At 45.5% G+C, this 72,089-nt stretch overlaps 1 protein-coding gene across 1 annotated transcript; it reads left to right on the top strand.

Moving 5' to 3' along the window:
* The first annotated feature begins 36,105 nt into the window (after positions 1–36,105).
* STMND1 (stathmin domain containing 1) lies at positions 36,106–64,374 on the top strand. The gene is made up of 5 exons (XM_075316440.1): positions 36,106–36,208; positions 39,205–39,376; positions 46,137–46,273; positions 58,909–59,043; positions 62,719–64,374. Exons 1-5 carry the CDS (start codon positions 36,119–36,121, stop codon positions 63,007–63,009), a joined length of 825 nt encoding a protein of 274 aa, XP_075172555.1. The 5' UTR covers positions 36,106–36,118; the 3' UTR covers positions 63,010–64,374.
* Positions 64,375–72,089: the final 7,715 nt, after the last annotated feature.

Raw genomic sequence — 72,089 nt, 5'->3', positions numbered from 1 at the left:
CTTTACATTTTTATCTTTCCTAGAAACTTGAACAAGATGGACAAGCACACATGTAGATGTATTAAACAAGTCTCTATACATAGCCATACATATGTATATGTTTAAATTGGAATATATTAATGGCCACTGAACTGTATAGTGGTTCCATGAATTAAAGTGACCCTACAATTCATTATATAATCATTTTTCAAATTGGAATCTTTAGAGAAACATTTACCTAATCACAGATAATATATGACCAATTGGAGCATTAAAACTAAAAGCCGCTTTACATCGCTAACAAGATGTCGTTGGGGGGCACGGATTTCATGACGCACACCAGGCCTCGTTAGCGACGTCGTTGTGTGTGAAAAGCAGGAACGACCGTTAACGATCAAAATTACTTACCTTATCGTTGATCGTTGACACGTCGTTCCATTCCCAAATATCGTTGCTGTTGCAGGACGCAGGTTGTTCGTCGTTCCTGCAGCAGCACACATCGCTATGTGTGACACCGCAGGAACAAGGAACAACGTCATACCTGCAGCCGCCCACAATGAGGAAGGAAGGAGGTGGGCGGGATGTTACATCCCGCTCATCTCCTCCCCTCCGCTTCTATTGGGTGGCCGCTTAGTGACATCGCTGTGACGCTGCACAAACCGCCCCCTTAGAAAGGAGGTGGTTCGCCGGCCACAGTGACGTCGCATGGAAGGTAAGTCCGTGTGACGGATGTAAGCGATGTTGTGCGCCACGGGCAGCGATTTGCCCGTGACGCACAACCGACGGGGGCGGGTACGCTCGCTAGCGATATCGCTAGAGAGATCGCAGCGTGTAAAGCACCCTTAATTGTGCGGATAGATTTATTTTGGTGCATTGATTCTGCAGCTGTGATGTGGTCTCCTTCACTCATTTTATCCATTGCCGAAAAAATGGAGCATGTGCAGTGTAGTTCTTAACACATAAAAAGGAAGAGATCGCATAAAGTGATGAAGTAGCAAGGGGAGGAAAGAAGAGACACATGAAAGTATTATGGTAGTCATAGTAAACACCCTCCATCTTGCCATCACTTGTGTTTCCGTCCATAGTCTGTAAACTTTTTCCAGCATAAAGTGGGGAAAAAAGTCGCTAGATACATTTCTTTTGAACATTTCTAGTACATTTTTTGGGAGAGTTTAGTAGTAAAAGATTCATTGCAACATCCCCATTAAAGAGAACCATTTTAATTTACAGATTATTTTTATAAAATATTATTAAAATACTTCTATTTACAAATGGAAACAATGAAATGTAAGAATAGCTCCTCAAGGATGTGGACAGTGGCGTTTCACTAATAGCTGTAGATCACACATCTCTGGATGCAGATGCAGTTGAATACAATGGTGGAAAAGGGAGCAGACTGAGTGTCAGCACAGCAGGCATGATGACATCACTAGAACGCGTCTCCTGAGGACAGCCTCAGTCCACACACACACAAAGCAGAGCAGTGCAGTAGGGGAATGGGCTAAGTATGTGTTTTCTTTTTGTTTAGTTGTGTCTTCTTTTATAACTATTTTGTCAGTGAAAACATTTGGAGGGAAACTTTACAGATATCAAACTGTGGGGTGGTATCAAACTGTGTCAATGAAACTGAAGAGGCCATTCATACTGTATAGGGGCCATCATGCTGTTGTGGTCAAACTACTATGTGGGGTTGTGGGGAATCATACTGGGGTGGTGACTGTGGAGGTATAATACTGTGTTCGAGGAGAGTGCTACGGGAGCATCATAATGTGAGTGGGATGTGTGGATATCCTATCATAAGTGGTGACTAGGGGCACCGTACTATGTTTGGGGTTACTTATAATATATGTGGAGATATACTGTGGGGGTAACTGTGGTAAGATCACTGTGATTACCTTTTAATCTTTGTGAGGAAGCTGTGAGGACATTATACTGAATGGGGAGGCACTCCACGAGCATCATACTGTGTTGAGGGGATCTAGGGGTATTATACTGTGTTAGGTGGGAATGTGTGGACATTTTACAGTGTTGGGGACACTATCTCAACATTATACTGTGTTGGGGCCAATTGTTGTGGCATGATACTTTGCTGGGGGCCCTAAGGGGTCATCATACTATGCATGTACTGTAGGGGCAAATTGTGTGTGAGAACTCACTCTGGGGTATCATAGTGTGTGGAAGGGGGGTATTCTGGGGGGGTTCATACTCTCTGAGACCCACAAAATGGGTATTGTAGTGGGTGACAATATTAAGAGCCTCCAGTATAGGCCCAATAACCATGCATGTTTCTCAATACATATTTCTCTCTGTCTTTAAAAGTTGAGAGGAATGGCCTCCTGTGACTGCTCCTATGTGTCATTACTCCACCGAATATTTTTTTGTTTTTTTGTGAGCGAGAAGGAGTGGAGGACTACTTCAGACTTTTTATATGGGGCCCCATGACCCTCCTGGATTCAAGAAAATGATTTTCCTGAAGCTCTCTGGCAGCAAACACTACAATAGGTAACAGGCAACCTTTTGGTCAAGCCCATATTCCGGAAATAGCCTGCTCACAGTGCACTGCTCATTGTGAGTTTAGGGTATGTCTATACCAAAATGACTAGAAGATTTATAACAGTAATATATCTCATGGGACAAACACCAAAGTAATTGTATATGACTAATTGCACAAGGTTTCAAGTAGAAGAATTTAAAAGGTGTACCCCTGCCAACTTTTTGTGTCTCTAATTTTGAAGTGCTGATTTTTTAAGTGTCCAAGTGCCGATGTATGTTGCCCAGTTTACTAGGATAGTAAGGAATTAACACCACACAGTGTATGGTAAGTCTCATCCAAATCGCATTGCGCATAAAGAGGCAATGACTAAAAATATATCTGATAAGTGCAGAGTAAACATAACTTAGGTTTCACTACCCACTTGGGATAAAATGAGGTAGTACAAATGCTGTGCAGAGATGATATCAATACTGAAGTCTTAAAATGGATATGACACTTTCACAAGCTCTAATGACTAAGCCATTTCCATTGGAGCCATTGATTGTCATTTATCTAGGTTTTCAATTACTGTATATAAATATAGTCACCACTTAGAGAACTGCACGACATATCATTTGTATTTCTGAAGAGCACTGGTCACATTATTGCCATGTGTAAAAACAGCTCATAATGGAGGTCATGAATGGAGCTGAGCTAGAAGAAAGGCTAAAAACAAGTACAATAACACACAATAAAGAGTACATGCCAATTGTGAATAATCAGTGTTGCGAATAGACTACTAACTAACTGAATTTATGACCATTTCTGACCTAATCAGCTGCAGAATGCAGCAGAAATCTAATCAAATCAGTGATTTTTCTTCCCTTTATTAATTGTCCAATTTGGTGAGGTTGTATCTATTGTGGTTTCTGCCATTTCATTTCTCATTAAAAAAAAAATGAAACATGTTGTCCACTTAAAGGTAATCTGTCAGCTGGATTTCAATGCATTTACATAGCCAATGTGTTCCTCCCTTTCTGAAAAATCAGCATTTAAATGTATATGCAAATGAGCCTGAAGATCTATTTGTAGATTTCAAGCCTCTTTCATTCCAGCTCTATTCCTTGCCCAGCACCGCCCCCTTCTGCTTGACTGATGACTCTTTTGCCTGAAGTCAGAAAGCATTGAGGTAGTTAGAAAAGCAGGAAAAGGCGGTGCTATGTTGGTTAAAGAGACGGAGTGACAAAGCCTACAGATCTTCAGGCTCATTGCACATTAATTCAAACACTGATTTCTCATTAATGAATTAATGGAGAAACAAACTAGAAGGGAAAGTTGGGCTAGCCTTTGAAAGAGCTACATGCTCATATAACTATTGGGGGTGAAAACCTGCAGACTGATTCATATTAAGAAAAAAAAAGTAGCTTTAAAAGTCTTGGAAATATACATGTATATAACTTATTATTATACTTGTACTAGCTGTAGTACCCGGCATTGCCTGTGATAGTAACTGTGTCGGTGTCTCTCACATCAAATCAAATCAAATAGGCTTTATTGGCAGGACCAAAATACAATTAGGGTTGCCAAAGCAAGAAAAAGAAGTGTAACCGGTGAGTGGGTTAGGGTTGTGGGGATGGGGTGTTGGAGCACAATTTGGGGAATGATGGTCTTTAGTTCCCCTCAGCTTATGACGTGGTGACATATTGGGCGGCAATCTCCACCATTGATTCTTCTTCCCCCAGTAGGATGCAGCGTTTTCCCTCCTCATCCATGGATGGAAAGTCTGGGGTATGAGTGGTAGGTTTCTGGAATTTGTTACAGTGCAGCAGGAACTGCACCTCATCCTCCAGAGCCCCCTGCTGGCAGTGCTGGCACAGTATGTTCTCCCATGGCTTGTATGTCTGTCGGTGCTGCCCTGTTTCCACCTCTAGGCTGTGGGCACTCAGTCTGTATAGACGTTACCTCTCCATATATGAGTCTCTCTCCTACTCTCCCTCTCTGTTTGTCTCCCTATCTGTCTCTCTCTGTCTGTCTCTCTATCCATCTCTCTCTGTGTCTCTCTCTAACCATCTCTCTGTCTCTCTCTGTGTCTGCCTCTCTCTCTCTATCCATCTCTTGCAGTCTCTCTCCCTGTCTGCCTCTCTCTGTCTGTCTCTCTTCCTGTCTCTCTCCCTGTCTCTCTCCCTTTCTGCCTCTCTCTCTGTGTCTCGCTGTCTGACTCTCTCCCTATCTGCCTCTCTCTATCTCCCTCTGTTTCTCTCCCTCTATCTCTGTCTGTCTCTATCCATCTCTCTCTGTCTTTCTGTCTGTCTCTCTCTGTTTGTCTCTCTCTGTCTCTCTATTCATCTCTCTCTATCTCTGTCTCTCTCTCTGCCTCTCTGTTCATCTCTCTCTATACATCTCTGTCTCTCTTTGTCTCTCTCCCTGTCTGCCTCTTTATCTGTCTGTCTGTCTCTCTCTCTCTGTCTCTCTCTGTCTCTCTCTGTCTTTGTCTCTCTGTCTGACTCTCTCCCTATCTGCCTCTCTATCTCTCTCTCTCTATCTCTCCATATGTCTCTCTGTGTCTCTATCTATCTCTTTGCCTGTATGCCTCTCTCTCTGTCTCTCTCTATCTTTGTCTCTATTTCTCTCTGTGTCTGTCTCTATCTCTCTCTCTGTCTCTCCCCCTGTCTACCTCTCTCTCTTTCGCTAGCTGTCTGTTTCTCTCTCTGTCTGTTCTGTCTCTCTCTCCGACTGTCTGTCTCTGTCTGTCTCTTTTTCTATCCATCTCTCCACCAAAATCATATTAACTGACACATAAGCTGTTTTATACTAAAGGGGGCTTTACACGGTAGCGATATCGCTAGCAATTTCTAGCGATAGCGAGCGTGTAAGTACCCGCCCCCGTCGCGCATGCGATTGTTTGTGATCGCTGCCGTAGCGAACATTATCGCTACGCAGCGTCACACATACTTACCTGGTCGGCGGCGGCGCTGTGACTGCCGAACAATCCCTCCTTCAAGAATGAGGGACGTTCAGCATCACAGCGAAGTCACCGCAACGTCACTAAGCGGCCGGCCAATGAAAGCGGAGGGGCGGAGCTGAGCGTGATGTAAACATCCCGCCCACCTCTTCCTTCTGCATTGCGGCCGGCGGCAGGTAAGGAGACGGTCCTCACTCATGCGGTGTCACACATAGCGATGTGTGCTGCCGCATGAGCGATGAACCACAACGCTAAACAACCCTTACCGATTTTTTAGTTTGGGACGACCTCTCCATGGTGAACGATTTTCACCATTTTTGAGGTCGCCTAAGGTCGCTGGTAAGTATTACACGCTGCGATATTGTTAATGACGCCGGATGTGCGTCACTAACAATGTGACCCCGACGATAAAACATTAACGATATCGTAGCGTGTAAAGCCCCCTTAAGAATGTCCTTCGTTGCCTATAGCAACCCATCAGAGCTCTTATTAATGACCTGTAGCTCCCTGCTTCATTGACTTTAATGTAAGCAAGTTTTTTGGTGAATACCTGTAAGGCCTGCAACACACATCCGTTTAAAACGTGCGTGTTTGGCCCGTTTCCGTAGATACGACCAAACGTGCACATATTTTTTTTATGATTAAAGGCACACGTGCGTGTTATTTGATCTTCCGTGTGTTCGTGTGCATCCCACGTTTTTTGGTCCGTTTGGCACGGAAGCATGTTCGTTTTTGGGACGGAGCACGCACACACGGACATAATGTTAGCCTATGGGAGTCCAAATAAAACGTTCCTTGCACGGATGTGTGGTTATGTTGTCCGTGAGAAATGTCCGTGTGTGATGCAAAATGTCGTTACTACATGTCGGAAGACAGAGTAGTGGGATGAGAATGAACTCGGGTGAAGTTCACCCGACTTCATTGTCATGCCGCGGCTCTGTCTGTGTGCCGTGTACTGATTAGTGGTCACCTGTGAAGGATTCACCGGTGACCGCTAATCCCCCGAGTGACTGAAGTTTCACCCCCTCTCTCATACTCACTGATCTCCGATCACCGGCACGGCGCTGCACGGCGTTCACACTGCTCCGGCGGCTTTTTCTAATTTGAAAAAGCCGGCCGCTCATTAAACAATCTCGTATTCCCTGCTTTCCCCGCCCACCGGCGCCTATGATTGGTTGCAGTGAGACACGCCCCCACGCTGAGTGACAGGTGTCTCACTGCACCCAATCACAGCAGCCGGTGGGCGTGTCACTATGGAGTATAGAAATAAATAAATAAATAATTAAAAAAAACGGCGTGCGGTCCCCCCAATTTTAATACCAGCCAGATAAAGCCATACGGCTGAAGGCTGGTATTCTCAGGATGGAGAGCTCCACGTTATGGGCAGCCCCCTAGCCTAACAATATCAGTCAGCAGCCGCCCAGAATGGCCGCATACATTAGATGCGACAGTTCTGGGACTGTACCCGGCTCTTCCTGATTTGCCCTGGTGCGTTGGCAAATCGGGGTAATAAGGAGTTAATGGTAGCCCATAGCTGCCACTAAATCCTAGATTAATCATGTCAGGCGTCTCCCCGAGATACCTTCCATGATTGATCTGTAAATTACAGTAAATAAACACACACACCTGAAAAATCCTTTATTAGAAATAAAAAACACAAACACATTCCCTGGTTCACCAATTTAATCAGCCCGACAAAGCCCTCCATGTCCGGCGTAATCCAGGATGGTCCAGCGTCGCTTCCAGCTCTGCTGCATGAAGGTGACCGGAGCAGCAGAAGACACCACTGCTCCTGTCACCTCCACGCAGCAAATGAAGAGAGCCGCGAGATCAGCTGAGCTGTAACTGAGGTTACCCGCTGTCACTGGATCCAGCGGTGGCCGCCAGTAACCTCAGTGACAGCTCAGCTGATCACGCGGCTCTCTTCATTTGCTGCGTGGAACTGACAGGAGCGGATGTGTCTTCTGCTGCTCCGGTCACCTTCATGCAGCAGAGCTGGAAGCGACGCTGGACCATCCTGGATTACGCCGGACATGGAGGGCTTTTTCGGGCTGATTAAATTGGTGAACCAGGAAATGTGTTAGTGTTTTTTATTTCTAATAAAGGATTTTTCAGGTGTGTGTGTGTTTATTTACCGTAACTTACAGATTAATCATGGAAGGTATCTCGGGGAGACGCCTGACATGATTAATCTAGGATTTAGTGGCAGCTATGGGCTGCCATTAACTCCTTATTTCCCCCGAATTGCCAACGCACCAGGGCAAATCGGGAAGAGCCGGGTACAGTCCCAGAACTGTCGCATCTAATGTATGCGGCAATTCTGGGCATCTGCTGGCTGATATTGTTAGGCTGGGGGGCTCCCCATAACGTGGGGCTCCCCATCCTGAGAATACCACCCTGCAGCCGTATGGCTTTATCTGGCTGGTTTTAAAATAGGGGGGGACCGCACGCCGTTTTTTTTAATTTATTTATTTATTATACTGCACAGTATAGACACGCCCACCAGCTGCTGTGATTGGGTGCAGTGACACAGATGTCACTCAGCGTGTGGGCGTGTCTCACTGCAACCAATCATATTTGCCGGTGGGCGGGGAAAGCAGGGAATATGAGATTGATTAATGAGCGGCCGGCTTTTTCAAAAGAGGAAAAGCCGCCGGAGTTTAGAGAACAGCCGTGCAGCGCCACGCCGTTGATCGGGGAATGGTGAGTATGCGAGAGGGGTACTCCATTCAGTCACTCTGGTGATTAGCGGTCACCGGTGAGTCCTTCACGGGTGACCGCTAATCAGGACGCGACACAGACAGAGCCGCGGTGTGAGGATGAAGTCGGGTGAAGTTCACCCGAGTTCATTCTCAGCGCGCGACTCTGTCTGCTGTCAGCCGGCATGTATCAACGACATTTAACATCACACACGGACATTTCACACAGACAACACACACACACACGTCAGTTAAGTTTCACACGCACACATGGCCATTCCACACGCACACGTGGTTACCATACGCCGGACACAGAGCCACCACATGTGCGTTATTTACGGACCAAAAAACGGATTACGGACATGAAAAACAGCCCGTATTACACATGCGTGGTTATCAAGGACGTGTGTTTTAGGCCTAAAGCGCAGGATTACATTTTCCCCTCAAAACATAGTCTATGATGTTCCCCGAGTAAAATGAGGTGGCTGTGCAAGATTTTGTGATTGTAAATGCAACAGTGTGGACTACTTTAGCAGACATACACACTCACATACACACACATACATACATAGATACATACATACATACATACATACACTCAGCTTTATATATTAGATTTAGAAAAATATTTTAATCTTTAGATATAAACATTTCTTCCTGGTCATGATGCTCCATTTCTGGCTATGAGCAATGACAGAGAAAGCAATGGGCTTAGCTATAGAAATAAGCCAGTCAGTAAGCTCCCTTCATACACAGAACTGATAAACTGATACAAGAAATTCTCACCCTTCGATCACAGATTAGAAGTGAAGTTGCCAGAATCCTAGAGATGATGATAATAGCTGGAGATGGGAACTTTTTTTTAGTTGTATATATTTATTAGAGATAAGTGAATCATTTGTAATTCAAATTCGCCGACTTTGCCAAATTTTCACCAAAAATTATGTTGGTGTCAAATAAATTTGCCCAAATTTCAATACTGGAAAGCTTTAAATTCCTTTTAAAATATTAGCGAGGTAGACAAGAGAGAGAACTCAGCTGACCATAAGAGCTTACATTTATAGGCGACAGAATAGACCCCATTGACCATAAAAGATTACTCTTTACAGGCATGAGAGAGAGGACCCTGCTGATCATAAGAGGTTATACTCTACACGAGAGAGACACATACCGAATGACGTAAAACTAGTGATGGGTGAACCCGGACTGTAATAGTCTGAATCCGCACGGGATACCTAGTATCTGTAGACTGATCTGGGGACCAGAGTTCTCAGGAAATTCCAGGTAACTATCTGCATATGGCCACCCTGATAATTAAAAAAAAGAATGGAAAAAGAAAGAAAATAGGGATAAGCAGGAGCGTTATACTTACCAAGTCTCCCGCGCAGCCACTCATTACCCTCATGCATATTCACAGCTTCCTCCGCCCACCAACAGTCCCAGTGTCTGTGATTGGTGGCAGTCAGACCGCGCCCCCAACGTGTGTATCAGCATTTCTGACCTGGTGGAATAGCACATGCTGTCTGCTTCTCTATAGCGGTGTCAAAATAAATTTTAAAAAACTGACGTACTGCCCCCCCATATTATGATACCCAGTACACACAAATCATACAGCTACAGGCTGCAGCCCCCAGCTATGTGAGAGATCTTTGCTGTGTATCAAAATAAGAGGGACCAAAGGCAGCTTTTTTTATTATTTAAATAAATCATTTTAAAAAATGGTATGCAGTCCCCCTCAATTTTGATTCTCAAGCATGATAAAGTTGACAGCTGGGGGTTGGTATTCTCAGGCTGGAGAAATCCATGGTTATTGGCCCCCCAAGCCTAAAAATAGCAGCTTGCTTGCCGCCCGGAATTGTCGAATCCATTAGATGCAACAATCCCGGCACTTTACTAGGCTCATCCCGATTGCCCTGGTGTCGAGCCAATTGTGGTAATGTAAGGGGTTATTGACAGCTCACAGCTGCCACTAAGACCTAGAATAGTAATGGGAGGCGTCTATAAGAACCCCCCCATTACTAATCTGTAAGTGTAAAGAAATAAACACAAACGCCAAAAAAATCCTTTATTTGAAATAAAATATAAGAAAACACCCTCTTTCACCCCTTTATTAACCCCAAACATCCAGTTCCAATAGAATCCAGACAAGGTACCATGATGATTACGGCTGTGCTACATACATACTGAACTCCCAGTGCGCGGGTCCAGAGCATGTCTGAACTCTGTAGACTTCAGGCAGAGACTGACTTATCCGCAGCTGTGAGCAGTGACGTCACTCAATTTATTTGCGGTCATAGCTGGAGGTTCTCAGAGTACCTCACCTGTGACCGCAGGAAACTCACCTCAGGTGACCTCATTAAACTCAGCGACCTCACCTGAAGTAAAAGGAGTTCACAGTCCTGCATCTCCTAGCAGAAAACCACATTGTTTTGCCAAGAGATGCAGATTTGGTGATGAAATTTACTGTATACACCATATTCCTGCACCAAACCTGTATCTTCTGCCAAAAAAATGTATCAAAACATGATGCGTTAGTAAAGCCAATTTTTTTTGCTAGGAGATGCAGATTTGTTACAGAAATATGGTGTATAAATTTCAGCACTAAATCTGCATATCTTGGCAAAAAAACACACAAAAACAGTTTTGCTGCAGTTTTCTGCCAGGAAATGCAAATTTGTTGCTGAAATGTATGCACCAGATTTCTGCATCAAATTTGGCAAAAAAAATCCTGGCAAAAAATTGTATCAATGACGTATCAAAACTACCTCGTATTTTGATGCATTTTTTTGCCAGAAGATGCAGATTTGGTGCAGGAATATGGTGTATACATTTTAGCATCAAGTCTATATTTCTTGGCAAAAAAACACGGTTTTCTGCTAGGAGATGCAGGTATGTGAGCTCAGTTCAAGTGAGGTGAGGTTAATGAGTTTAATAAGGTAATCTGAGGTGAGTTTACCTGTGGTCACAGGTGGGGTACCGTGGAAACCTCCAGTTATGACCACAGATAAACTGAGTAATGTCACCACTAACAACTGTGACTAAAGGCCGCTTTACACCCTACGACATCGCTAGCAATTGCTAACGATGTCGAGCGCAATAGCACCCGCCCCCGTCGTTGTAACGATATGTGGTGATCGCTGCCGTAGCGAACATTATCGCTACGGCAGCGTCACGTGCACATACCTGTGCAGCGACGTCGCTGTGACCGGCGAACCACCTCCTTTCTAAGGGGGCAGTTCGTTCAGCGTCACAGCGACGTCATAGCAGCGTCACTGAACCGCCGCCCAATAGAAAAGGAGGGGAGGAGATGAGCGGCTGGAACACGCTGCCCACCTCCTTCCTTCCTCCTTTTTCGGTGGACGCAGGTAAGGAGATGTTTGTCATTCCAGCGGCGTCACACATAGCGATGTGTGCTGCCGCAGGAACGACAAACAACATCTTTACTGCAGCAGCAACAATATTTGGGAAGGGACCCCCATGTCACCGATGAGCGATTTTGAACGTTTTTGCGACAATTCAAAATCGCTCATAGGTGTCACACGCAATGACATCGCTAAAGCGGCAGGATGTGTGTCACAAATTCCGTAGCGTGTAAAGCCACCTTAAGTCAGTCTCTGCCTGTAGCCAACAGTGTGCGGACATGTTCTGTACCTGCGCGCTGTGAATTTAGTATGTATGTAGCAGAGCTGGAATCGTCAAGGGACCTCATGTGGATTATGTCGGAACTGGGTGTATGGGGTTAATAAAAGGGTATTTTATTTCAAATAAAGGATTTTTTCGGTGTGTTGGTTTATTTCTTTTCACTTACAGAGTAGTAATGGGGGGTCTCATAGACACCTCCCATTACTAATATAGGGCTTAGTGGGAGCTGTGAGCTGCCATTAGACCCTTATATTACTCCAATTGCCACCACACCAGGGCAATCAGGATGAGCTGGGAAAAGTCCTGGGATTGTCGCATCTAATAAATGCAACAATTCTGGGCGGCTGCAGGTTGCTATTTTTTGGCTGGGGGGCCAATAACCATGGGTCTCCCCAGTCTGAGAATACCAGCCCTTAACTGTCGGGTATATCATGGCTGGGTATAAAAATTAGGGGGACTGCATGCAGTTTTTTTTTATTTAAAAATAAAAAAAAAGAAGCATTCGGTCCCTCTTATTTTGATACACAGCCAAGATAAGCAAACGGCTGGGGGCTGCAACTTGTAGCCATATACTTTATCTGTGCTGGGTATTATAATATGGGAGGACCATATGCCAATTTTTGTAATGTATTTTTTTATTTTTACACCACTACAGGTATGCACACAGTGTGTGTGATTCCAATCAGTCACACACGCTGTCACATGGGGTGGGGATGCAGTCTGTCTGCAACTAATCAGAGAAGCTGGGACTGCCAGCGGGCGGGAGGAAGCAGTGAATATGTATCAGGGTATTGAGCGGCCCCAGAAGTAGTGTTACAACTGCGCGGGAGACTCAGTAAGTATTACACACCTGCTTTAATCTTCTTAGCCCTTTCTATCACCATTTTAAAGTATATGATTCAGGTCACCATAGACTTATATGGGGATTAGCATCCGGACAGATATCGGGGATTAATTCCAGTCCCAAACTGTTTTCTTGGGTTTTTTTTTTTTTTTTTAAATCCTGCTGGACTCGCTGCTTCTAGATATCTGCGGGCTCACCCATCGCTATGTATAATGACTGACGTACAAACTGTGCTCTACTGCGAACCACTGATCTGTGATGGACCAGGTACTGACCACTTCTGTACAAAGTATGATAATCAGTAAGATGTCATAGCTACAGGGTATTATAAAGAAAGCTGTGCAAAAATACAAAATGATGTTTGCCGCAAGTTTTGAGGGTTTTTTGCAAATTGAATCTGAAAATGTACAAATGAGCGTGAAATGCTGAATTTCGGAAAATAATAATAATAATTAATAATAATTTTATTCATTTATATAGCGCTATTAATTCCACAGCGCTTTACATACATTGGCATCAGACTTGAATTCAATCCACTGAGAATCGATCCTCTTATCTCTAATTTTTTTTAACATATCTAAAGTTTTATTTTTTGTCTAAGTCAGGCCTGCACAACATATGGCCCGTGGGCCACATGCGGCCCGCCAAAGTGTTTGCTGCTTCCCGTGGACCTGTCCAGCAGTCACTGCTCCCTACTTATAATATTCAAATACAGTTGCATCTCTTAAAAGCAAATACATTTGAAAACCTGAAGGGTGGGACTGGTGCAGAGCAGAAGAAATCTTGTCAGCTTTTCTGTGGCCTTCTAGCAGATTCACAAAGATAGTGGGGTTCAGACCAGCAGCCACTTTTTGCTAGCTACCAGCCCTTTAAACTCTGACTTGTACAGCAAGCACACGCACACAGCGTTCACCACTGAACACTGCATGAACATGCATTGAAGGAGTAATTCCTCATGTTGGTCGCACTGTGTAGGCAGAGCTAGCGCATGATGAGCTCCCATGCTGCAGCGCAGCGGCAGCACCACAGTCCCCAGTACTGTATGTGCCCCGTCCGTCCCCAGTGCTGTGTATGACTCCAGCCTTTCCCAGTGCTGCATGTGTCCTCACTGTTCCCAATGATGTATATGACGCAACCCCTCCTAGTACTATATGTGCCCTCACTTTACCCAATGCTGTATATGACCCCACCCCTCCCCAGTGCTGTATGTGCCCCGTCTCCCTAGTGCTCTTCATGCCCTCAGTCTCCCCAGTTCTGTATATGCCCCAGCCCTCCCCAGTGCTGAATGTGCTCTCAGCCTCACCAGTGAGATATATGCTCCCTACTCTCCCCAGTGATGTATATGCCCCCAGCCATCCCCAGTGCTGTATATACTTGTCTCTGCCATGCTGCATATGCCCCCAGTTCTCCCCACGATGTGTATTCCCCCAGCCCTCCACAGAATTATATATTCCTCAGCCCTCCCCAGTGATGTATATGTCCCAGTATCTACTGTGATGTATGTGTCCCAGCCCCCTCCTGTAATGTATATGCCCCCATCCCTCCCCAGTGAAGTATATACCCCAAGTATTTCCTGTGCTATATGTGCCCCTAGGCTCCCATTATATATGCCTCCAGCCTCACCAGTGATGAAAATGCCTTCAGTGTCTTCTGTGATGTACCACCTCCTGTGATATATAATCCCCCAGCCCTACCCAGTGATTTATTATGCTCCCAGCATCTCCTGTGATGTATATGCACCCAGCACCAGCTTCGCCTCCTGTGCTGTATATACAGCAGTCTTAGCATCTCCTAAGTGATGTATATACTTTACAAAACTTATTTATTGACTGCACTCCAGAGTAACGCAAACCTAGAAAAGCAGTTGAAAGAAGGAAGATGATCAATATTACCTAAACTACTGACAACATGTATCCAAATTTCCATGCAATACATTTTGTATTTATTTTCTGAAAATGAGAAATGGTCAAAATAACAAAACAATGCATTGCTTTCAGACATCGAATAATGCAAAGTAAACAAATTTATAATCATTTATAAACAACAATACTAATGACTTAACTCAGGAAGAGTTCAGAAGTCAATATTTTGTGGAATAATTATGCTTTTTAATCACAGCTTTCATGCGTCTTGGCATACTTTCCACCAGTCTTTCACACTGCTTTTGGGTGACCTTATGCCACTCCTGGCGCAAAAATGTAAGCAGTTCTTCTTTGTTTGATGGCTTGGGACTATCCATCTTCTTCTTGATTACATTACAGAGGTTTTCAATGGGGTACAGGTCTCGAGATTGAGCTGGCTATGACAGGGTTTTGATATGATGTTCCTTAATCCACACATTGATTGACCTAGCTGTGTGGTATGGCGCATTGTCCTGCTGGAAAAATCAGTCCTCAGAGTTGGTTGGGTTACATTGCCTCAAGAGAAGGAAGCAACTGTTTTTCCAAGATAACCTTGTATGCTGCTTGATTCATACGTCCTTCGCAAAGTTTAATCTGCCCAATTCCAGCCTTGCTGGAGCATCCCCAGTTCATCACCGATCCTCCACCAAATTTCAAAGTGGGTGCAAGACACTGTGGCTTGTACGCCTCTCCAGGTCTCCGCCTAACCATTAGATGACCATGTGTTGGGCAAAGCTGAAAATTAGACTCATCAGAGAAGATTACCTTACTCCAGTCCTCTATGGTCTTTGCCAAACTTCAGCCTGGCTCTCCTTTGTTTCTCATTGATGAAATACTTTTTTCTAGTTTGACATGATTTGAGTCCTGCCTCTAGGAGCCTGTTACGAACTGTTCTTGCCATGCACTTCACCCCAGCTGCTATTTGCTATTCCTTTTGTAACTCACTTGATGTCATCCTGCAGTTGCTGTGACATTCTGCAGTTGCAGTGACATTCGAATAAGATGACGATCATTCCGGTCAGTGGAGAGTCACTTTTGCCCTCTGCCGGTCTGTAGCTTTGTTATAATAATAATCTTTATTTTTGTAGCGCCAACATATTCCGCAGCGCTTTACAAATCAGGAGCATCATATACAAACAAGTAACAGTTATAGAAAATACAATATTTAGAAGGAAAAAAGACAACCCTAATCGTGAGAGCGTACAATCTACAATGAGATGGGGGGGAAGGTACAAGTGCTTATTTACAATGACAATCCAGCCATCTCATGGGGGATAGATAATGGCTTCCTGGACCAGTTGGCCAGCACCTTGAGATGCATTTGGTTGCCATGGAGTTTGACGCGGGGTTATGTTCTGAGAAGTTGTGGAGGGACTATGTGAATTTAGTTCGGCTAGGGAGTGTGATAGGCCGCCCTAAAAAGATTGTTGTCCCCAATGTCTGCTGCTTGACCTAGTTGTAATGGACTGCCGTCTTACAAATTTTAAGGATGGAGGCAACATGACGCTCACTGTATCACTCTGCTAGTAAAACCAGAATTGAACGCTTCTTTTCCTCACTCAAGACTTCTTTTCAACTCCGTTGGCATGGTTAAAAGTTATTTTTTCATTCCTATTACTTTTGGGATATTACTAGCACTTGTTTTGCCATCCAGCTTGTCCTATTGCAAGAGGATTGTGAAGACCTCAGCAGTGTTTTTTATACTTTCCCTCGTGAAATAAGATTTGGTGCAAGTGATCACAGAATCAGAAGCACATTAAGTAGAATGAGGTGTACTCTGGTTGGAATCACTGGAATGGAATGGCTGTCAGACATGTAGAGAAGCTGATTTTTATAAGGCCCCCTTCATACGTCCGTGAAAATCACGCATGTGTTTTAAGGACGTGTCAAAGGTGCGTTTTCCCCTCCGTGAGACGTGTTTATGGCACTACGTGTGTTCTCCGTGTGTTATCCGTGATAACACACGGAGAACGGAACTTTCTGCTCACCTGTCCCTGGCGTCGCTGTCCGTGGTGCTGAACTTCGGTCTCCAGCCCTGCCGACTCCCCGCTGCTGCCGGCCGCAGTGAAGTGACTATTAAATGAGCATAATGAGCGGCGGTCGGCAGCAAGTGACAGCAGCGGCGGAGACAGGAGGGCTGGAGAAGGTGAGTAAAGGTTTGTTATTTTTTTCTCTGACACGTGTGTTTCTCCGGCGCGTGTGACACCCGTGCTGCCGGAGAAAAACGGACATGCATCAGTGTGGAACACACGTCTGCGCCACACGGAGGCATGGGCCAATGGCTGCACACGTGCGTGCACATAAACCCATTGATTTTAATGGGTTTACGTGTACCCGTGTCTCCGGTACATGCGGGCACGGACCTAGCACGTACCGGAGACACGTGCGAGTGAAGGGGGCCTAAAACTGTGCAGTGGGCTCCTAATTTTTGCCAGAGCTGTATATACATATAAATTAAGCAATTCAATAGACATCAGAGAGAAAAAAAAATAATGTATTGTTTATCTCGCATAAAAAAATTAATAAACGGCAACCAACATGTCATACTCCAGAAATGTAACCAATAAAACTATGCAAAAATAACAAGAAGTAAATATGAAATCATATGTTCACGTGACACATAAAGAATGAAAAATTAACTAAAACTTAAATAATAAAAAAGTTAAAGAAATATTAAAGTATATAAGTTTGAATCACCTCCCCCCTATTCCCAATATGTAAAAGTCCAAACTTTAAGATTCTTTATAAAAACTAATTAACCTGTATACATGCCAAAAAGACAAAAAAGACTAATAAAAAAGGAACAAAAAGTAATCGTGTCATACGTACCCAAATGGAATAGATAAAACCACAATAAAAACAAGTATTCAAAGATAAAAGTTACGTGTCTCAGAAAAGAAGCAACCAAATTTTTGTTTACAAAGTTCTAAGTTTTTTTATCTGCAAAAACACAAAAAACCTATCCGACTCTGGCATTGCTGTCATTGTAGTGACCTGGATAATCACATTGTCAGGTCCTTTTTACGACACAATGAACAGAAACATGAGGTCAAAAATTGTGGGTTTTTATGATAAATTAATGGTGACATTCAAAACTACAACTCATCCCACAAAAAAAAGCAGACCCTCATATGGCTATATAGATGCAACAATAAAAAAGGTATGGCTCTTGGAAGAAGTGGAAGAAAAAAAACCACGAAAAAATTGGATATTTGCTGGGCTGCTATGGAGTTGAGAAAAAGGTTAAGGACTCTTGGACTGTGACAATTAAAATAATGAGAAAAATTGCTTGATCCTTAATTAATATGCAGAATATCTCTGTCATTAGGGGTTACATATTTTGGAGTTTCTGTTGCCAATAAAATATAGGCAACAACCCCTGATACTTTATTGTATCGCCCAATGCTAAGAAAAGTCACAATCATGAGAACATCTGTAGCGCCCCTGAGCCACTTAGGGCACTACAAGGAACTGCATCCTCTTGGGGATGCAGAACCTATCCCCTGGGACCTGGAGTACCAGTGCCAATACCATCAAAGCACAACCAAAATCTTAGTTCTCCACTCCACACTGGGAATACAGGGATAATCCAGTAAAGGGATGGTCGCCTAGAGGTAGGAACCAGCCCAGGGATTAGCCAGCCTGGTGGGAGGGGATAGTCAGAATAGTGGCACACAGAGAGGTGTGCGGACGTGCTCGAGCTGGGTCCGTGTGACGGTGACCCGGGGGGCACAAGAGAGAGGTCGCCAGGGCGGGTACGGACGAGTACCGTTGGGACAGGAGCACGCATGGGGCACAGGTCAGACACCAGTTCTATACGGCCTGATAATCACCTGCACGGTGAGGATACCTTCATGGACTTTACCGAACCCAATACTCTGGGGGCATCAGCAGTAAACTAGGATCGGCGTTCGGACACTTACCTCCCCACAGGGTCTGCACTGCCCGCCGTACGGAGGAGACTGTTACCCCAAAGGGACAGTCGGGCCCCAAACGCTCCAGGCTACGGGGACCCAAACAACAGTGAGTGACGGGGACAGAGCAACCTGGGTCACTACATTGGCACTGATACTCCATGGGACCTGAACCAGTCATCCAGGGGCCGGAGTGAGTAGAGACTAAGCATTACAACCTTGTGTGGTCTCCGTTATTGTCCTACACATCTCCCAGGCATGGCTCTACCTGAAGAGGGCCCAACATCATTGCTGCAAACACCACCAGCCCTGGGAGTACCCACATTCAGCATCTGCGGTTCTACACCTTTAACCGCAACCCGCAGGTGGCGTCACGTACACTAAGGGGTACTTTGCATGCTGCGACATTGCTACTGCGATATCGTCAGGGTCAAATCGAAAGTGACACACATCCGGCGCCGGTAACGAGGTCGCAACGTGTAAAGCCTAGATGCGCCGATAAACGATCGCAAAAGCGTCGAAAATTGGTGATCTGTGTAGCGTTGGTCATTTTCATAATGTCGCACCAATAGGAGATACGATGTTGTTCCTCGTTCCTGCGGCAGCACACATCGCTGTGTGTGAAGCCGCAGGAGCGAGGAACATCTCCTTACCTACCTCCACCGGCTATGCAGAAGGAAGGAGGTGGGCGGGATGTTTACATCCCACTCATCTCTGCCCCTCCGCTTCTATTGGCCGCCTGCCATGTGACGTCGCTGTGACGCCGCATTAGGAAGGAGGCGGGTTGCCGGCCAGAGCGACGTCGCAGGGCAGGTGAGTGCGTGTGAAGCTGCGTAGCGATAATGTTCGCTACAGCAGCTATCACAAGATATCGCATGTGCGACGGGGGCGGATACTATAGCGCTCGGCATCGCTAGCCTAACTTTCACCCCTACTTTAAATGACTCCCCTTTTACAAGAGAAGCCCCAGGGCATGGGATCGGGCAACGACCACAAGAGTGACATTCCCTATTTGCAACTCCCCGGGACGGAGTACCCCCTTCCCTGGGTGTTACAGCTTCTTTTTCTGGCGTCAAGAACAGGATCCGGACAAGGCCCATTAACACGGGTGCCTTAAAGAACTGTATTTAATGGACTGTTTATGCAAAGACTGTCGCCATCTTTAATTCTGAAAAATTGGCTGCACCATCACTGTGCCCGAGAGCGCGCGAACAGAAGTCTCGCCCACAAGTCCTATAAGCGCAGGCGGATGTCGGCAGTACCGGGATCCGGAAGCTCCCAGAGTGCCCAGTCCCCGTGAGAGTGGTGAGAAATGGCCAAGGGGGAGCAAAGGATGCAGGCACCAGACGACGAGAGTGCAGCGGGGCCTTCCCAGGCCGTGCAAGGCGACGACAACGCGGTGGCACCTACTCTGGGAGAACGAGCCGCAGCACCCGTAGCCGTGGTGGCCGCCCCGATAATGCTGATCACCTTACCGTATGTACCCGACACAGCCTGGCTGCCCCAATACGATGGCAAACCTGATGCCTTACCGGGGATTTCAAAAGAAAATTAGCACTGTACTGGATATGTACGCGATGACCGGCAGACAACAGGCGTATGTGGTGTTGGGACAGTTAATGGGTGCAGCAGAGGTGGAGGTGGAGACCTGGTCAGATGACGATCGGTAGTCAGTGAACACTATATTTGAAAAACTCAAAGCTGCCTTTGAAACCCGCACTGAGGTAGAGCTCAGAATAGAATTTTATAACTGTAAGCAGCGGTCCCAGGACAGTATCAGAGATAATGCTCTGAGGTTGCACGCAGCGCAGCGGACCCTAAAGCTTGTGGACCCCATTACTGACCAGGACGGAAACAAAATGATGGTTGAGCAATTCCTGCAGGGTTTACGATCAGTGAAGGACCGCAAGTAGCTGCAGGTGTGGGCCCTTGAGCACCCAAATGTGAACTTTGTCATTCTTAAAGATCGGGCCATCAAAGCCTTGAAACCCCCTGAAACCATTGACTCTAATCCTCAGTCCTGGCAAGCCAACACCTCCCCTCTGCGAGCAGAGCCTCCTTCTTTAACTGTGGCAAAGACTATACCTCAGGTAGCGCCCCCTTGTGCTCCCAGTGATCTGTGTTTTCAAGTACAGCAGTAGAGTAAAGATGTGGCCAGGATCCTAGAGGTGATGCAACTCAAGCCAAATATCAAGCCGGCGGAACAGATCCAGCTAGCTGATTGCCCTGTGGATGTCCCCTGGATGCGAGGAAGGAGGACACCACTGCTTTGAGGGAGGAACAGCGACCGCTACAGTGCATCTGGACAGGCCATCTGCCGCAGGTGCCAGAAAGTCGGCCATCTTGCCAGAAGGTGACCTTTAAACTGGCAATCCCTGGGGCCAAGGGCCAATCCCCAGGAATAGGACAACAAGGCCCCGCTGATTGGCGAGACCGGTATGTAGGGGGGCATCCCATCATCTCCATCACCTTGGATGGGATCCCTACCTCTGCCCTGTTGGACACCGGCTTGCAGGTAACAACCATCCCGTATGTACTCTATAAGAGGTTCTGGTCAGATGCTGAACTCACCCGGCCCCATGCAGGCCTTACCATCTATGCCGTCAACGTTCACCAGTGACTCAGATTGGGTTTAAAGAGGTGACCATAAAGGTGGGATGGGTAGAGCTAGAAAAACAAGGACTGATTGTTGTAGAAAATGATGCTAGTCATAAAAACCCTAAAATGATAATGGGGACAAATGTCATTGAAAACTGCTTGGGGGAGGTGTTGTTTTTACTCCAACAGATTGCTGAAACTGCAGGTGCTGGTCAGCAGAGGTCCTGCAACTAGAAATCCGAGCCCTCCTGCAGAGGCAACAGGTAAACTTGTCTGGTGGGGAAATTGGCAGTGTATGGGTAATTGATGCTGGTCCTCTTGTGGTACCATCGAGAAGTGAAATGATGATATGGTGCCGGGTGGTCATAGGCCTTAGCGGACAGGACTAACAGGAAGTAGTAGAGCCACTACATTCTGAGCATTGGCCCATTGTTTTGACAGCCAGAGGATTAATTGATGCTCACAAGGGGAGAGTGCCCGTGCGAGCGTTGAACTACTGGGATGAGGAGACCAAATTGCCCAGGTATGCCACCATTGACAATTTATTCACTGTCACTGAAGAGTCCATCCAGGCAGCGGAGCCCACAACCCCACGGGAGCAGGCAGAACATGACAATCCCCAAGGTCAATTAGAGGGTTGGTGTCAAGAATTACATGTAGGTACTGATTCCACACCTTCATACCAGAAACGTGGGGTCTATCGGGTAGTACAAGAATATGAGCAGGTCTTCAGCAAACATCCACTAGATTTTGGGAGGATAAAGGGGATACAACATCACATACCCACAGGTAACCATCCGCCCATTAAGGAGAGATACAGACCTATACCACCCACTCACTACCAGAGTGCCAAAGAGATGTTGAGGAACATGAAGGAGGCAGGGGTCATTAGAGATAGTTGTAGCCCCTGGGCCATTCCACTGGTTCTGGTTAAGAAGAAGGATGGCACTATGAGGATGTGCGTGGACTCATAGTGGCAGATCAACAAGATCACTCAAAAGGACGCCTATCCATTGCCCCGCATTGAAGAGTCCTTGGCTGCGTTGAAGGCTGCTAACTACTTCTCTACCCTGGTTTTCACCAGTGGCTACTTGCAGGTCTCAGTTGCTAAAGAGGACCGGGAGAAGATCACCTTTGCCACCCCGATGGGTTTGTGTGAATTCAACAGCATGCCATTTGGACTGTGCAACGCCCCATGAACGTTCCAGAGGCTAATGGAATGCTGCCTCGGCCACCGCAACTTCGAGACCGTACTACTCTACCTGGATGATGTGATCATCTAATCCAAGACCTATGAAGAACATCTGGAACATCTGACAGAGGTATTTGAAGCTTTGGAGAAGTATGGGATGAAGTTGAATCCATCCAAGTGTCGTCTGCTGAAGCCCAAGGTCCAGTACCTGGGACATGTGGTCAGCACCGAGGGAGTGGCCCCCGACTAAGAAAAGATGACAGCTATCAAGAACTGGCCTAGGCCAACTACTGTCAAGGAGGTACGTCAGTTCCTGGGCCTGGTAGGATACTACCGGAGGTTCGTGAAGGGTTACACGAAGATGGCTGCACCCTTTCAAGAGCTCCTAGTGGGCCAAGCCAATAAGGGAACGACTTCTGATTCTCCATTCATATGGGGCGAAGGAGAAGAAAATTCCTTCAGACAGATGAAGTTGGCCCTGACAGGAGATGAGATTCTGGCGTACCCGGACTATCACCTTCCCTTTGTGCTGTATACCGATGCCAGCAACGTGGGATTGGGAGCTGTGCTGTCACAGGTACAGAATGGCAGAGAAAGAGTGATTGCCTATGCCAGCAGGAATCTCCGTTCTACTGAAAGAAATCCCGAAAACTACAGCTCCTTCAAGCTGGAGTTCCTGGCATTGGTCTAGGCGGTGACTGAAAGGTTCAAACATTACCTGGCGGCTGCAAAGTTCATCGTGTATACTGATAATAACCCTCTGACTCATCTGGACATGGCAAAGCTTGGTGCACTGGAGCAACGCTGGCGAACTATGACTTCACTATCAAGTATTGAGCTGGTCGCAAGAATGCCAACGAGGACACGTTATCCAGGATGCTTCACCTGTTTGATGAAGGGACAGATGAAGATGAACTAGAAGAAATTGAGTTGCCAGCTTTTCACCGCCCCATTGATTTAAGAGACCGTCATCCTTAAAGTATGCGGCAAGAAACCACATTAGACCCCTTGCCTCACCACGGGTGGAAAGACGTACAAGATAATGATCCTGAGGTCAAGTTGATGAAAGAGCTGATAGTCCAACTAGACTCACATATAGATCCTGGAGCTCCACAAGAGACTCAGAAGTTGTGGAAGGACAGAGGTCGATTGTATCTTCATCGAGGGAAGCTGTGCCGAAGCCTCACTAACCCTAAGACACATGAGAGGGTATGTCAAATAGTGATACCAAAAGCCCATGTTCTGTTAGTCCTGGAAGCGTACCATGATCGAGCAGGACATTTTGGCTGAAAGAAACTGGAAGCCTTACTGCATGATCAGTTCTATTGGGTTGAGATGAGAGCCACCATAGAGGAATGGTGCAGAAATTGTGGTCCTTGTACATTGAGAAGACAGGATGGTAACCGTCAAAAAGCACCACTACAACCCATCGTCACTAAGCAACCTTTGGAGATTGTTGCCTTGGATCACGTCAAGTTGACACCCAGTAGAACAGGTTACACCTATGCTCTAACAATGGTAGATCACTACTCCAGATTCCTGGTGGTGGTACTTGTCAAGAACTTAACAGCAAGCGCCACAGCCAAAGCATTCCAAACCCATTTCTGCAGACCTCACGGTTACCCAGAACAGGTGTTGACAGAAAGAGGACCCGCCTTTGAAGCCGAAATCTTCCGAGAATTCTGCGGCTTATATGGATGTAAAAAAAGAGAATTTTGTTACTTACCGTAAATTCTTTTTCTTATAGTTCCGTATTGGGAGACCCAGACAATGGGTGTTTAGCTTCTGCCTCCGGAGGACACACAAAGTACTACACTTAAAAGTGTAGCTCCTCCCTCTGAGCTTATACACCCCCTGGTAGCCAGTCCTAGCCAGTTTAGTGCAAAAGCTGAAGGAGAATAGCCACCCACAAGTAGAACCGAGTAAGAACCGGAACAACCGGAGACTCTGTCCACAACAACAGCCGGTGATAACACACGGAACAAGAAAATTGCCAACAGGCAAAAGGGAGGGAGCTGGGTCTCCCAATACGGAACTATAAGAAAAAGAATTTACGGTAAGTAACAAAATTCTCTTTTTCTTTATCGTTCCTTTGGGAGACCCAGACCATGGGACGTTCCAAAGCTGTCCCTGGGTGGGAATAAACAGAAAAAAACTAAGAAGTAGGCGGAGCCTAACTTTACAAGTGGGCGACAGCCGCCTGAAGGATGCGTCTGCCCAAGCTCGCATCTGCCGAAGCATGAGCATGCACTTGGTAGTGCTTCGAAAAGGTATGCAGGCTAGTCCAAGTGGCAGCCTGACAGACTTGTTGAGCCGTAGCCTGGTGCCTAAAAGCCCAAGAGGCACCGACAGCTCTGGTCGAGTGTGCTTTGATCCCCGGCGGGGGAGGCACCTGAGTATTCTGGTAGGCGTCCGAAATGGTCGATCTAATCCAACGGGCCAAGGTCGGCTTAGAAGCAGAGAGACCCTTGCGCCGCCCTGTGGTTAGCACAAAAAGAGAGGTGCACCGCCTAAGCGCAGCGGTGCGAGACACATAAATCCGGAGAGCACGCACCAGATCTAGAGTATGCAGCGCTTTCTCAAAGCGATGAACAGGGGCCGGACAGAAGGAAGGCAAGGAAATATCCTGGTTAAGGTGGAAGGGAGAGACCACCTTAGGAAGAAAGTCCGGGGTCGGACGGAGAACTACCTTGTCTTGGTGAAAAACCAAAAAAGGTGACTCCGAGGAGAGCGCAGCCAAATCAGAGACTCTCCTGAGAGAAGTTATGGCAACTAGAAAGGCCACCTTTTGAGAAAGACGATACAAAGAAACCTCCCTAAGGGGCTCGAAAGGGGGTTTCTGCAATACCGTGAGGACCAAGTTAAGGTCCCAGGGATCCAAGGGCCGCTGATAAGGCGGAATGATGTGAGACGCACCTTGCATGAAGGTGCGGACCTGAGCCAGCAGGGCGAGACGCCGCTGGAACAGCACTGATAGAGCTGAGACTTGTCCCTTGAGAGAGTTGAGGGACAGTCCTAGCTGCAGACCGGACTGTAAAAAAGACAGAAGGGTCGGCAACGAGAATGGCCAAGGAGAATGGCCGGAAGAGCGACACCAGGACAGGAAAATTTTCCAAGTCCTGTGATAGATCTTGACGGATGAAGACTTACGGGCCCGAGTCATAGTGGAGATGACTTCAGGAGGAATACCAGAAGCCGTCAAAATCCAGGACTCAAGAGCCACGCTGTCAATTTGAGTGCCGCAGAATTCGGGCGGAAAAACGGACCTTGCGAGAGCAGGTAAGGACGGTCCGGAAGATGCCACGGCATCTCCACGGACAGTTGGAGCAGGTCCGGATACCAAGCTCGCCTGGGCCAGTCCGGTGCAATGAGGATGACTCGACGGCCCTGCATTCTGATCTTACGCAGGACTCTGGGCAAGAGAGCTAGAGGGGGAAACACGTAGGACAGACGAAACTGGGACCAGTCTTGAACCAGAGCGTCCGCGGCGAAGGCCTGAGGATCGTGGGAGCGAGCCACGTAAATCGGAACCTTGTTGTTGTGACGGGATGCCATTAGGTCCACGTCCGGAGTGCCCCACTTGCGGCAGATTGACTGAAACACTGCCGGGTGCAGGGACCACTCGCCACCGTCCACGGATTGACGGCTGAGATAATCTGCCTCCCAGTTTTCTACGCCAGGGATGTGGACTGCGGATATGGTGGACTTGGAGTCCTCCGCCCATTGAAGAATGCGTTGGACCTCCAACATTGCCAGGCGGCTGCGTGTCCCGCCTTGGTGATTGATGTAGGCAACCGCTGTCGCGTTGTCTGACTGGACTCGAATGTGCCTGCCCGCCAACAGGTGGTGAAAGGCTAGGAGAGCTAGAAGCACAGCTCTGGTTTCCAGCACATTGATTGAAAGGGCTGACTCGGACGGAGTCCAAGTGCCCTGTGCTCTGTGGTGGAGATGTACCGCTCCCCAGCCGGATAGGCTGGCATCCGTGGTGAGAATCACCCAGGACGGAGTCAGGAAGGAGCGCCCTTGGGACAGGGAGAGGGGTCGAAGCCACCACTGAAGAGAGCTCCTGGTCCGTGGCGACAGAGCCACTAACCTCTGTAAGGAGGAAGGCCGCTTGTCCCAACAGCGGAGAATGTTCAGCTGCAGAGGACGCAGATGGAACTGGGCAAAGGGAACCGCCTCCATGGAGGCCACCATTTGACCCAGCACCTGCATCAGGCGCCTGAGGGAATAACGGCGGGGCCTCAGGAGAGAGCGCACCGCTAGCCGGAGAGACTGCTGTTTGATTAAGGGCAACTTCACAAGTGCTGGCAAAGTCTCGAACTGCATCCCTAGGTACGTGAGACTCTGGGTCGGAGTCAGAGTGGATTTGGGAAGATTGACAATCCACCCGAATTGGGCTAGGGTGGCGAGAGTGAGCGAAACACTCCGCTGACAGTCTGCGCTGGATGGACCCTTGACCAGAAGGTCGTCCAGATAAGGAAGCACTGCTAACCCCTGGAGGTGCAGGACCACAATCACTGCCGCCATGACCTTGGTGAATACCCGAGGGGCCGTGGCTAACCCAAAGGGGAGAGCCACGAATTGGAAATGATCCTCTCCTATCGCAAAACGTAACCAATGCTGATGTGACACTGCGATTGGCACATGTAGATAGGCATCTCTGATGTCGATGGACACCAGGAAATCCCCTTGGGTCATAGAGGCAATGACTGATCGCAGAGACTCCATGCGAAAATGCCGCACCCGGACATGCTTGTTGAGAAGCTTGAGATCCAGGATGGGCCGGAAGGTACCGTCCTTTTTTGGAACTAGGAAGAGATTTGAGTAAAAACCTCTGAACCGTTCCTGAGCGGGAACTGGGACAATCACTCCGTTTGCCTGCAAGGACGCCACGGCCTGTGAGAAGCCGGCGGCCTTGGAGCAGGGGGGAGTTGAGAGAAAAAATCTGTTTGGCGGGCTGGAAGAGAATTCTATCCTGTAGCCGTGAGATATAATGTCTCTCACCCACTGATCGGAGACTTGCTTTAACCAAGCGTCGCCAAAGTGGGAGAGCCTGCCACCGACTAAGGACGTGGCTGGAGCGGGCCGAGAGTCATGAGGAAGCTGCCTTAGTGGCAGAACCTCCTGCGGTCTTCTGCGGACGCGCTTTTGGGCGCCAGTTGGATTTCTGATCCTTGGCTGAGTTAGCGGACGAGGCGGAAGGCTTAGAGGATGACCAGTTGGAGGAACGAAAGGAACGAAACCTCGATTGATTCCTACCCTGGGCGGGTTTCCTGGTCTTGGTTTGTGGCATGGAAGTACTCTTCCCGCTAGTAGCTTCTTTAATGATTTCATCCAGCTGTTCACCAAACAGCCGTGAACCAGCAAAAAGGAGCCCAGCAAGAAACTTCTTGGAAGAAGCATCTGCCTTCCACTCTCGAAGCCACAAAATCCTGCGGATAACAAGAGAATTAGCTGAAGCCACCGCAGTGCGGTGAGCAGCCTCTAGCATGGCAGACATGGCATAAGATGAAAAAGCTGAAGCCTGAGAAGTTAAGGTAACCATCTCAGGCATAGATTCCTTGGTGAGGGAATGCATCTCCTCTAGAGAAGCAGAGATGGCTTTGAGAGCCCACACTGCTGCAAAAGTCGGGGAAAACGCGGCCCCCGCAGCTTCATACACAGATTTGGCCAGAAGGTCCGGGCTGAGAGCCTAGACACCGGAGGGTCTACCTTTGGGGAGTGATTTGATTGCTTCTATTAATTCTGTGCTGGATCTCAATCCGCCAGTGTCAGAGGAGCAACTCTCTTTGGCAGAAAAACATCAGTTTACCTCGCCTAAGAGAGTAAAGAGTGTGTTCTTTAACCACTCCAGTTTTCAGACCGCTGTGACCAAACCCAGGACCTGCCCTGACAAACGCTTTCCAAAGTGTGGTTCTGATGACTCCTTGACCACCTCAGGTGGAAATGGAAACCGGTCATCAGAACCACGCTTTGGAAAGCGTTTGTCAGGGCAGGTCCTGGGTTTGGTCACAGCGGTCTGAAAACTGGAGTGGTTAAAGAACACACTCTTTACTCTCTTAGGCGAGGTAAACTGATGTTTTTCTGCCAAAGAGAGTTGCTCCTCTGACACTGGCGGATTGAGATCCAGCACAGAATTAATAGAAGCAATCAAATCACTAAGATCTGAGTAACCCTCAGAGAAATCGAAGGGATACATAGCCTCCGAGCCCCCAGTGAGGGCATCCTCCTCATCTTGAGAGTCAGCTCTTGAGACAGAGCCGTGGGATGGGGAGGGGGAGGAAACCCTGCGCCTTCTCTTAGAAGGACGGGGTCTGGGATCAGATGATGAATCCTCCGTGAGCTCCGATGGACGGAGGTCAGAGGATAGGAATCCTCTGTCAAGAGTATTAGAGGCACCCTGTGAGGGGGGCTGATGCATATTCATCAAAGTCCTGGACAAAAGTCCCATGGACTCAGCAAATGACTGGGATATGGACCTAGAAAAGGACTCTACCCAGGCCTGGGGTTCAGTCACAGGTGCAGCAGCAGCCTGAGAGACCACTGGGGGTGAGACTCCAGGCTGTGGCACCGCCAAGTTAGAGCAACCATCACAGTGTGAATAAATGCTCGGCTCAGGCAGCAGGAGCTTACATGCAGTGCATGCAGAATAAAGCTTTGGAGCCATGCTCCTTGTGTGAGACATGCTGCTGGAGTGGGGGCTTTGCAGAGAATGAACCCCAGGGAGAATATACAGAGGTCCACAACCGGAGACCGGCTGTGGCTTACCAGACCGCTGGAAGCGGTGTTGTGTGCCCTCCAGATCCCGAAGCCCGGTCCCCCAGTCGCAGCACCTCAGCAGAGATGCAGAATGCAGGATATCCCAGAGCAGAGTGAACTCTGCCTGAGAAATGGCCGCCGGAGCGAAGAGAGGGGGCGGGACTAGGGGGCGTTCCTATAAAAGAGCGGGAACTGGAGGGCTATAGAGACCTGCAGGGAAGGAGGGACGCCCCAGCAGTGAGGAGTGTCCCTCCCCTGTGTAGAACGGCCGCCGGGAGGAGCCGAACCTGTCCCTCTGCATGAGTGACATGCGAGGGCAGGAAAATGAAACTAGGCCTCCGGCGAAGCCGGGGCCTAAATTTAAGCGGTGAGGCCAACAAGCAGGCACCATCGGCGCGGTTCTCAGGCAAAAGCTAGAGAACCCACCGGAAAAGTTAAAACAATCACATACAGCATACTCTCCCCTTACAATAAAGAACCGGGACCCCCAACATAAACGTCTCAGGTACTTAGCTGCTGAGACGCAGGGCCATGTCCCTGGGGATGAGTGCTCCGGTCCAACAGAATCCTCAAGGGGCTGTGGATGGAGACCGGACTCCTGCCAGGCATGGAGACTGTGCTGGCTCCCACTTCAAGCCAGATCCTAGAAGGGATGGTGAAGGAGCGCGGCATGTAAGGCTGCAGCCTTGTAAATCAACCTTAACAACACCGCCGACACAGTGGGGTGAGAAGGGACATGGCGGGAGTCCAGACATGGACCCGCTTTTCTTCAAACTCTTTCCAAAAGTCAAACAAATCAGATGAGAATGCATGTGTGGATGTATGCCTCCTGACACAAAGCGATAAACTGGCTAGGACTGGCTACCAGGGGGTGTATAAGCTCAGAGGGAGGAGCTACACTTTTAAGTGTAGTACTTTGTGTGTCCTCCGGAGGCAGAAGCTAAACACCCATGGTCTGGGTCTCCCAAAGGAACGATAAAGAAAGTTACATACTACACCCTACCATGCTCAAACAAATGGAATGTGTGAGAAGATGAACCACCTCGTTATCAATCTGCTGAAAACTCTACGGGCGGCTTTGCACGTTGCAACATCGCACGTGCGATGTCGGTGGGGTCAAATCGAAAGTGACGCACATCCGGCGTCATTTTCGACATCGTAGTGTGTAAATCCTAGATGATACGATTAACGAACGCAAAAGCATCGTTATCGTATCATCGGTGTAGGCTCCGACTTTTTCAAAATTACGCTGCCGCGACAGGTACGATGTTGTTCCTCGTTCCTGCGGCAGCACACATCGTTGTGTGTGAAGCCGCAGGAGCGAGGAACATCTCCTACCTGCCGCCGGCGGCAATGCGGAAGGAAGAAGGTGGGCAGGATGTTTACATCCTGCTCATCTCCGCCCCTCCGCTTTGATTGGCCGCCTGCCGTGTGACGTCGCTCTGACGTTGTACGACCCGCCCCCTTAGGAAGGAGGCGGGACGCCGGCCAGAGCGACATCGCAGGACAGGTGAGTGCATGTGAAGCTGGTGTAGCGATAATGTTCGCTACGCCAGGAATCACAAGATATCGCTGCTGCGACAGGGGCGGGGACTATCGCGTGGGACATCACAGCATCGGCTTGCGATGTCGCAACGTGCAAACCCGCCTACCATTTGAAGAGAGAAATCTGTGGCCAGAGAAGTTGCCTGATTTGGTAGATATGTACAACAACATCCCAGTGAGCTCCATAAAATGCACCCCTGCATATCTCATGCAAGACCTGGGAGACTACCAGTAGATCTCGAAATGGAGGTTGAAATGCCAGAAAACGGCTCACCAGATGAAGATTGGGACTCTAACCTTCAAGCCCAATATAGAAGAATACAAGACTATATTGAGCAGAACTTAAACCGCAGTCGAGCAAAACAAGAAAAAGACTTCAACAAGAAAGCAGGTGCTAATCCTCTTACGCCTGGAGAAACAGTTCTCAAAAGGAAGAGAAGACTTCACAAGCTTGACGATCAATGGTAGAAGGAACCCTATGTAGAACTCCCTTCTAATTTCAATAATAAGAAAACCTGCCTAAACAGTAAGGATCAAGGAAAAACCACATCCACTGTTTCACGGGATCCCTTAAAAAGATGCCCAGAACCACTGAAACCATAAAATGAAGTCCTGAACCAACAACAAGTCGAAGAGAAGAAAGAAAAAGTGATCCATACCATCTTGGGAGACTTTCCAGAGAATTGGCCCCAGTACAATGGAGCTATCATTGTGCCAGTCCTTACATTCCCACAACCCATGGAAGAACCAGTCCCAGAAGAGACCTCAGACAATACACTTGCAGGCTTACGAAGAATATGTAGACAATTGCCTTGTCCACCTGCAGAATGTAGAGACACATCTGCCATAGACATCAGAACACGACAAGGGTTAGATGAAGGGCCAGAGTTACGTAGGTCTACCCGTAGCAATTTCGGGCAACCCCCACTTAGATACAGAGAGTGAAACCTCAAGTGAAATGTACAGCTATTGAATGTAAATAATGTCTGCCTAATTGAAAAATGTTATGATTAAAAGTTTAATGCATAATCTATGGGAAATTTACCTGTTTGCCTAATGCGGAAAACCAAAACTTTTGAAAAAGTTCATTTAAAAATGGACCACTGGTCATTGGACTGGGAATGACCCGAACTCTCGCATTGTAAATATGTTGCACCATGTGAGCCTCCCAGAGTAATCCCACTTTGCCATCAGGACACTGATAATACCACCAAGGACAGGAAGGTTGGAGGAAAGGTCTGAGATATAGCTGGCCCAGACCTGGTCTCCAAAGGGACCGGTCATCTGCCTCCTAAGAGGGTTCTGGGGACCAGGACCTTTGGGTGGTGGGATGATGGGGGGTTGCTGTAACGTTCAAGAATTGAGCCCCCCCTGCGTGGGAAGAATGTTATGTACCTAACCAATTTACCCTTTTTATTCCAGTTTAATAAAACTCTATTTTGCTTACAGCCCGAGGGTGTGCTGTGTTTAACCAAGGGGGAATGTAGCACCTCTGAGCCACTCAGGGCACTACAAGGAACTGCATCCTCTTGGGGATGCAGGACCTACCCCCCTGGGACCTGGAGTACCAGTGCCAATGCCACCAAAGCACATCCAAAATCCTAGTTCTCCGCTCCACACCAAGGAATACAGGGTTAATCAAGTAAGGGGATGGTCGCCTAGAGGTAGGAACCAGTCCAGGGATTAGCCATCCTGGTGGGAGGGGATAGTCAGAACAGTGGCACACAGAGAGGTGTGCGGATGTGCTCGAGCTGGGTCCGTGTGACGTTGGCCCGGGGCGCACAGGAGAGAGGTCGCCAGGGCGGGTACGGACGAGTACCGCTGGGACTGGAGCAAACACGGGGCACAGGGCCTTAGGTCAGGCGTCAGTTCTATATGGCCTCATAATCACCTGCACGGTGAGGATACCTTTATGGACTTTACCGAACCAAATAATTCGGGGGCATCAGCAGTTAACTTAGGATTGGGGTTCGGACACTTACCTCCCCACAGGGTCCGCACTGCCCGCCGTACGGAGAAGGAGACTGTTACCCCAAAGGGACAGTCGGGCCCCAAATGCTCCAGGCTACGGGGACCCAACCAACAGAGAGTACCGGGGACAGAGCAACCTGAGTCACTACATTGGCACTGATACTCCATGGGACCTGAACCAGTCATCCACGGGTCGGAGTGAGTAGAGACTGTTCATTACAACCTTGTGGGGTCTCCATTATTGTCCTACACCTCTCCCAGGCATGGCTCTACTGCGGAGGGCCCAACATCATTGCTGCAACCACCACCAGCTCTGGGAGTACCCACATTCAGCAGTGGCGGTTCTACACCCTTAACCGCAACCCGCAGGTGGCGTCACTTACACTAATTTTCACCCCTACTTTAAATAACTCCCCTTTTACAAGAGACGCCCCAGGGCACGGGACCGGGCAAAAGCCACCAGAGTGACATTCCCCATTTGCAACTGCCCGGGACCGAGAATGCCCTTCCCTGGGCGTTACACATCCACAATCAGGAAACTATCCATGATCACGAGAGCATCCACAATCACAAGAACATCCACAATCAGGAAACTATGCACAATAACGTGAACTTAGTGCATGTATAGCATGAAAATTAAAATTAAAAAATACAAAAAAAACGGTAGCCACGCACATGAAGTTCTCTGTAGTCTGTACCCCTCACATGGAGCCCTCTGTATTATGTACCCCCCCACATGGAGCCCTCTGTAGTCTGTACCCCTCGCACATGGAGCCCTCTGTAGTCTGTACCCCCGCAGATGGAGCCCTCTGTAGTCTGAAACCCCTGCACATGGAGCCTTCTGTAGTCTGTAACCCCCGCACATGGAGCTTCCTGTAGTCTGTACCCCCCCGCACATGAATCCCTCTAAACTCTGTACCCCCTTGCACATGGTGCCCTCTGTAGTTTGTACATCCGCACATTGAGCCCTCTGTAGTCTGTACCCATGCACAATGAGCCCCCTGTAGTCTGAACCCTCGCACTTGGATCCCCCTGCAGTCTGTACCCCCCCCCCCCGTACAGGGAGCCCTCTGTAGCCTGTACCCCCCGAACAAGGAGCTCTCTGTAGTCTGTATCCCGTGCATGTGGCGCTCTCTGTAGTCTGTAACCCTCACACATGGAGAGCTCTGTAGTCTGTACCACCCACACAAGGAGCCCTCTGTAGTCTATACACCCACACACATGAAGCCCTCTATAGTCTGTACCCCCCCACACATGGAGCCCTCTGTAGCCTGTACTCTTGCACATGGAGCCCACTCTAGTCTGTACCCTGTACATCGAGCCCTCTGTATTATGTAACCCCTGCACATGGAGCTCTCTAAAGTCTGTACTCCCCGCACATGGAGCTCTCTGTGGTCTGACTCTGTACACCCCCACACATGGAGCCCTCTGTAGTCTGTACACCCCCACACATGGAGCTATCTGTAACCTGTACCCCCCCCCCCCCCCCGCACAAGGAGCTCTCTGTAGTCTGTAGCCCCCGCACATGGAGCTTTCTGTAGTCTGTACCCCCCCACATGGAACCCTCTGTAGTCTGTACCCCCTGCACATGGAGCTCTCTGTGGTCTGACTCTGTACACCCCCACACATGGAGCCCTCTGTAGTCTGTACCCCCGCACATGGAGCACTCTGTAGTCTGTACCCCCCGCACATGGCGCCCTCTGTAGTCTGTACCCTGTATACAGAGCCCTCTGTATTATGTAATCCCCACACATGGAGCTCTCTGTAGTCTGTACCCCCCGCACATGGAGCTCTCTGTGATCTGACTCTGTACACCCCCACACATGGAGCCCTCTGTAGTCTGTACCCCCGCACATGGAGCACTCTGTAGTCTGTACCCCCCGCACATGGCGCCCTCTGTAGTCTGTACCCCCCGTACATGGCGCCCTCTGTAGTCTGTACCCCCCCACATGGAGCTCTCTCTAGTCTGTACCCCCCCCACATGGAGCTCTCTGTAGTCTGTACCCCCCGTACATGGAGCTCTCTGTGGTCTGATTCTGTACACCCCCACACATGGAGCCCTCTGTAGTCTGTACCCCCCACACATGGAGCTATCTGTAGTCTGTACCCCCTGCACATGGAGCTCTCTGCAGTCTGTACCCCCCGCACATGGAGCTCTCTGTGGTCTGATTCTGTACACCCCCACACATGGAGCCCTCTGTAGTCTGTACCCCCCACACATGGAGCTATCTGTAGTCTGTACCCCCTGCACATGGAGCTCTCTGCAGTCTGTACCCCCCACACATGGAGCTCTCTGTAGTCTGTACCCCCCCACATGGAGCTCTCTGTGATCTGACTCTGTACACCCCCACACATGGAGCCCTCTGTAGTCTGTACCCCCGCACATGGAGCACTCTGTAGTCTGTACCCCCCGCACATGGCGCCCTCTGTAGTCTGTACACCCCGTACATGGCGCCCTCTGTAGTCTGTACCCCCCCACATGGAGCTCTCTCTAGTCTGTACCCCCCCCCCCCACATGGAGCTCTCTGTAGTCTGTACCCCCCGTACATGGAGCTCTCTGTGGTCTGATTCTGTACACCCCCACACATGGAGCCCTCTGTAGTCTGTACCCCCCACACATGGAGCTATCTGTAGTCTGTACCCCCTGCACATGGAGCTCTCTGCAGTCTGTACCCCCCGCACATGGAGCTCTCTGTGGTCTGATTCTGTACACCCCCACACATGGAGCCCTCTGTAGTCTGTACCCCCCACACATGGAGCTATCTGTAGTCTGTACCCCCTGCAGATGGAGCTCTCTGCAGTCTGTACCCCCCACACATGGAGCTCTCTGTAGTCTGTACCCCCCCACATGGAGCTCTCTGTAGTCTGTACCCCGCACATGTTGCTCTCTGTAGTCTGTACCCCCCGCACATGGAACTCTCTATAGTCCGTACCCCGCACATGTAGCTCTCTGTAGTCTGTACCCCCCGCACATGGAGCTCTCTGTGGTCTGACTCTGTACAGCCCCACACATGGAGCCCTCTGTAGTCTGTACCCCCCACACATGGAGCCCTCTGTAGTCTGTACCCCCCGCATATGGAGCTCTCTGTAGTTTGTACCCCCCACACATGGAGTTCTCTGTAGTCTGTACCCCCCACACATGGAGCTATCTGTAGTCTGTACCCCCCCCCCCTCCGCACATGAGCTCTCTATAGTCTGTATCCCGCACATGTAGCTCTCTGTAGTCTGTACCCCCCCCATGAAGCTCTCTGTAGTCTGTACCCCCCGCATGTGGAGCTCTCTGTAGTCTGTACCCCCCGCATATGGAGCTCTCTGTAGTCTGTACCCCCCCACATGGAGTTCTCTGTAGTCTGTACCCCGCACATGGAGCCAGCTGTAATCTGTACTCCGTACATGGAGCCCGCTGTAGTTTGTACCCCGCACATAGAGCCCGCTGTCGGCACGTGTCACCTCCACATCCGCGCATCAATCCCAGTGTTTACTTCCCCGGGGTGTTCTTGCACTGTTCCCCCTGCAGACTGGTGACGTCACGTATTGTAGTAACCTGTCATGGAAACGGAGGCGTCCTTAGCAACTGTGCCGTCTGTATATAAGAATGCAGGGGTGGCGCGCTGATCACATTCCCCTGCACTAACTATGGGATGCCAGAGCTCTAAAGTGCGGATCGTCCAACCCACGGACGCGAGAAAAAGCGGGTGGGCAGAGAAAGGCAAGTCGGACAGCCAGGTCAGATGCCATCCTGTATGAATGTCCCTGTAAGCCAAGCACCATAGATCTGTGGCCGATACTGGAGCTGGGCCCATAGACATGTACTGTGTGCATACATAGCTGCAGATTGTGATGTATTATCAGAACCTCCAGTCCTGGCTATTGGGGGGGAGGGGCATTTAGATAGATTTAGTATTTTTTTGTTTCCCCATGTGACTATGGTTGCTTGGTAATTATTTACCTTTATTGTACTAGAATGGGATTTATTTCAACCCTATCTTGAACATAGGTGTATTATTATTATTAATTTTTATGTATTGTGGTTTTCTTATATCCAGGCTCTTAATTCTTCATAATGGGGAGATAAGGTATGCACACCAGTGACTATGGAAGGGGAATACATGGAATAGCAGAAACTGCTGTGTGAATACTGACATGAAAAATTCAATAGCTATTTGTAAGAATGAAATGTGAAAAATGGAATCTGCATTACTGCCATGAATATATGAATAAAGAGAAATTTAGCTACTGAATTGATCAATGCAGAAGAGCCCCAACACTACGCCAAAGTATTTCTCTACGTTGGGGTCCCTAGCTTGTGTGTGTCCTCTCATGCAGTTAAAAAACTTACCGTGTATGGGACGCTGAGACCCAGGCTATATATACGATGTGGATTGGCAATAGGTGTGTATGGGGAGGGTTCACAAACGAAAAACTACTAACATTAAGGAATAACGTTTGGAACACCATTCTATGTCTGAACTGGGTGCAAAAATTTTTCATGTCAGTATTCACACAGCAGTTTCTGCTATTCCATGTATTCCCCTTCCATAGTCACTGGTGTGCATACCTTATCTCCCCATAGTGATGTTTTTTAGGTTTTTTGCACCCAGTTCAGACATAGAATGGAGTTCCAAACGTTATTCCTTAATCTTAATTCTTCATAAGACAGAAATATAGTTTTGCATGATGGACTGTTTTATGTGCCAACAAAGGGAAACCAAACAAACCCCATAATAATCAATGGGCCCCATGCTTCCGTTTACATAACTGATACAACAGATCACTTATTCTGTTTGTTCCTAAAAAGGAACCTATGGGGAATGTCCCAGCGGCCATGACCTGAGCCTTACTGATGAGTCCATAGTCCATGGTCTGCTGCATGGAGGGGTATATTACACCATTCTGGCCCTTTATTATATTGTATCATCAAAAGGTGTCAGAAAATACTAAAAATGACAAGTAACGCTGAATTATGGGTCTCTGTATTGAAGACGGTTTCCCTGGATTTACTAATAAACTTTAATAGACCTGAAATGATGAAATAAAAACAAAAACATAACTAATTTTTCAAGGCCTCTGCTTATTGTCACTCATGTTCAGTTTTTGAGGTTAAACCCCCTGATCTGATGCAGAGCGTATATAATACTAGCCGGTATAGGCAGTCCTATGTAAGGAGCTTCCACTTACACATTTGTCCCACACCAATGCTTTGTAGCCAATCATGAGCCAAGGAGAGGGAATATAATTGTAGTAAACGCTTAAGTATTAGGCCTCATTCAGTCATTCAGATGCCTATTTTTTTTTCGTGTACTAGAAAAAACTATTTTTTATTAGCGTTCTGAATCCAATAGTCATACATTTTTGGGCTATATGTTAGTTTGCACCATCAGAATGGCAAATTGCAACCACGTTCTTGTATGGACAAAAGAAAAAAAATGTTCTTACCCATTGAACAGTAAAAAGCAGACAGCATTCTGATGGCACATGGGTGGTTTTTGCGTACTATTAGATTGTCCATATGTGCTTAGCCACAATTTTCAAGGACCTTGATCTGAGCCACGGATGAAAATTACCCATTACACAGTCTATAGACTGTGTAATGGGTAATTTTCATCCGTGGCTCAGATCAACAATGTACATGTCTATTTGCTTTATAATGCACCACTCAGTCTAAAAAAAACAAGGACATATGACTGTAATGAGTATGTGTCCTCAGTGGCTTAACTAGAGTCTAATAGGCTCCAGTGCAAAATTTGGACCTGCCCATCTGCAAGTTGGTCAGATGCATGGACCCTTGTAACATTCTAAATCCTATAAAGACATACATGTTTACCCCCCCCATTATGTAGTAATGTCCCCCCTCCTGTACTACTGTCCTCCATCATGTCCCCTTCCATGTACATATCCCCTATCCTGGGCCCCTTCCTGGTATATACCACCTTCCTAGTATATATGTCTCCCATCCCAGGCCCCTTCCTGGTATATATGCACCCCATCTTGACTCCATTCCTGGTATATATATCCCCCATCACGGAATACATGTCCCCCTTCCTAGGCAACTTTCTGGTATATATTTCCTCCATCCCGAGTCCCTTCCTGGTATATATGTCCACCATCTTAGTATATATGTCCCCCATCTCGGACTCCTTCCTGGTATATATGTCACCCATCCTTGGCCCTTTCATCGTATATACCAACATACTAGTATATCTGTCCCCCATCCTGTTCCCCTTTCTGATATATATTTCTCCCATCCTGATATACATGGCCCCCAGCCTGGGCTCCTTCCAAGTATATATATATCCCCTATCCTGTGCCCCTTCCTGAAATAGATATTCGCCATCCTGGGCCCCTTCCTGGTATATACCAACATCAGTCCATGAAAAACATGAATAGAACACATGTGACTCACAAACATTTGAACAAGGCCTTAATGCTCGGACAGGCATATCCATCTGCCCACTTTATTTCTTGCTTTCTATGATCTCTATTGAGTGCTGAACTGATCACTAGTTGAGTCTCTCCAGACCAGTTCTAAAGTCAATGCACTCAGGACCTAGCAGCTAAAATAAACTGAATGAATCTCTAATTTGTGACCAAAACATGTAAAATAAAATTAATTTATAATAGGGGGAAAAGTAGCAAAGAAGGTTGTCACTACCAGGTTCCCAGGTGGTCTTTCACCATGTTCTTTTTTTATTAACTTGTATATCACCCAATCTAACTTACAGGATGGATCAAAGTCACAAAATAACGTAACACCCAATGCAAGAGATGGGTCTGCAATGTCTAAGGGGACGCTGGACAGTGGAGTGGGTCTTGATGAGGGAGCTGGCAGCCATATTCCAGGAACCGTGCAAGAAACAGTGTTTTCTCCAAGGACAGCAATCGCATTAAATAAAGGTAAGTAAAGCATGACATCTTTTTCTAGATTGTTGTATTGGTATGATCCTTGAAGGGGGTTTTCACTCCTGATTTAAAAACAAAAATTGTATGTATGCCGCTGCTCCTCTTCTATAGCTGCACATGTCCAAAAAAAAGAGGGTGGACAGAAGCTTCATTTACAATATTATACATGTATTCTTTAATGCTCTTTTCATGAAGCAGAAAATCTAATCTGAGTACTTTGATATAAATACTGATCTGGGAAGTGGTGGACAGGTAGATTTACTTTCTTCCCTAGCACCATCATATTCCAGTATAATGAGGTTGCATTGACATGGCTACTGGGCAGGAATGGACATGGCCATTTTTATATTTTTACTAACTGTAGTACCTGGCATTGACCGGGATAGTAACTCAGTGTCTCTCTGTCTCTGTCATGCTCCCACTCTCCCTCTCTGTCAGTCTGTCTCCCTCTCTGACTGTCTCCCTCTCTGACTGTCTCCCTCTCTGACTGTCTCCCTCTCTGACTGTCTCCCTCTCTGACTGCCTCTGTCTCTTTCTCTGTGTCTGTCTGTGTGACTGTGTGTGTGTGTGTGTGTGTGTGTGTGTGTCTCTGTGTGTGTGCCTCTGTCTTTATGTGTCTCTGTCTTTCTCTGTCTCTGTGTGTCTGTCTGTGTGTGTCTGTCTCTGTGTATCTGTCTCTGTGTGTTTGTGTGTCTCAGTCTCTGTCTGTGTGTGTTTCTGTGTCTGTGTGTGTCTGTGTGTGTTTCAGTCTCTGTGTGTCAGTTTCTGTTTGTCTGTGTGTCTCTGTGTGTGTCTGTGTGTGTGTCTCTGTCTGTCTCTGTGTGTCTGTCTATGTCTCTGCGCCTGTATCTGTGTCTCTGTGTGATTGTCTCTATGTGCGTCTGTGTGTGTGTGTCTGTGTGTCTCTGTTTCTGTCTCTTCATCTGTCTCTGTGTGTCTCAGTCTCTGTTGTCTCTGTGTGTGTCTCTGTGGGTCTGTGTGTGTGTGTGTGTGTGTGTGTGTGTCTGTCTGTGTGTGTGTCTGTTTGTGTGTTTCTGTCTCTGTCTGTCTCTGTGTCTGTCTCTCTTGAGTCTCTGTGAGTCTCTGTGTGTCTCTGCCTTTGTATGTCTGTGTGTGATTGTGTATTTCTGTGTGTCTCCGTCTATGTGTGTCTTTGTCTGTGTGTCTGTCTCTGTGTCACTCTGTGTGTCTCTCTGTATGTGTCTCTATGTGCGTCACTGTGTGTCTCTGTCTCTGTGTGTCTGGCTATGTCTCTGCATCTGTCTGTGTGTTTGTGTCTCTGTGAGTGTCTCTCTGTCTGTCTCTTTCACTGTGTATCTCTTTCTTTGCGTGTCTCTGTACGTGTCTCTGTGTGTGTCTGTCTCTGTTAACTCTGTGTGTGTCTCTGTGTGTGTCTGTCTGTGTGTGTCTGTCTGTGTGTGTGTGTGTCTCTGTGTCTGTCTGTGTGTGTCTCTGTGTGTTTCTGTTTCTGTGTATGTCTGTGTGTGTCTCTCTCTAGCAAAATCATATTACCTCACACATAAGCTGTCTTATACTAACAATGTCCTTCGTTGCCTATAGCAACTGATCAAAGCTCCTATTCGTGACCTGTAGCTCCCAACTCCATTGACTTTAATGTAAGCAGATTTTTTTGGCCAATAACTGTAAAGTATGGAGTTAAATTTTCCCCTCAAAACATAGTTTTTGACGTTCCCTGAGTCAAATGAGGCAGCTGTGCAAAATTTTGTGTTTCTGAATGCAATTAGCGTACATACTTACATATTTACACAAATACACACACACACATAGACTCAGCTTTATATATTAGATATGCGAAACACCTCAAGAAAATGTTTTAGATCTTTTTCAATATTTTAAACTTTTGGCATTTCAGTGTGCGGCTGTTCCTTTCTTTTCTGTTAGTACAGTATACAGATATATTATTTTGAGAAATAAATTAATAGTAACAAAATGTTGCCGGGTGATAATGATATTTTTACTTTTATATCCTTGAAGGGGTTGTCCACAACTAGGACACCCCCTTCTGATTTCAAATTTCGCCCAGGTAAAGTAATAAAGGCTATACTCACCTCACGTACCGGCGCTGTTCCAGCAGTGCCATGGTTTGTGTTCCCTGGGCTCATGTAATACTGTGACATCATGCGAGCCTGGTGTCCAATCAGCGCCGGCATCTATCTTTCTGCCTTCGGACCAAACGATCAATCAACAGGAAGTGAGCACAGCCGCAATGCTTACTTCCTGTTGATTAACTCCTTTGGTCTGAAGGAGGAAAGATAGATGCCGGCGCTGATTGGACTTGGGGCTCGAGTATCGCCCAGGGCTATTGGGTACTCGGTCCCGGGCAGTGTATTGCTGGGGAAATGTCACTTGGTGGCCGTTGCCCGGTTCCGTGCCCTGGGTGCTTTTTAAAAGGGTTATATTTACAGGGGAGTTTAAATAAAAGTTTATATGTGACGCCACTTCCGGGTTGCAGTTATGTGGATGGAGCCGCCGCTGCACAGTTCTCACTACTGGGGCCGGTGTTGGTAGCAGCCTGGGTGTTAGGCCCTCCGCAAGTAGGGCCAGGCCCCAGAGGATAGGTGATGTAGATGGGTGCAGAAAGAAGGTAGACCACACAAGGGGTTGCAGTGTAACTGGTTCCTTTACTCACAATCAGATGGAAACTGGTCACCCGGAAAAGGCTGGTCCCCTTAGTTCCAGTGCCAGTTTAGTGACCTGGTGGCTTCTTACCCCTGCACCTGTCTTTGGTTGGTGGGTCCCCATGGCTTGGAGCGTCTGGGGGTCCCCTGCTGGTAGTCTCTCAATTGTAGTCCGTATGACGGTAGCGTGAAACCTGTGGGGTCGTAGTCTCTGGTCCTGTTCCCCGGTTCTTCCATTGCTACTGAGTCCCGAACTTCAAGGTCAGTGAGGTCATTGATGATCACCTCACTGTGCAGATTTTATCAGGTCTGCCTGGAGCGTTTGCCTGACCTAGGATTCTGTACCCCATTGGTGCTATGGTTCCGGAAGCACTCCGCCGTACTCCACCGCCAACAAAACGCCTGGGCTCTCATGTCACTGTCACACTCCTGTCAGTGCTTCAACTCACTATCCGTCCGTCCGTCTGTCACTGACAACGGCGACTCACTACTCCACTCTCTGTCTAACTGTCCACTGTCTTCCCTTCCCACCTGGTCGTCTAGTTGACTGGATTGGGACCACCTCTAAGTGGCCATCCATTAGGTCCAACCCTAGTCTGGTACCAGTTTATGGGGGAATTTGGGGATAAAAACAAGGATTATTTGGAATGTTTTTGTTGTTACCGGCACTGGTCTTCTGGGTCCTTGGGGGTAGGCCCTGCATCCTGGGTGGAGATGCAGTACCTTGTAGATCCCTGATAGCTTCAGGGGCACTACACTTGTATGATGTCACAACGTTATGTGAGCCCAGTGAAGACAAACCATGGCACCGCTAGAATGGCTCCAGTATGTGAGGTGAGTATAGCCTTTATTATTTTTCCTGGGGAAAACATGAAATCAGAAGGGATTGCCCTAGTAACTCCTTTAAAGCACAGGTGATTCAGGAATTGTTGGCATCCGGAACCTTGTAAATCTTCTACACAGTAACACCGGTGCCGACGTGATTGACTGTCACACAATACAATGTACATTGTTTCTCCTATTCATAAAGAAAAAGCAGAAGATGTAATAAGATACAACCTGATAATGGTATCCAAGCAGTGAACTAACCCTTCACGTCCGACAACTGACCTGGAAACCTCTCAGACAATAGTGTTTTCTATCTCAATAAACCTGTTTGTGTGGTGGATGGAGATGTTACCTATTTGTCTACACGATTGCATTATCAGAATATTCAATTACCAAGGATGCCTGCATTTAATTACATTCAATCTGTGGCAGCATTGAGAGCTCAGGGCAATGGATGTATCAGTTACACCTCAACTATTTTTCTGTGTCTTTTCTTTAAAATGCAGTCTGGTTGTACCAAAAAGGCCATACAGTAGTCTATAGTGATGAAAAATACCTCTTATGCCTCATTCACACATCCATGTGGAAAAAACGATAACTCACAGGTCATCAGTGTTTTGGATCAGTATGTCATCACTGCACGATCTGTGTGTGTCCATTTTTACCATTAGGGTCAAAAGTGTTTGGATAAAGAAATAATAAAGAAGGAAATATCAAAGCTTCTCCTATACTTTTCAATGTTAAATATGTACAGTACACATGTGCCATCTGTGTGCTATATGGGTTTTTCGCGAACCCATAGAGTTGTATTGACTCTTGTCATCTGTGCCGCCTCTCAAAAATGGGCATGTCCCTGTCAGTTTTGCACAAACAGTCCATGAAAAAAACACAGACATGCGAATTACACCATAGATTATTATGGGTACATGAAAAAGAAAACCGGATACAATCCGTATGCACAACATGCGCATCTGAATGTGGCCTAAGCGTGCATTTGCCCATCCATGTGAACGTCTGTGTGCTGCCCAATCTTTCATTGAACCCTCAACATCAGATCAGAATGGGACTTGCTCGGAGTTTCACAAACAATATGTCCTCAATCATCTGACAAATGAGAAAACCATTTGTTAGGTGATCAGATTGTTTATATGAGCACAACATTAATTGTTATTGGCAGCACATTGTGCCAGAAAAACAGGGAATGTGCTGCCGATAACATGATACTGTAAATTGGCCAGAACCATTATATCAGTGAGCATTCTGTCAACATCATCATTTATAGGCCAGTTAAAAGGCACCAAAAAACTTGTTACGTAGTTGATTGGACTTAATATAGTTGATATATAATTATAAACTTGCTATATAATATATTATACTATATAACTTATATAGTTATATAACTTATGTTACGTTGTTATTTGAAATCGACACATCTTTCAAGATGAATTGAAACACGGAGATGCCAATGACCCTTAAATTGTTCCAAACTCTTCTGCTCATATTACTGTAGTGTAGGGGTGGGCAATTCATTTTCTTGTGACTGGTGTGCAGAGCTGAACCAATAGGCTAAAATCAATTTTGCTCAATATTAATATTAACATTAATTATTATTATTTTATATTAATTGTATAATTTAATATTGAGCAGAAATAAGAATGGTTAGATCCCGCTATATACTTTACGAGCCCACACACAGCACCCTACATACAGTATAAGCCTCCACATAACTTCCTATATACAGTATGAGGTGCTCATATAGCTCCCTATATGTCGTATGAGCCCACTCATAGACCCCTTTATATATTATGAGCCCCCACACTGCCCCTCTATTTACAGTGTGAGCCTACACATGGCCAGTCTGTATACAGTGAACCCCACATAGGCCCTTTATATACAGTATGAGCTCCCACATAGCCTCTCTATTTTGAGTATAAGTCCCCACACAGCCTCTTAAATACAGTATGAATCCCCACATAGCTCCTTATATACAGTCTGAGCCAACACACAGCCCCTCTATACATAGTGTGAGCCCACACATGGCCCCTCTATATACAGTATGAGCTCCCACATAGCCTCTCTATTTACATTATGAGCCCCTTCACACCCTTCTAAATACAGTATGAGCCCCCACACAGCCTCTTCAATACACTATGAGGCCCTCACATAGCTCCCTAAATACAGCATGAGCCTCCTACAAAGCCTGTGAAATACCGTAGGACTCTATATAGCCTCCTAAATACAGTATGAGCCCTACATAGCCTCCTATATAAATTATGAGCCTCACATAGCCTCCTATATACATTATGAGCCCCACATAGCCTCCTACATACTTTATGAGCCCCACACAGTCTTCTATATACTTTATGAGCCTCCACATAGCCTCATACATTATAAGTCCAACATAACCTCCTATGTGCAGCATGAGCCCCACATAGCCTCATATACTTTGTGAGCCCTCTCCAGTTGCCCCGTTGCTCTGCTGCACTGACCCTCCATACAGCTATCTCATACACTGAATGGATGAAGAAGGGCCTGTGGCCCCTCTTCCACCAATCGCTATCCGCATCTTGCAGATAGCAGTGACAAAAGGAGGCGGGCAGCAGCGGAAGCCGGGCGGTGAAAGGCATGGTGCGGCCTGCAGTCCACTTATTTCAATCCTTCAGCTGTCTCAGTCTGTAGGCCAGACTGGAACAGCCAAAAGGCCAGGTGTGGTCCGCGGGCTGCACTTTCTCCAGACATGCTCTAGTGGCTCATGCTGCCTACACACTGGTGCTAACTCTATACATATCCATTACAATGATGATACATTAGTCTAGACAGATAAGTACTACAAGCACAGTAAGGCATCGGCACAGACCATATACAGTAATACCTCTGAGCCCAACAAAAAGAATTCGAAAATGGGCCATGTGCAATGCCCCTATTATCTCCTTTAAGGCCTTGGACTGCTCACTCCACTACTGACAGTACATGGATCAGTCAGAGGGATCAGTCAGCAGCCTATTAAATCTAGTCCTCTTGGGCCAATCTATACTGGAAACTGGAGAAGTCCATTCAGACCGAGTGATAATATGCCAAGACATGAAACATGACCATGAAACCTGTTTGTAATGTAGCTGGAGTAGGAACCACAGAACAAAGGACTACATGCCACATATGGCTCCCTAGTAACAATTAACCCCAATATTCAAGATATTTGTTAAAGAAATTATTAGAGGTTTGAGAATTTGAAGGTAAATTATGTGTATTTTGTACATGGATAACGTGTATGTACTTTTTTGTTGCAGATATTTCTGTACTGAATGGAAATTCGGTCACAAGAGAAAGACAAACATCCTCTGATATCCTGGAGGAGCTTATGTCTCAAGGGATAATACAGAGCCAGAGTAAGATTGTGAAGAATGGAGAAGCATATGATGTGCTGGTTAGTATGTAACCACAATCATTAATATACTTTACATAAATGCCTATCTGTACAATTAGGTGTTGGGAACGATAAGAGCAATCGTAGGTGAGTCCCCACCTACCTGAGCTGGGTTGTCAGGTCCCTCCCGCAGCATAAATCACTTGGTATGTTGCCTTTTATCAATAACAGAATATAGGCTATCCAATCTACTGTAGGTGATGCAGACTCACATTTTCTGGCAGTACAAGAGTTTAAATACAAATTCTGTCACATATAACTAACCCTCTCCTTTGACATTCTTTAGTAAAAAATATATTGTTAACGAAAAAATAAAAGTAGCATTAACGCTGATTAAAATGTCACTTTCATCAATATTGTAGGAAGACCAACTGTGAGTATATTGCCCCTTGGCCTGCTGGGAGTTACTGTTCTCTTGATAGATGGACTTTAGTTTTATTTTTTTAAGCAGACTTGGGCTGGGTTCCCGCGATGAGTATTAGGTGAGTTTCTGATGTAAATTTTATGCAGTAGTTTTACACCAGAAGACGTTTCACCAAATTTTTCATGTTAAACTGGTCACAGGTGGCTGCATAGCAGAATAAAACTTTTTATTAAATTGATTAAACTTTTTATAAAACTTTTTAATTATTTCACTACTCCATTGTGGAGATATCAGCAAAGTATTGGCACATAATGAGTTCATTTTTGTTAAGTCCGAATAGGTGACAAAATAAGTATGGAGGAAACATTCTGCCACATTTTAGCTGAGTCTTTCTGGCAAATTCCAATCATGCTTTTTTCCATTCACTCTCAAATGCAAGTCCCCAATATTTAAAGAGGACTTTTCACGAAATGTTTCATGTTGATCTGGACAAACAATGTACGGCCGGCCTGCGCCACACATCCGTGCCTCCGGTACGTTTTTGGCATTTTTTACACGTACCGGAGACACGTGCTGATGTTGACACAGTATTTTTAATATAAAAAGCCTCACGTCAGTGTTTGCGCACGGAGCGTGTGTCCGTTCCGTGCGTACGTTTGAGCGTGCCGAAAAAGCGCTGACATGTCCGTTTTCCACCGGCATAACGTCCTCACGGATCCATTAAATCCTATGGGTCCGTGTTTACACGTACGTGATACGGATGGCCTCCGTATGCTATCCGTGTGGTCCGTGTCCGTGTTTTCATTAGAAAGGTTGTTACAATCTCAAATACTTTCAGGTGGCGTAGCTAACATATTTTTTTTGCACAAAACTAACTATGCATTTGCAGAAGGAGTGAGCAAGCAAGCAGTTGTAGTTCTGTGTATTGAAAGATATATTTTGAGCACAATTTCGGCTTCGAAATATAATAATGGCACCACGGGTGGACACGGAGAAACTGATAACAGCTGTCGAGACTCACCCACCATTATGGGATACACGTGTTGATGGTTGCCATGACCGACTGACAGTTGACCGCCATTGGAATCAAGTAGCTGAGGAAGTGTACCCCAATAATGCATGGGCTAGATGTTCGCCTGCAAAGCGTGCTAAATATGGTAAGTTGTTGTATGTTTTTATATTTATTTATTTAATATATATATTAGGATTTTTCAAAGAATTACAAACTGTGAATGTTTTGTTATAGTTATGTTGTCTTTTAGTTAAAAAATCTTTGTGAAGAATTGGTATATGTACTACTCTATATATTGAGTTCATGTTAAATTTTTAAAAAGTTAACCAAACATTTCATAACTAACAAAAATCAAAGTATACTTATTTTTGTAATCTGACTTTGAATTCTTCATGAAGTTAATTAATTAACTGATTAAACTGTCATGTGTTTTTAAATTCCCTGTTTTATTAGTCTAATTTCAGTATCACAATTTCAATTCATGTTTTTTTATTTTTAATATTTTTTTTTAATTTAGTTAAATAACATTTCAATATCATGACCTACATGAATAAAATAATATTTCTAATAATTTTTTGCCAAATGATATTGCTCTAAAAAAAAAAAAGGAAAATTTAAATATATATGACAATTACTTCAAAGATAATTTATCAGAAATATTATTTTGTTATGTGTGAATGTCTAAAAATGCTTTTGAATGAAGAATATATAAAAAAATGTTTTTTCCTCAAAATTATTTGGCCAACATTATTTTGTTAAATTGTATATTACATTTAGCAAACATTATTTTAATTAATGTGTGCAGATTTATGGTGAATGTTGCAAGTGACATATTTATTTAAATTACACAGTTGACTTGGTCAAAAGGCGTTGGCGTTCAGCACGTGATCAGTACCGAAGGGAGTACAACCCTATACCATCCTCATCCAGCCAAGGCCGCAAACGCAGATATGTTTATTATGAACAAATAAGCTTCCTAGCACCCATCTTAGAAGTAACACAGTAAGTTTTTTTTTTTTTAGAAAAAAAAAAAAAATGCAACATTCATTTACTTCATTAAGATAATTGTACAAATATAAATGTTAAGATTGTAATATGTTGTCTCATTTCTTATAGAACGGAGGATAATCTAGACGATTCAGATGATCAACCAACAGCAGGTCCCTCTGCTACAGCCACCTCAGCATCAGAACAAGAACCTGGCAGAGAAGACAGTGAAAATCCAGAGATTCAACAAGATGCAGCAACTGAATCACATGAGGGTGGGACAGAGAGTGCACAAACCAACACCCAAGGCTCATCCACACAACAAACAACCACACCAGCTACACAATCAACACAAACAAATGTACTTCCACGTTTTGCACCACAACCTCTACGTGCAAGAAGAATCCGCAGACCTGAGGAAATGAGATCCTTACCGGAAATAATTGACACACGCATTATTCACATAATGAACACTCTAATTCCAGAAACAGATGCCGAGCGCTTTTGTCGGTCTTTATCTTCTAGCTTAACCAAAATTCCATCCGATAGGCAGGAACGTGTACGTGCTGCTATGCTGACCCTACTGTCAGCTAGTCAGGCAGAACAGGAACCAGTGAGAGTATATGAGGCCATAGAAAATTGGCGTACCATTATGCAACAACATACAGTCCCAAACACAACAGACAATCAAAATACAATTTCAACACAAACAACAATGGCAACTGTAATAGTCAATAATCCAGTATTACAACAATCTGGTCAACCTTCAATTGCTTCAAGTACGTTATTCCCAACACCAATTAGACAAGGGTATGTTGCAACCAATACTGGTGCCTTAAGCACTGTACAAAGTGCTACCTCACAGCAACCCATGAACTATATGAATTTACAACCCACTCCAAGTACTAGTTACTTTACTCAACCCACAAATATTGGTGGTTTACCTAACTTGTTTCCTGGTTCAACATACCCACAATCATTCATGATGCCTCATTATCCAATCTCAACTATGTTACCTACACCACACTTACAAACATCAGTCAACTATCCTCAAGGTCAACAACATACACACACACAATACCCAATTACCCATGTAGATCCACAGGTGTACTCAACAACAGGCAATGTGTTGGGACAAACAAGCATGCAACAGACTGTTCCACACACTACTGTAGTTAGTAATAGGAATGTTGTTCAGCAAACAACTTCCATTCCTGAAAATACCATTTCTGAGGCCACACAAAACAACATACTCAGCAACACTCAGGTTACTTCACTAGAAGATCTTGTTGACTTATGATACACATTTTTGGTAATCTTTACATTCAAACAACAAATATGATGAATGTGTCAAAATTTTAAAAAAAAAGGATTTCCAAAAATGTGTAAACTCTGACTTTAAAAAAAAAAAAAAACATGTGTGATTATATTTAGTGACGGATCACATATATGTTTGATGGCATGGTTTTTTTTAAATTTTAGGAACATATTTGTACCCAACCAATTTGATGGTTAGATTACTTCTTATATTCTCAAAACACAGTTTACATTTATTATGTCTATGTCAATGTCCAACATGAGACCAACTTAATTGGTCGACAATTTTTCAACATTGTAAGCAATGCACACATTTTTGAAAATGTACTCTTGTAAGTAAAGTATAATTTTAATTTTAGAAAGAATACCATAAAAATTTACATTTTGAAAAATTTAACAGAAGATGAACAATATGTTCATTTTTTATTTTGATGTGAAAAAATAACAGCATTACTTTATGGATTAATATGCTTATTATTAATAAAAAAATATGTTTGTGAAAAAAACTATCATCTTTATTATTTAAATTTTTAAATAATATTGCATTTTTTCAATAGACGTTTAACATTATTAATGTTGTAAGTTTAAAATAACAAAAAAAAAAAAATAGTAACACAGAAATTTACAAAAACATACATACAACATTCAGAAATCCATGTTGTTAACAGAAATGTCAGTTGATGATTAACGCATTTTCACTTTAATACAAGTAAGATTTAAGCTCTTAGATGTTCAGAAAAAATTACACATTTTCGTATAAGAAAAAATAATACATTTTTATCTAAATAAATCCATGACAATCTTAACAAACATCACTATTATTATTATCATCAAAAAAATTAAAGTAATCAGTAAATAAATTTCTAATTTGTAAACCAGATGTCACGGAATTATGAGACATAGGTTCACCTGTTGGATTAACAACATGGTTTATCTGAAATTCATCATCCACATAAGTTCCTCCTTCATGTATCCGACAGAAATTGTGAAGCACTATGGTAGCCTTGAGGACAGATGTCACAAAGTTTGGCTGCAACTGAATAGTTGTCTGATAAATGCGCCATTTGTTAGCTAAAATACCAAATGCACACTCCACATAACGTCTTGCTTTAGTTAGCCGATTATTAAAGTACTGTTTCCTGTCATCAATGGATCTCCTTGGATATGGTCGCATAACATGTTTGGATAATGCAAATCCTGCATCTGCTACCATCACATATGGTGCCAACGGTCCAGATGTACCAGGTAGGGCAACTGGTGGGGGGATCAATAATGCATTTTCTTGCAGGCGTTGGGCTAATCTTGATGAACGGAAAATACGGGCATCTGAGGCACTACCATAGGCCCCAATGTCAGCATAAATAAAACGGTATTCTGTGTCAACCAATGCCAAAATAACAACGGAAAAAAACTTATGAAAATTGAAATAACGTGACCCAGAGTTTGGTGGCTTTTTAACTCTGAAATGCTTGCCATCCAAAGCTCCTATGCAGTTAGGAAAGTCAACAGAGTCCTTGAAGCCCTTAGAGATTTTAAACCAATCTTCTCTGTTTGGCTGAGGCATCATTTGTTCTTTTAAATGTTGCCATATCATGTCGCATGTGTGACGTACTATAACGGCAATGGTTGATCTCCCCAACAAAAAATCAAAATGTAAAGCACTAAAAGATTGACCAGTCGCCAAGAATCTATGAAAACAAGACAAACAATGATTCACAAATAACAATATGTTATTTTAAATTAAAGCAATCAAAATAAAAAACAAACATTGATTCAAAACAGATATTACATCAATAAAGATCAATTACACATTTCAATGTGAAATATAACACATTTACAAAAAATTATAAAAAAAAACAAATACCTCAGAGTCACCATAAATCTCTCCTCTGGGGAAATGGAAAGCCGCATCCAAGTGTCCTGATGTTGCAAATGAGGTCGTAAAATATTTAGTAAGTAATCAAAACTCTCAACTGACAAACGGCAGTATGAAAAAAACTTATCTGGGAAATTCCGTAACTCAAAAAATAAAGTATGGAAATGACCATGCATAGGCCGCATCATCATTAGTGGATGCACCCACAATCTGGTTCTTCTTACATTATCATATTGCAACATGTGCCGTCTAACGCCAAAACGACGAGATATAATCCAACATAAAAACACTAAGGCCTCCGTGGATAATGGCATTGCGAAAATTTTGTCACAACACATAGGTGCTCCAAGGCAAAATACAAGCAGGAAACAGTTTATAGTTAACTTATATTTATGTCCTAATCACATACACCTATGTGTCATTTAATTCCAAGTAATCACCATTATCTCAATGTGTGAAACATGTTAAACACGCACAAAAAACGGACTGCACACGGAACACACACTGACGTATTTCACGCACAGGAAAACGCACACACGTACACACGTATGACACACGATATGCATACGGACACTACACGGAGGGGAAAAACGGACTGCAAATACGGAACACGGACACAAAAAACGGACTACAGCAAACGTACGTTTTTTACACGTGAGTGTGGCAGAGGCCTAATAGTGGCTGCAGAAAGAAATAAAACATTTGCTGATATTATCAGGCAGGGAAGGTCCATGGTTATTTCGTCCTTCTCAGACTAAAAATATTAGTCCATAGCCACCTCAGAATTGGCGCATCCATTAAATGCACCAATTCTGTCCCTTTGCCCAGCTCTTTCCGATTACCCTACTGTAGTGCGGTGTAAATCGGGGTAATATTTTTTGTGGTGCATGTCAGGTGTGTAATGTCAGCTGGCATCATGTCCAGGGGTTAGTGATGGAGAGGTGTCTATCAGACACCTCCATAACTAATCCAGTAATCCAAAAAACACACACACACAGGAAAAAATAGTTTATTTGAACAAAGACTCCCCTATATTATTCCTCGTTCACCAATTTATTATCAAAATAAATTGGTGAATGATGAAAAATGTAGTGGAATAATGTAAACAACAGCAAGGCATATAGATATCCATCAGATATATGATTAGTGCCTTGTGTGTGTAGTTCACTGTACTTGTTAATAATTGAATTAAAAAAATGACATGGGGTCCCCCCTATTTTTGATAACCAGCGAAGGTAAAGCAGACAGCTTGGGCTGATAGTAACAGGCTAGGAAGGTCCATGGATATTGGCCCCTTCTCAGCCTAAAAATATCAGCCCACAGCCAATTCCAAGGCTTTGCCTCAGCTCTTCCCAATTGCCATGGTGTGGTGAGAATCAGGGCAATATTTTGGGTGGTTGATGTCAGCTGTGTAATGTCAGCTGGTATCAAGCCCCGATGTTAGTAATTAAAAGGCATCTATAAGACACCCCCATAACTAACCTAGTAATGCAAAATAAAAACACACATACAGTAAAAAATAGTTTATTTGAATAAAGACTCCCCCTACTATCCCTTGTTCACCAATTTGTTATCAAAAATGTTCCCACAAAGTGCTGTTGTAATCCACGTTCCCCGAATGCAGTTCCAGTGACATCAATGTCACGATATTAGTTCTGGATAGTGAGTAACAGGGGGTCCTATGCTGTACCTTACGCTAGGAGATCCTGGGCTATCCCTAACATCCGGATTACTCCTAATGGTAGAGATGCCGGAGTCGCATAGAGATAGCTTAACGGGAACCTATCAGGTCCCCTGTGCACCCAGATACACGAGCAGTTCTGTGCACAAATCTATAATCCCTGCTTAACAATCCCTATATGTAGCATACATAAACAGATCTTTAGAAAATGTATTTATATAATTATAAATAATTAGACCTGTGACAAGTCGCAGGGACATTAGTTACCTGACTAGTCGGCGTGATAACATGCTTTACAAATGCTAGTGTGTCGCCCTGGACAAGCCAGGAGACACAGAGCACAACACCCACACACCCCATACTCCCGGCAGGCACACCGAAGTCAGACACAAAACCCTTATTGACTTCCTCCAGGGGCTGATGTCCACACCAGGGGGTGGAGCCAGGCGGTTGGTCTCCGCCCACCAAGGAGTTCACAGTCCTGGAGACAGGAAACTGGAGTCAGTTTAGCTCAGGCAGAGCTTGAGTACAGAGGAGTTCAGTTTTGGACAGTGAAAGTGGAAGGAGGAAAGGGTAGTAGCGGAGCAACTGACTGACAGCGTCCGGGTGTGTGGCCCGGGCGAGACAGCAAGGTTGGCAGACGGTGGTGACCGTCTGCAGGAGTGGCTGATTGGAGTCTACCGTAAGGACCGTGGACGGGTGGTGGCCCGGCGGTACCGGACCGGTACACAAAGAGAAGCCAGCACCAGTGGCAGGGGCTTTTCGGACCCCGGCAAGGCTAGGAGTCGCCGTGAATTTGCCGAATCTGTTAGTGAAGGGGACCTCCTGGGTTTCCAAACAGTCAAGTCCCGACAGAAGGCAACAGTCCAACCCAGTGAGAGAGACACCGCCACCGCCAAGGCAACCGTTTCTCAGGGCCAGCGCCTGCGAGCAAAAGGGGCTCCTCCGGCCCATATCCAAGTCGGGGAGCGGGTTACCGGTGGGAACCCATTGGAACCGTACAGACAGCGTAGGTGCAGGGAAAAGACAGTCACCGCTAACCTGCAGGGAGCATCAACACCGCAGCCGTCCGAGGGACCCGTCCATCCAGCCGCTTGTTTTACCATGAACTGTGTCCTCATCATTGGGCTGAGTGAGTACCTCCGTGCCGTGCGGCACAGCGCTGCCCCTGCGACCCTGCACCTCATCAGGCCCCGCAACCCGCCTGTCATCCATCCCTACCCCATCACCGGGCCCCGGGACAACCAACCCCCTACCCACAGAGGGAAGGAATAACAACCAAGCTGCTCCCAGTCACCGCTCCCGGGATCCCCGTCCAGAACAGCGGTGGTGTCACTAAAATCACCACAACCGTGGGTGGCGTCACGGACAACATCCATAATCAAAACCCCCACCACCAATCATCCCCTTTTCACACACGGGCGAGGAGCGCCGCTTGAGTCCCCGGGATCCGGCCCCACCGCTCGAGCCACCACCGAGCAGCAAGAGCAGCCGCAGAAGCAGCGGCCGCCGGACCCGAGCAGTGGGAGAGCGCAGCGTCCCCTCCTCCGCCCGCGACACTAGCGTCATTGGCAGTGCGATACAAGACCGCACGTGCACACGACTTTGTATCCCAGCATTGAGCTTTTCTGATGCCGGGTGTATGAGACGCTTTTTAAGAAAGGCTCACTGCACATGATCGGGTGTTGTCTGCACTTCTGGTCATGTGCACTACTCTCAATATGGGTGTGTGCGTCCTGGCTTCAGAGAAGCATAGTGCGCATGACCGGAAGTGTGGACTTCAGATCATGCGTGGTGAGCCTTATGTCACGCTCACCATGCCCCTAGCTGTTGTAAAGCATGTTATCACGTCACAGGAGCATTATAACATGCTTAGTGGGCTGACTAGTTGGGGAACTAACACCCCTGCAACTAGTCACAGGCCTAATTAGCATCTCTTAAACGGTCTTTAGAAATACTTTTTTCAAAGATCAGTTTATGTATGCTACTACATGAAGTGACTGGTAGGCAGGGATTATAGATTTGTGCACAGAACTACTCGTGGTTCTGGGTGCACAGGGGACCTGACAGATTCCCTTTAATCCTTAAAGGGGTTATCCGGCTTATTTTGAGTTTTTTTCATTATTACCCTATTGGGCTACATTGGAGCAGGTAAGTAGATAGTGACCACTTACCTGCCCTGCTGTCAGCCCCTCTCCCCCTGCTCAGAGTGGTCATGTGACCGCTCCAGCTGCGATTTTGCTGCTTCCGGTCATTTCATGTCAACATGTGCAGGGCCATGTTGACATGCAAATCTGGAAACAGCATGTCGCCTCCCTGCTGGGCGGCTACAGTGCGAGGAGTCACCGCCCCCTTCACTGCACCCTCCCACACATTCCCCCGCACCCCATACTCTGCCCACAACCTCCCCCTGCACTTCTGTGGGACCCGTGACCTGGGGGCGGGGCCTGGCGGCGGCTGCCGTGGTGTCAGCGCCAGCACCGGACCCCCTGCTCAGGATCACACATTCAAATATACCGGCATCGCAGATCACAGATGCCGATATATTTGAAAGCGCTGATGAGAAGGAGCGCTGCGCTTCTCATCACTGCCCGGCTGTCTGTGCTCTCTTCAGCACAGCGGTGACATCACTACTGTACTGATATGGCCAGAGCACAGACAGCGGACGAACGTGCAGGAGCGGCGGGGACCGAGGACAGGTGAGTATGTACTCCCTATGGGGGGTGGTCGGTGCACAGCCCGATGTGTGTGTGTGTTTATGCGGTGCACAGCCCGATTGTGTGTGTGTGTGTGTGTGTATGCGGTGCACAGCCTTATGTGTGTGTATGCGGTGCAGAGCCTGATGTGTGTGTATGCGGTGCACAGCCTGATGTGTGTGTATGCGGTGCACAGCCTGATGTGTGTGTATGCGGTGCACAGCGTGATGTGTGTGTATGCGGTGCACAGCTTGATGTGTGTGTATGCGGTGCACAGCCTGATGTGTGTGTATGTGGTGCACAGCCTGATGTGTGTGTATGCGGTGCAGAACCCAATATGGGGCTGTTATTTGCAATGCTGTAGTGATGAGAGGTCAGTGCTGGGGCAGAATATACTGACAGAGACTGTGTCTGCAGGGGGCGGGCAGAGGGCAGGGCTGGACACTGAGGGCTGGCAGGGGGCGAGGCTGGACAGTGAGGTGGGCGGTGCCAGCTGTGACTGGGAGTTTCAGCACAGGAAGTTGTCAGTTTGCTTGTGCTGAATGTAAACAAGGAGCTGCAGAGAATAAAGGGATAATTCAAGAGGAACAAAAGTTAGAAAACAAAAAATAACAATGTAGGGGTGTTTTATATGACAATACAGCACACATTAGCTTAAACTCAAAAATTTTTGTTATGTCGGACAACCCCTTTAACCAAGTGCTAAAAGCTCTCCAAAAGTTGACAATAAGTTGAGTTCCTCTATCCAAGAAAATATTAGATGGAACTCCATGGAGTTTGACAATCTCACGTACAAATACCTGGGATAAAGATTTGGTATTAGGTAAGGATGGTAAAACGATAAAATGTGTAATTTTTTTAAACCCTATCCACCATCACCAAAATAACTGTTTTACCAGCAGAGGAGGGTAAATCCTTTATAAAAATCCATGCTTAGCGTCTGGTTAGGACCTTTCATTGTCTCCATCCAGAGACCGGGTCCTGAGGGTCCAGATGCCCCTCGGAGATTTTAACAAACTTCACTGACTGACATGGTGGCATTAGATTCTGTTCAGACTACAGATTCTAACACTCAGCCTAATGACTGCAGATATACCAAATTCTTTTTACCAATTGCTCGCCTCCATTAGGTAATTCCACAAGCACAACATGAGACCGTAATTCTTTTTTGGACGGGGTCGGTCACAGTTTTATTTTGCTTTTCATCACCATGAAAGCTTAAACATTTAACTTTATTTAAAACAAGTCTGTCCCCGGAATGGTACTCCCATCTTTTCGCTCAATAGTGCCAGCTGTGACTTGCACTCTAAACAAAAGAAAAACTGTGTCAACCAAATCAACTTGTAAAAAAAACCTTCAAAAGGGGAGGGTTGTGCATCATTCAGCACAACTCTAAGGGGCACTTTGCACACTACGACATCGCAACCCAATGCTTGCGATGCCGAGTGCGAAAGTCCCCGCCCCGTCGCAGCTGAGATATCATGGTGATAGCTGGCGTAGCGAACATTATCGCTACGCCAGCTTCACATGCACTCACCTGCCCTGCAACGTCGCTCTGGCCGGCGACCTGCCTCCTTATTAAGGGGGCGGGTCATGTGGCGTCATAGCGACGTCACACGGCAGGCGGCCAATAGAAGCGGAGGGGCGGAGATGAGCGGGACGTAAACATCCCGCCCACCTCCTTCCTTCCGCATAGCTGGCGTGAGCCGCAGGACGCAGGTAGGAGATGTTCCTCACCCCTGCGTCTTCTGACTCAGCGATGTGTGCTGCCGCAGGAACGAGGAAAAACATCGTAACATCGGTCATTTCCAAATTATGGAAATGACCGACGCTACACCGATGATACGATTACGACGATTTTGCGCTCGTTAATTGTATCAAAAAGGCTTTACACACTACGATATCGCCTGCGACGCCGGATGTGCGTCACTTTCAATTTGACCCCACCGACATCGCACCTGGCATGTCGTAGTGTGCAAAGTGCCCCTAAGGATGACGCTTATGATATTATCATGAATCTGAATGACGCACAACTGTATCAGCCTCCTGATGAACCATAGAGAAACGCGTTGAGGCGTGGCTTTTTCATTAGACATCAAAATGATAAGTAACTTTACATTATTTGTCTGGACTGTTTGCCCTGATTGTGGAAGGTGTGGATTCCTATATTAAGGACCACAATGATGAATTTTTTTTTTCCTGATTTACTCGCTCGATTGTGGTAGCAATAAATGCACTTTATCTTGAGGCACGAGCACTTTTCTCTCACTGTATCTTACAGGGCGAGTTAGGGGGAGTTCAGGGACAGTCGACGGTGAGAGGGGGCGCCGTATCGCAAGCTATAGGGAGCCGACCTCCGCTGTCAGGTAGTGTACAGGAGGGAGGATTTATTGTAGGGTTTTCATCACTATTTTCCTCCTCCTTCCACCTGTGCACTACAAATTGTTCTGATGCTGTTTGTGCTGTATATGAGTTAAATTTTAATGTGATTAAATAAAATAAGATTTTTAGAAGGTAGTTTATGTACACCATAAAGTTACAGTCTCATGAGATATTGGAGAACAGCGGGCTTTGTCTTGCCCTGGAGCCCTCTGTTGCCTGTATGTGCTCCTTCATGGAGGAGTAATGTGTACTCACGCACATTGAACTTTTTAAAGAGAAAGTGAGTCAGTAAATGTAATTGTGAATTATTGTTCCTGTAGATGGACACACCTGGAAAATCATTACGAAAGACCCCTGCAAAATTGGATAAACTGAAAACCATAAGAAAAAAGAGCAAAAGTCTTACGAAGGAAGACATTGAAGCCAAAATGCAGGCTGCAGAAGACAGAAGAAAGGTAATACAATTTTGATGCTATAGCAGTACTATTGGTGCAGGTGGGCATCCCATAAGCTTTTCTGGTTTTTATATATGACAGGTATTAAGAAAATACAAGCTGGACATATAATAATAATATGAGTATGCAAAAATGTATTAAAGTGAACCTGTCAGGTCCAATATGCACTGATCAGTTCTGGGTGCATATTTCTAATTCTTGCCTAACAGTCCCTGTATCTAGTAGCATAGATAAAGAGATCTTTAGATAAAGTATTTCTAAAGATCATTTATGATTGCTAATGAGCACCGGGACTATTTGAAAGGGCGTTAGTTCCGTCGACTAGTCCGCCCTCTTAGTATCTTAGCATGCCCACAGGGGCATGCTAACATGCTATTCAATGCCCAGCATAATCAGTGGTGACACGCGTACCTGTGTCCATTGTCACTCCCTCAGACGCCAGGAGAATCATTGGATGTCATTTATCTCGACTTCGGTAAAGCATTTGACACTGTCCCACATAAAAGACTGCTAAGTAAAATGAGAAAGCTTGGGCTCGGGGAAAGTGTGTGTAGATGGGTAGGTAGCTGGCTTAGTGGTAGAAAACTAAGAGTGGTTATTAATGGTGCATACTCAGATTTGGCCAGGGTTACTAGTGGGGTGTCACAGGGGTCTGTATTGGGCCCCCTACTATTTAATATATTTATTAATGATCTGGTGGATGGTTTACAGAGTAAAATATCAGTATTTGCAGATGATACAAAACTATGTAAGGTAGTTAACACAAAGGAGGACAGTTTGCAACTACAGATGGATTTGAGTAAATTGGAGAATTGGGCTGAAAAATGGCAAATGAGGTTTAACACAGATAAGTGTAAGGTTATGCACATGGGAAGGAGAAACAGATACTACGATTACTTACTAAATGGGAAACCGCTGTGGAAATCAGACATGGAAAAAGACTTCGGCATCTTAGTCAATAAGAATCTAAATTGGAGTGCCCAGTGTCAGGCAGCAGCCACCAAAGCAAATGGGGTGATGGGATGCATTAGAAGAGGTCTGGGGGCACGAGATGAAAATATCATTCTCCCTCAGTACAAATCACTCGTCAGACCACACTTGGAGTATTGTGTGCAATTTTGGGCACCGGTGCTCAAGAAAGACATTACTGAACTTGAAAGGGTTCAGAGGCGGGCTACTAAAATAATAAATGGAGTGGGTGCATTACAATACACGGAAAGGTTATCAAAATTAGGTCTATTTACTCTATAAAAGAGAAGACTTTGGGGAGACCTAATAAATATGTACAAATATATCAGAGGGCCATATAGAGATCTCTCTTATGATCTGTTTGTACCAAGGACTATGACAAGAACAAGGGGGCATTCTCTTCGATTGGAGGAAAGAAAATTCCTACATCAGCATAGAAGAAGGTTCTTCACGGTAAGAGCAGTGAGGCTCTGGAACTCTCTTCCTGAGGAAGTGGTGATGGCCAACTCACTGAATGAATTTAAGAGAGGAATGGATGCTTTTCTTGATAGCAAAAGTATAGAAGGTTATAAATAGCATAATCTTACAGGTAGATAGAAGAGCGACCTAGATTATTAGAGGAATGGGTGGGCTGCAACACCAAGACAGGTTATTAAACTTGGGGTTATTTAGTTTGGAAAAACAAAGGCTTAGGGGGGATCTAATCACAATGTATAAACATATGAGGGGACAGTACAGAGACCTTTCCAAAGATCTCTTTACACCTAGGCCTGCGACTGGAACACGGGGGCATCCGCTACGTCTAGAGGAAAGAAGGTTTAATCATAACCACAGACGAGGATTCTTTACTGTACGAGCAGTGAGACTATGGAACTCTCTGCCGCATGGTGTTGTAATGAGTGATTCACTACTAACATTTAAGCAGAGCCTGGACGCCTTTCTTGAAAAATATAATATTACCAGTTATGTATATTAGATTTTATGACAGGGTATTGATCCAGGGAACTATTCTGATTGCCGTATGTGGAGTCAGGAAGGAATTTTTTTCCCCATTGGAGGTTTTTTGACACATTGGTTTTTTTTTTGCCTTCCTCTGGATCAACATGTTAGGCTACGGGTTGAACTAGATGGACTTAGAGTCTCCCTTCAACCTTAAAAACTATGACTAAACTATGACTATAACTATGACTATAACGGATTCTGCTGTTTTCCAAAACGGCAGATTTCGACTGAAGGAAAACAACGCAAGTGTGAAACTAGCCTTAGTTTCACTTTCCTTCCTACACACTAGGTGTCCACTAACTCCACCTCCAAGTTGGCTTGTACAGAAAACCCCTGGGCTGATGGAGTGTGTTTGTGTGTGTGTTTGTGTGCAACGCGCTGTGGACTCCTCCTTACCCGGGAATAAAATACCACCCCTCTGCCTGAGGTGCAGTACCTCTGTGGTGACTGGAGCCTCAGGGGTGCTACTTCAGGACTACGTCTGACGCTGTTCACACAGCATAGTTGGACACTACACACGATACTGCTTTTGAGTTGCACAGATAAGCTCAGGCATCCACCTGCTGTGCTCTTGTTAGTAACTGGGCTTGAAGGAGTTAATTTCTGCTAGCCTGTGGATAACTGCCTGAGTCACACGTTGCAGGAGACCTATCACGTTCACCTCTGTCCTTTTTAAGATGGTGCAGCCTTTGCTCCCATGCCGATGATGACTTTATGCGATCCCCGATCTCAGTCCTTGTGCTTTGTTATCCAGTTGCTGGTGAACTTCTGTGTGCTGTTTGGTGTGTTTTGGAAATACTCTTGCTTGATTATTTCCTCCCTTCCTTTAGTTTCTGCTTGGTAACGTATTGTCTATAGCTCTGTGAGTGATTGCTGTGAGTTTGAGTTTTAGTTTCCCCCTATCTGTTTATTTGTGTGGGGTTAATCACTCTTACCATGGCACTCTCCTGGGTGCAGGGAGGAGGCCACTAGACCAGGGTTGTTCAGAAGCTAAGGTAAGGAAGGCGGCTCAAACATTGTCACCTTCAGATGTACCTTTGGGATCAGGGTCAGTTAGGGTTTCCCTAGCCTGAGGGCCAGTTTAGGCTTTCTTGTTCCTAGTTCTCGTTACAGCACGTGACTGCCTTATTTTTACTCCATTCCTGATACGTGGTCCCCTCTAGCCTGTATTTAAATCTACTCTTATTAGCCAATGAGGTGTGGTCCTCAACTCCATATGTGGAAGTCTTCTTGAAGATCACACCCCCTAAGCTAAAAACACTAGATTTATATACAGGGAAGATGGGACCATATCTCAAAAACATAGAGGCTCGGGAAATAAAAACCAACATTTGATTCACGAGAACAGCGATATTAAGTTCAAGATAATGCAAATTGCATATTTATGGCAAGTGATAGGTGCTCTTTAGGGCTATTTTGCTCCATGTTTTGGATGCCCTACAAACATAATTGTTAGTGGGCAGTTTATATTTATTTTTTGTTATACAATCCTGTTCTCCAAAATGTTTCCACTCAAAGAAGAATTTGTAAAAAAATAAAAGTTAAGCATACATTATAGCAGAATTCATTGCATAATGGTAGTATATTAGCTTCTTCTACCAGCTCAGCTCCTAATAGCCTTTCATGGCTTAAATTAAATGAGATAATGTTCCCTTGTTTGTTCACTGTCTGATTGCCATTAATTGTAATAATGAAATATTACAGACAAAGGAGGAGGAACTAAAGAAAAGACTGCGTGAAAGACCAATGACTGCCTTACCAAGCATGGCTCTGATAAGAAGTGAAGGCTCTTTAACTCCTGATGATGGACAACAGGCTGAAGCCACCACAATAGCTGAAACCTTAGATTCTGATGCACTGGAAAATGTAATGGATGGACCAACTCAAAGCCCCGGCAGTGAAGATGAGGATAATGAAATAAGTGCTGTGGAGTACGATAATACCTATAACAATCTAGATAAGCAGACAAATGACTTTGAAAATGATATCTTCTAAAACAGAGCTCACAATAAAGTACATGTTCTAAAGCTTAAAGCGGATCTGTCGGCCTAATATGCTGCCCTATGTAAGGACAGAGTATTGCAACCGCAATCCCATACACTCAGTAGCCAAAATACTAGGATGTAGGATGCTTTAAGTTCCTAATTTTTTTAGTTATGGTATTTGCTGACTTTTTGAGCCAAATTAATTAAACTGGTGTCTTTGATTTATAAATGTAAAAGGAATCTGTCAGCAGGCTTTTGTCGAGTGTCAGGTGAATGTCATGCATTTTTTCCTCACCTAGCATCCATATGTTATGGCAGTGTGCATTTTTTTGTAGGCAAAAAACAAAAATTCACACTTGCATTGCACTTGAATGACATACAGATCCTAGGCAAGGAAAAAAAACGCATGGCACTCTCATAGCACTCACATGACATTCGGATACTAAGTAAGGAGAAAAAAAACAAAATCATTGACACTCCCCTGACACTTGCCAACTTTTTTGGCTGAGCATCTGGGCGATTTTATATATGCTAATGTGAGTGTTCCCTTATACTGTAATTCCTTCAAGAACTTAAAAAGGATACCCATATAAAGTTATACATAACTATAGTAATAAACCTCTAAATTTTAAGCAAGTGAACAACAGAGTATTTTATGCTCTAAAAAAAATGTTATATTGAATAATTAAAAATAAATTTAACACACCTCCTGAAAAAGATTTTGAAATGTACGTCAAGGCGGCGGGGGTCTCTACTGATTGCTGCACTTAAACTAGTGAGTACATACTACGATATGCTTATACTTATGCACTGACATATATGTTTTCCTGAAACACATGGTATCTGAGCAGGTTGTATCTGCCTATATATAATTCTTTGTGACTTCACAATATACTTTATCCATGCAGTTATATGTACTCACCCATCTACAATGGCACCTTAACTTACTTGCTCTGGTGTTTCTTACATTTCCAGGGAGTATATGATATATGATCTATTCCATTCATGCACTGCTAGGCACTTTATCCTTGAATTTGTTGTTTTCCAGTAAAAGTAGCACAGGTTTTTTTTATTCTTCCCTAAGCATATGCACTTTACATGTGACAACACAGTTTGTATTAACAATTTGTATAAGGGAGACAAGTCTTATGTCGCTTTAGAGTAATTTCATTGCTATTAGTTTATGTCCCTTTATTAGATTTTATATATGTATTTTTGCAATATTCAGTTTAATTAATCAATAGAGAAATAATTATTTTGTATGAACTCTATTTGTGCAGATATTCTTTATCTAAAGGCCCTGTCACACACAGAGATAAATCTGCAGCAGATCTGTGGTTGCAGTGAAATTGTGGACAATCAGTGCCAGGTTTGTGGCTGTGTACAAATGGAACAATATGTCCATGATTTCACTGCAACCACAGATCTGCCAAAGATTTATCTCTGTGTGTGACGGGGCCTTTAGTGTTGTGGAGTAATCCCCGCTTTTCTGTCAGCAGTCGTTTGATTAACAAACATTTTTTATGTAAAATGTATTTTTAATTATTCAAAATAAAAACCATTTTTAAGGCATAATATTGTTATATAATTGTTCTCTTGCTAAAAATTGTAATTCCTTCAAGGTAAAAGACATTCTTGTAGTCATTAAAGGGGTATTCCAGGAAGATAAAAAATTGTTCTCCTGGGCATATATTTATAAACTATAAATCTAAAATCTACAGTGTCGTTTCCCATTCTCACAGCATCTGCCAATGAATGTGACCGTGTATCTGCTCCTTGGTGCTCCCCCTCCCTTCTGGGATTTAACGTCACAGATCAGCAACCTTGGCATGTTCCTGGCTTTTAGCAACAGCCAGCCCCCTTGTAACATCTCCTTCCATGCAGTCTGAGATCAGGGAGTATGGCCAGCTCCTGCCAAGCTGCAGTCATTCTATCTGTGCTCGGCCTGCCCTCCCCCTCCCATCTCCACTCGGGATCCATGGCTGCTAGTGTGACGCCCTTGCCGAGCCAGGTAGTCACAGATAGGGCCCCGCACTACACAAGTGTGCTAACAAGGTGACAAGGTGACAGCAGCCAAACATTTAAAACCCTAGTCACCTCCCTCAGTGCTTGATGGACACAACAGGGGGCGGAGCCAGGCAGTTGGACACGCCCACCGAGGAGTTCAGTTCGCCTGAGGCAGGAGAGTTCAGCGCAGTTGAATTGAGAGGAGTTCAAGTCGAGAGTTCAAGGTGGAGAGGTGTGTGGGCTGGAGCTGTGTGCAGCTCCAGCGGAGGCTAGGACCAAACCTGAACCAGTGCCAGGGTAGGAGCCCTGGTACTGCTGGCTAGGAGGCAGACGGCAGTCTCCGTCTGCAGGAGCTGGGAAGATGGCTCAGTGGTACCGACCCGGGGAACCGACTTGGAAACTGGAGAACAAAGGGGGGGTAATCAGACCCTGAAGCTAGGTCCAGAAGCTACTGGGGGCTAGCTAATTAACTGATTGCGGCCAGGACTATAGGTCCTGTCCCACCTAAAGTCCCGACTGAAGGCAACAGCCCAACGAGGGGGATAGAAAGCCACCGTCACGGCAGAGAGATCTCACGGGCCAGCGTCTGCGGGCAAAGGGCTCCTAAGGCAACCACAAGCCGGGAGCGGACTCCTGAAGTTGCAAGCGCATGTAGTCCACCATCCTAAAACAGGTGCGGGAGATAGACGGACACCACCAATCGGGTGGGGGACCAGACTGCAGCCGGCTGCGGGCACCAACCACCATCACCTTGGTTTACCAGAGACTCGTGTGTTTACTAATAGTGAGTACATCAGTGCCCTCCGGCCGCCCATCTCCCTGCACCGCCAAACACTCCCAACGTGTCCCGGGGCCACCATCCCTACCCACGGAGGGGTTAACAACTTGCTGCGCAACATCTCCCCCGGGTGCCCTGTAACTGCAGCGGTGGTGTCCACCTTCAACACATCTCGTGGGTGGCGTCACGAACTTAACACGGCTCCGGCCGTACACCTACGTCCCCAAGCCACAAACCCCTTTTTGATCGGAGTGACCGCAGGACCCCCGGGTCCGGAGACCCTCGAGCCACCCACTGAAGGTCCGGACCCGAGCGGCTCGGCTGCCGAGCACAGGGCCGCACACTAGTTTCACAGCTTCTTTATTACTGTCATAGCTCCCTCCTGGACATGTCATAAAAAAGCTGCAACTACAGGCTGTGATCAACTGCAGAACAGGCCTTGACAATGTGCGCTGGCATGTGTCAGGCAGGGAGCAGAGACAGAGCACTGATCTATACATGTGAGTGCATGAGGAATGCAGAATACGTCCTGGCACTGCATTATGTACTGACGTGAGGATCAGCTGTGCTTCTGTTCCCTGCCTGACACATGACAGTACACATTATGCACTGTCATGTCTACAGCTGAGGACTGAACACTGTATTTTCATCTTCCTTATAACGTGTCTAGGAGTGTGGCGGGAGCTGTGACTGTAATAAAGAAACTGCAAATACAGTCTGTAATCCACTGCGGTACAGGACATGACTGTGCATAATGTGCATTAAGTGCGCTGTCATGTGTCAAGTTCTTTATTGTTTACTTCCAAAGTCGGAAAATCTGTTCTGATCATGTGTTGATGACATAGGTCCTAGACTATTTGTAGCCGTGATGACTGTAATGTAACAAGGTATTGTTGAGTCATTAGAAAGGAGATATACGTCAAACAGACCCCTCCCCCCATCAAAACCCCGAACAAAATCAACCAGACTACACACCAATATGGATTCAATTGGCCACAGCAGCCTTTTATTGTAACATAACGCAACACATATAACCTACAAAAGCCCAAAGATATACAAAACTATCCATAAGAGCTAGTAAATGAATAATTCAAGGGTACATGAATAATGCTACAAGAATTAATGGTAACACATGGAAAAACCTGTGTGGACATCCATGTTCAATATTGCAAACCAATAGGAAGAATATGGAAAAACAGGAGCGCAAAACTGGTTTTGATGCAAAAAAGTGTATATAAGAGTTTATTACATCATATAAAAATACAGCACATAGTAAACATATACGTGCAAAGACAAAGGGTATATTGGCACAAATAAAGGTCATATGGCAATAAAAGGCAATCACAATAATAAAGTATAGAGAGCGTTTAGCCCATATGAATGGAATTGTAAGCCATATGAAAGCAGAGGAGATCGCTGGTTGTATAATGAGAATGTTAAACAGCACACACAAGTTAATCACAGTATATATTCAGTGTTAAGCCTGCTTTACACCATACGATCCAGCTTACAATATCGTATGCGATCGTACACACTCCCATCGTATGTGTGGCACGTTCAATTTGTTGAACGTGTCGCACAAACGAATAACCCCCGTCACACGTACTTGCCCTTCCATACAACCTCGATGTGGGCGGCGAACATCCACTTTTTGGAGTGGGAGGGACGTTCGGCGTCACATCGACGTCACGCAACAGCCGGACAATAGAAGTGGAGGGGCGGAGATGAGCATGATGTAAACATCCCGCCCACCTCCTTCCTTCCGCATTGCTGGCGGGAGCCGCAGGACGTAGGTAAGATCTGTTCATCGTTCCCGAGGTGTCACACACTGCGATGTGTGCTACCCCAGGTACAATGAACAACCTGACGTTCAATTTTTAGGAATTGAACGACGTGCATGCGATGAACATTTTACAGTTCAATCGCAATCGCACGTAGCTGTTACATGCTACAATGTAACTTACGATGCCGAATGTGCATCACTTACGACGTGAGCCCGCCGACACATCGTAAGATATATTGTAGCGTGTAAAGCGCCCTTTACATACCAGTGGCCGTACAATTCAAAAAGATCACCAGTGAGTAAAGTGCCAATAGTGCAGGACAGAAAGACCTGGAGTCCCCCCTAAAACAGGGTAACGCGCGTTTCACGTGTTAAATGTACAACGCTTCATCAGATCAACGCGAGCAATGTCACTCGTGAAAGCACCCGCCCCTGTCGTTTGTGCGTCATGGGCAAATCGCTGCCCGTGGCGCACAATATTGCTAGTACCAGTCACATACTTACCTGCCTAACGACGTCGCTGTGGCCGGCGAACTGCATCTTTTCTAAGGGGGCGGTTTGTGCGGCGTCACACGGCAGCCGTCCAATTGAAGCGGAGGGGCGGAGAGCAGCTGCAGGAAAGTCACGCCAACCTCGTTGCCGGATGACGCAGGTACGGTGTTGTTCATCGTTCCTGGGGTGTCACACGTAGCGATGTGTGCTGCCTCAGGAACGATGAACAACCTGCGTCCAGCACCATCAACAATATTTGGGATTTGAACGACATGTCAACGATCAACGATTAGGTGAGTATTTTTTATCATTAGCGGTCGTTCAAACGTGTCACACGCAACGACGTCGCTAACGAGGCCGGATGTGCGTCACGAATTCCGTGACCCCAACGACATCTCGTTAGCGATGTCGTTGCGTGTAAAGCCCCATTTAGGCTAGATCCACACTGTGTGCACATTGTCCGGCCCAAATGCCTGGGGCTATTGCCCCCAAAGTGCCCACAGTCAGTATGGATACAGAGACTTGCATCCACTATAGGAATCCATTGTATAGAAATACCGTATTTTATGGTACAAGTTTCTTTGCATTAGCCCTCTGCTGCACTTTCATTTCATATACAGATATCAAACATTATGCCGGATGGAGGCCGAAAGAATGCAAAATTGGCCTCCGTCTGGTGAATGATGGCCTGTGGCAATATTACAGTATATCCCTGGAAAAGCACCCAATATGTTATAGAGGCTCAGGAGCAGAGATGAGCGAACCTTTGGAAGTTTGGTTCGCAAGGTACATTCAAAAATTAAAAAAGTTCGTTTTTTGACCCCCAACTTGATTTAAAACTCAATGGAAGACAGTAATTGGTCAGTTTGTGTCTCTGACCACATGCAGCCAGCCATAAGCAGATTTTTTTGGAAGAGGGTGGGTGAGGTTTTTCAATTTTTGGGGGGGTTTGTTTGTGCACACTGCATGTGATAACACTGATTTGTCCCCAAACACTGCAAGCTGCTCACACAGGGCTGAGCATCACTCATACCCAAGCACAGCGCTGGTCGCTTGAGTGGTTTGCACTCGTAATTTACTCCAACTTCAAACCCGAATTTTGTTTTTCTTAGAAGTTGGTTTTTGAACCAGAACTCCGAACATCGAATCTCAGGAGAGGGCAATGCTCTGTGAAGATTTCACCAAATTTTTCTCCCCTGTGTTATCTGTAAAGAAATTAACCTACTGATAATGTAGATCACAGAATGGATGTGACTGCTCCCCCTATTTCAGAATTGTCTGAGGTGCTAAACCTGAGCCAAGACATTTATATAACCCCTGGCAAAAATTATGGACTCGACTGGCTCTGAGGATGTTCATTCAGTTGTTTACTTTTGTTTAAAAAAAACAGATCACAGACATGGCGCAAAACTAAAGTCATTTCAAATGTCAACTTTCTGGCTTTAAGAAACACTAAAAAAAATATCATGAAAACATAATGTGATAGCCAGTAAAGGTTACTTTTCAAAACCACATGGGGAAAAATTATGGAATTACTCAACTCTGAGGTAAAAATTATGGAATCATGAAAAACAAACAAACAAAAAAACACTCCAATACATCACTAGTATTTTGTTGCACCACCTCTTGCTTTTATAACAGCTGGCAGTCTCTGAGGCATGGACCTAATGAGTGACAAACAGTACTCTTCATCAATCTGGCTCCAACGTTCTCTGATTGGTGTTGCCAGATCAGCTTTGCAGGTTGGAGCCTTGTCATGAACCATTTTCTTCAACTTCCACCAAATATTTTCAATTGGATTGAGAGCTGGACTATTTGCAAGCCAAGAAATTGACCTTATGTGTCTTCTTTTAAGGAATGTTTTCACAGTTTTTGGCATGATGCATTATCATCTTGATGAATGATTTCATCATCCTCAAACATCCTTTCAATTGATGGGATAAGAAAAGAGTCCAAAATTTCAATGCAAACTTGAGCATTTATTGAAGATGTAAGGACAGCCATGTCCCCAGTGCCTTTACCTGACATGCAGCCCCGTATCATCAATGACTGTGGAAATTTACATGTTCTCTTCAGGTAGTTATCTTTATAAATCTCATTGGAACGACACCAAACAAAAGTTCCAGCATCATCACCTTGCCCAATGCAGATTCGCGATTCATCACTGAATCTGACTTTCATCTAGTCATCCACAGTCCACAATTGCTTTTCCTTAGCCCACTGTAACCTTGTTTTTTTCTGTTTAGGTGTTAATGATGGCTTTTGTTTAGCTTTTCTGTATGTAAATCCCATTTCCTTTAGGCGGTTTCTTACAGTTCGGTTACATACATTGACTCCAGTTTCCTCCCATTCGTTTCTCATGTGTTTTGTTGTGCATTTCCTGTTTTGGAGACATATTGCTTTAAGTTTCCTGTCTTAACGCTTTGATGTCTTCCTTGGTCTACCAGTATGTTTGCCTTTAGTAACATTCCCATGTTGTTTGTATTTGGTCCAGATTTTAGACACAGCTGACTGTGAACAACCAACATCTTTTGCAACATTGCATGATGATTTACCCTCTTTTAAGAGTTTGATAATCCTCTCCTTTGTTTCAATTTACACCTCTCGTGTTTCATGCCATGATTCATGTCAGTCCACTTGGTGTAACAGCTCTCCAAGGTGTGATCACTCCTTTTTAGATGCAGACTAATGAGCAGATCTTATTTGATGCAGGTGTTAGTTTTGGGAATGAAAATTTACAGGGTGATTCCATTATTTTTACCTCAGAATTGAGTGATTCCATAATTATTCACCCTGTTTGGTTTTGAAAAGTAACTGTTACTGGCTAGCACATTATGTTTTCATGATTTTTTTTTTTTAGTGTTTCTTAAAGCCAGAAAGTTGCCATTTGAAATGACTTTAGTTTTGTGCCATGTCTGTGATGTGATTTTTTTTAACCAAAAGTAAACAACTGAATGAACATCCTCAAAGCCAGGTGAGTCCATAATTTTTGCTAGGGGTTGTATTATTGTTGCACCGAATCCTTAAAGGAGTACTATAGGAATAGAAAAGAAAATCACTAAAGGAAATTCTACATATTATAAATAAATTTGGAAAAAACTTTTCATTAGCAAATCACCCATGTTGCCTGGGGAGCTAATCAATATAGAACGAAACTGTCTATGTTCCTACATTTACTGAAACCTTTCATAGACCGTTACTAGTTCAGGTGCCTGTAAGGTTGTGCTTTAGAAAGCTCCGCTGCTGTGATCCGGAGAGATGTGTTTATAATCATAGATCCTTTTAGTTATCTATATTTATGTATTTTACAGAAAAAAAAATCTGTCACCAGAATTTTACAATGTAAGCTGAGGACAGCATGCTGCAAGGGTTGAAAAAAAATATCGGTGCTTCTCTTATCTGTTTGTGAGCTATTGTTTATCTAAACTGAAGGGTTTATTGCTGTGTGATTTACATTGATGTGACTCCTCCTTCTCCACACCCCTTGCTGTGATTGACACCTCACAGTGAATGCACAATCTCTATTGAGAGGGGCAGGGACAGCTCACAGCTCTGCAACACTCAATTCTTAGACAATGTCACAACAGCTGCACCCAGTAATCTAAGTTAAATATGGTAAGTTTCAGATTCTGTCTACGTACAACATGCTGCTCTCAGATCAAGTAGCAAAAACCTGCTGACAGATTCCCTTTAAAGAGCTAATATGAGATTGAAGAAACAATCAGCCTTGTTCTAGAAACAGCACTACCCTAGTCCATAGGCTATGCCTTGTATTGGAGCTCAGCCCCAGTCAAGTGAAAGGTGGTGATACGAAATACCAACACAATCTGTAGGCAAAAGTCATGCTGCTTCTAAGGCATTAGGATTTATTGTAATCTCATACAATTTTTTTATTGTTTTTTAAAGGGAATTTGCAATCAGGATTTTTTCCAGCTAATCTGAGAACAGCATACGGTAATATAGAGACAAAGACCTTAATTCCAGCTATGTGTCATTTACTGAGCTTCTTGCTGTAGTTTTAATAAAATCA

This window comes from Anomaloglossus baeobatrachus, chromosome 6 (assembly GCF_048569485.1).
Source record: "Anomaloglossus baeobatrachus isolate aAnoBae1 chromosome 6, aAnoBae1.hap1, whole genome shotgun sequence".
Taxonomy (NCBI): domain Eukaryota; kingdom Metazoa; phylum Chordata; class Amphibia; order Anura; family Aromobatidae; genus Anomaloglossus; species Anomaloglossus baeobatrachus.
Note: the sequence above shows the minus strand (reverse complement) of the source record. Positions and strands in the feature narration are given on the sequence as shown.

Excerpts from the sequence above, each read along its gene's own strand:
- STMND1 (XM_075316440.1), top strand. The coding sequence starts at position 36,119 with ATGGGATGCCAGAGCTCTAAAGTGCGGATCGTCCAACCCACGGACGCG. Across the intron at positions 36,209-39,204 it reads AAGGCAAGTCGGACAGCCAG|GATGGATCAAAGTCACAAAA; the intron begins GTCAGATGCCAT and ends TCTAACTTACAG. Across the intron at positions 46,274-58,908 it reads GAGAAGCATATGATGTGCTG|ATGGACACACCTGGAAAATC; the intron begins GTTAGTATGTAA and ends TTGTTCCTGTAG.